Source organism: Sorex araneus, chromosome 1 (genome assembly GCF_027595985.1).
Source record: "Sorex araneus isolate mSorAra2 chromosome 1, mSorAra2.pri, whole genome shotgun sequence".
In the NCBI taxonomy this organism is placed as follows: Eukaryota; Metazoa; Chordata; class Mammalia; order Eulipotyphla; family Soricidae; genus Sorex; species Sorex araneus.
In genome coordinates, this window is record NC_073302.1 from 29946992 (window position 1) to 30019080 (window position 72089).

Below are 72089 nucleotides of genomic sequence, written 5' to 3' on the forward strand. Positions count from 1 at the left end.
ACCATTCTGCAAAATATCAGTAAAGTATTTATATTAGCCTATGAATTGGGACTTTAAATTTTAATTGCTTAAGAGAAGGATACAGGTTACAGAGTTGTTTTTTGTTTGTCTTAGGGCCACACCCAGTGATGCATAGGGGTCACCTGGCTATGCTCTCAGGAATTTCTCCTGGAGGTTCTCTGGTGACCGCATGGGATGCTGGGGATAGAACCTGCAAAGCAAGTTTTCCTCATGCAAAGCAAGAGCCCTACCTGCTATACTTTCCCTCTGGCCCCAAGTTTTGATATGTTTTTAATCAAGGCAATATGGGCTCACATAGGAGCAGCATTCATATTAGTATGGTTCCGGAATGTAGGAACATAGACCCATAATCATTTTTGCTTCTTTGAACTATTAGAGAGACTAGGCAATTGGGATGTGGTAGGGAGAATTTTCAAAAGTTATTCTAAATTTTAAAAATCAGCATGGGGCAAATTTTTGATATTTAAATTAAGAAATAATGTTTCAAAAAGGTTAAATGACTTGACGAATTTTTATACTGAGTAAGTAAGCAGCATGGTTGAATTTAGAGCCCCCAAATCCCACTCTGAGGATAGTGCTCCCATTCCCCATCAAGTATGATTTTTTTCTTTTTGGGTCACACCCATTGATGCGCAGGGGTTATTTCTGGCTCTGCACTCAGGAATTACTCCTGGCGGTGCTCAGGGGACCATATGGGATGCTGGGGTTCAAACCCGGGTTGGCCGCATGCAAGGCAAAAGCCCTACCTGTTGTGCTATCGCTCCAGCCCCAAGAACGATTTTTGAGGAAGCATTTCTATGTTTTTAAAGAGAACAGGTGATCATTGAACTTTTTTCTACTAACTACAGTAAGTAGGATGTATGAACTGAGTATTTTTTTCTCTCATTCAACTATCTCTTTAGCATTATAGTGAAGTTCTCACTTATAAATGACAAATTGAGAAGTCTTTGTTTTTTTCAATTGATACAAATGTATAGCAACATTTTATTTATTTTCTCCTGTTTTTAAAAAGTGCCACATGGAAGGTAACAATATATTATTAAATATCTAAATGCAAATTATAGTCTTGATAATCTATGGGGAATAAATTCTTTTAGCTGATAGTCTAGTGGTGGGAGGGATAGAAATATGCACAAGAGAGCAGTGTCATTGACTTAAGTGGCACATTATGTACAAAGGAGGAGCTCATATTTTAGACTTTTCACACAATTTGAAGATCAGAAAAATTATATGAAAAATATTAAGATAATATTGCAGATGTTAAGTAAAGTCACTCTAACAAAAAACACCTATATATTAACAATATATAATGTTGAAAGCAAGATAAGTGAATAGGGATACTCAGGATAAAAATGATCAGTGATTGTTATTTCAGAACAGAAAGTATGTATAAGTAGAGTTCTGGGCAATGATGCATAAGAAGTAGAAAAAATTCGAACTATAAAGCCTCTGCATATTACTCTTTTTTCTTCTTTTTTTACTTTTTGGGTCACACACGGTGATGCTCAGGGGTTACTCTTCACTCTGCACTCAGGAATTACTCCTGACAGTGCTCGGGGGACCATATGGGGTGCCAGGGATCAAATCCAGGTTGGCCCTGTGCAAGGCAAACACCCTACCCGTTGTGCTATTGCTCCAGCCTCATGTATATTACTCTTATATAGAAGGATAATGATTAAAAATGTATTTATAGTAATTGATGGTAGGATAGTTTGTAATCAATGTTATGTAAATGACAAAATATAAAAGATTGAGAATGATTTATAAGAAAGGAGTGGGTTCAAGATTATTTTCATTTTCAAAACAGCATCTTCAGGACATATTGAGAGGTAGTAAGGTCCTTGATCTCTTGCCAATATTCTTAGTGTCTATAACTGATATTTTTGAGTGAAATATATCCAGCTAGTTATATGAAATATTTTTAATTTTAATTAATGGTAACGAACCCTTTTTATTGCAAATTAATAAAACATTTCTTTATTCAGCATACCTGGTCCTTATTAGGCACATTGCAAAATCTAATTGATTAGAAACCCTCAATAGACAGCTTGGTTTCTTCCTCTGTGTCAGTTTAATGCCAGTCGCAAACTAATTTTAGTATAAACTGTACTTTATATTTGTTTCTGAGTTGTCTGAGAACATATATTATTTCTTATAACTGTAGAATCTCATAGCCTTAAATTATGACTGTCTTGGAAACAAAAAAGTAAAAGCAGCTGTGAAAAATTGCTAATTAGAAACCCTCTTATATGCTCTTAATTACTAATAGGGATTAGTGTCAATAAACATTAATGTAAGAGTCATTGATTGGTCAGTATGTACTCTAACATTAGAAATATTTTACGTTTATATGTCATAGAATGTGAATTTAAGTATTCCTACTCTGACCATAGCAATTCTAAAATAATATCTATATTGCAAAACTTATTGTTACTCTTATATAAATAAGTTTCATGGTAATAAAATATGTTTAATTTTAGGTTATAACAATATGAATAAGACCTTATAAATTAAAAGAATGAGGTTTTGAATATTTAAAATTATATATGTATACATAACATGTCCTATAACTGAAATAGTTTTTAAAGTTTATTTATGATTTATCTCCACTTTAGGCTATTGTGTACTCCAAAACTCATGTTGAGGTTCTGTTTCCCCAGTACCTCAGAATGTGTTTGTATTTAGAAACGTGGTGATTAGGTTTAATGAGGTTTTTTTAAATTATTATTATTGTGGGCCTTTATGCTATCTGAGGTTCATCCTTACTCATGGTAATATATAGATGGATATGCTTGCTATTCTCATATACAGAGTCCAAACAAACTAATAAAGTCAGAGAGAGAATATGGGCAAAAGCTATCATTTAGGAAATTCATGTTACAGAGACCCGGATTCAATTCTTCTGTCCCTCTCGGAGAGCCCAGCAAGCTACTGAGAGTACCACACCCGCAGGGGCAGAGGCTGACAAGTTACCCATGGCATATTTGATATTCGAAAAACAGTAACAACAAGTCTCACAGTGGAGATGTTACTGGTGCCCGCTCAAGCAAATAGATGAGCAACGGGATGACAGTGATACAGTGATGTTACAGAGACAAATTGAATGGCTGAAATAGATATTAGATAAGGTACAGTCAATGATATCATTCAGTGAGAAGTTCAGGACAGTGTCTATGAAATGGCTGGCTTATGTCCTCTATGAGTTTTGGCCTAGGAGAAACAACAATAAATTTGAAAATTGGAGTAAATAATTTCAATTTGGATTTTCTATGCAGTATTTTTAGGTAGTTCTTAAAAGTACTATTATAATTTCCTTCTGTAAAACATAAAATGATTTAATATTTTCATGATTATTAATTTTAATGTTTTTGTCTGGTAATTCTAAATAGCAACTCATCTGGTTAGGATGGTCTCTTATACAGTCAACTTTTTTATCTTTATTTTCCCGTCTACTGAATAATGTCTGTTTATTCTAATTTAAATGCCATTTCAAGTATATTGAGCAATATCTGTTAGCATATTACAAGAACCATCACTCTAGAAGTAGTACATAAGCATCTAACCATAAAATTCCCAAGCTTTGTCTCTGACTCTCCAACTCTGTCTGCCTTTGTGTCTGTGTCCGTTTATGCCTGTCTCATTTCCAGCTTTCCCCCATAACCACTTTAGAATATTCTAAAAATTTATTTTGGGGGCAAAAATTATAGGTAGAAAGTATGCAAATTTCTTCTATGAAAAAGATGAAGTAATAGAATCCAAAATAGCCTTCCTCCAGAAACAATAAAAATGAAACAGAGAGCCCCAGCCAGGGCCAGTGCTCGGCTCCGGCCGGCCGGGTTTTCGGCCCGGGTGCCCATGCCTCTGCAGAGCCGGTGGATGTGGAACGAGCGGGAACCAGAGACAGCTTTAGGAATTGGGGTTCCAGCAAGTGCTTGCACCCATGTATGGAGACTGTGAACTAACTTTGGCTACATGCTGTTCCAATAAGGGAAATGATTCATTTTCAAACTTAAATCTTCACGGACTTAATTACTATAATACAGAAATTGTAAACTGACATTTTATCACTTCATTCTCATCAGTGGAAAACTTATTATCAAATATTTCCCTGTTAATAGAGCTGTATTCTTAGGGGATAAATTCCAACAAAAATAGTGAGTCTGTTTTGAAACTCTAACAACAATAGTGAGTTATGTGTTGAAATCTGGAATGTAATCAAGGTAAAGAGAAAAGGAAGTGAAATTATCACTCACGTACGGGGTGGGTTGGGGGTGAGGGGTGGGATGTATACTGTTTTTTTTTGGTTTGTTTGTTTTGTTTTTGCTTTTGTTTTTGTTTTTATTGGTGGTGGAATATGGGCACTAGTGAAGGGATGGGTGTTTGAGCATTATGTAACTGAGATATAAGCCTGAGAACTTTGTAACTTTCCACTTGGTGATTCAATAAAATAAATTAAAAAAAATGAAACAGAAGTACTTGAGAAATTAATTTTAAGATACGGATATCAAGGACAGAAGATAATGATTTCTGCTACATGAGGAACAAAATGAAGTGTTGCATGTGATTTTTTCTCAAGTTACTTCCTTTAGTGAGTTTCCAGGATATAGTATAGGAAGAGGGAACACAGGTGGTGCCTCTCAGACTTTGAAAGATCTGGAAGAATAAGGCAAACAGTTTGGAAAAACAAAATCCCATAGTGGAGGAACTCTTTCAGAATAAATAACTCTTAATATCTTAGTTGGTATCCTTAATCCTTTAGGTGAGTAGAGGTACATGAGGAAACTAACTGGGATCTGGAAGAGATTCACTCAATAGAAATAAAAAAATAATTTTTATAGCTCCAATAAGGCTAAATAAAAAAACATATTAAACATCTGAAAATTTTTGTCATACAAATTTTATTTTTAATTGTATTAAAGGTATCTAAGAAAAGTAGATGAAAAGAAACAGACTCAGGAGTCAGAGAGATAGTACAGTTCAAGGCATGCAGTTGAAATTTGTTTAATGCTTGGTACCACATGGTTTCCCAAACATTTCCGGTTCAAGTTTGAAGACCCTGAGCATACATATATATGACACCGGTAATCCTTAGTACCACAGGATACAGCAGTACTGTATCTTTGGATCCTGACTTTGACCTTCTGGTTTAGTGGGCTGGGAATCCCCAGGAGGAGCCCCTAGGCCTTCTGAGCATGTCTACACCACGAAAGAAACTGATCCAGAAATGAAATTGGTATAAATTTAGAAGTTGCCCAAGTATGTTCCGTATAGGCAAGAGGTTTGAGGAAAACCTCAAGATATAATGTGATAGTTAATATTTAGAGGTAGGAAGAAGTTTTTCTTTTAAAAATCTTCCCACAGCTTGGAAACTAACCTCACGTGCTGGGGGAAAAGGCAGCTGAGATAGAGAAGGGAACACCAAGTAGAGGATGTTGGGAGGACCCATTCAGGTTGAAAGATGCATGCCGAAAGTAGACTATAGACCAAACATGAAGGCCACTCAATACCTCTATTGCAAACTACAACACCCAAAAGGAGAAAGAACAAAAGGAAATCCCTGCTTCAGAGGCAGGGTAGGGGGGTAGGGAATGGGGTTGGGTGGTGGGAGGGATTGTGGGAACACTGGTGGAGGAGAATGGGCACTGGTGGAGGGATGGGTAAATGATCACTGTATGATTGAAATGCAAACACGAAAGTTCATAAGTTTGTAACTGTACCTCACGGTGATTCACTCACTAATAAAAAATTTTTAAAAAATCTAGTACCCACAATGAAAAATATAACATGAATAGAACAAATATACCTTAGATAAAATTGACAAATTGGGCATTGCAAGTAAACTTTGACTCATAAAATAGTAATTCTTAGACAAAAACTATTGAAGAAAAGTGAATGAGTGAACTATAAGACAATTTTAGGCAATCTCATATACATATAATTGGAGTCCATAAAGGAAAAAGAATTAGAAGAATAATGTTTAAATAAACAATGATAAAATTATTCTAAATTTGATGAAAATTATATACTAATGCAAAATGCTCAGTAACTGAAACTATAAGAAACAGGTAGAAAAACACACCAAGGAAAATCATAATGAGATTGCCTAAGGCTAGAAAAAAAAGTATGCTCCTGAAAGAAGTTGATTTATGTTTAAGAATGAAGAATGACAACATTGGATTGGAGGAATAGTATAGGGTATAGGCACTTACTTGAACATAGCAGATATGGGTTCATTCTTTGGTATTCCATATCATCCCTCAAGTGTGCTATGAGGGATCCCTGAGCACAGAGTCAGGAGCACCACTGGGAATGCCCTCCCACCCTCACCACCGTCCCAAAAAATCACTGTATCACTGTCATCCTGTTGATTGTCAGTTTGCTCCAGTAGGCCCAGTAATGTCTCCATTCGTCCTAGCCCTGAGATTTTAGCAGCCTCTCTTTACTCGTCCTTCCCAATGGTGCCACATTGGAGCCTCTTTCAGGGTCAGGGAATGAGACCCATCATTGGTACTGTATTTGGCATGTGAATATGCCACAAGGAGCTTGCCATGCTCTCCCATGCAGTCAGGAAACTCAGTAGTTTGCCAGGTTCTCCGAGAGGGAGAACTAGGCTAAAAGATGTTTCCTTCCAGGAGCTTGGTTTTATAGTCTCTGGATCAACATCCCTTTGATGGGATTACACAGTGTCAGGGGCAGTTTCTAGGTGTGACTGACTAGGTACTGGAAAATGGGGGATCTGGGTGGAAGAGGCCCAGTCCCGATCTGAGCAGGCTTGGAGATCTCAGCCCTGGGTACCATACACCTTGGTTCCTCTGCCGGTTCCTTCATGCATGAGGCTCAATAAAAGGAATGACAATTTTCTGTCAGCTAAATCAAAGACAATGTGACCTTAAAATATTGAAAGAAAACAACAGTGAATTTAAAATTCCATACAAAAATCACATGTCTTTTAAAGTTACTTCTTTATAAAAATTTCACGCAAATAATTTTTTCCATTGGGTCACTGTGAGATACACAGCAACATGGTTATTCATGATTGGATTCCAGTCATACAATGTCCCAACACCTAATCCTTCACCAGTGTGCATTTCCCAACCCCACCCCCAGTCTGCTTCTATGGAAGACACTTTTATTCTCTCTTTCTCTTATGGATTTAGGTCTGATTTTGAGGTCTTTAATTCATTTGCTCTGACTTTTGTGCATGGCATCTGAAAGAAGTCTGAGTTCAGTGTTTTGCATGTGTTTTCCAGAACCACTTGTTGAAGAGGCATTCCCCGCTCATCTTCATATTTCTTGATTTCTTTTTTTTTAACACTAGTTTATTTTTATTTTATTTCTTTTTTGTTTGTTTTGGAGCCACACCTGAATGGCCCAAAAACCATGCTCAGTTACTCAGGAGATGCTCCTAGCTCTGTGCTCAGGAATTATACCTAGCAGTGCTCAAGGGGCCATATGGGATACAGGCTCATCAAATACAGTTGGATACATGAAAGACAAGCACCCTACTTGCTTTACTATTGGTTAATCCCACAAATTAATTTTTATACTGACAAAGTTATATAAAATTTATATGAAACAGTGACTTTCTTAAAGAAAGTAATTGGAAATAACTATAATGATCTTTATTATAATAACATTTACTTTGTGTATTATTGCTGATAAACAAATTGTCCCGATTTCCAAAGTTTCCTACATTTGTCTTTTGCTGTCCTTTGCCCTAGTATTCTCCTCCCTCTTATATTGTTTTTGGGGATTAAATATATATTTAAGGGTCTTTTTCAAGATATTCAACTATGTCCCATTGATCTGAGGGTCTGTCTTTATTCTAATATTATGCTGTTTTAATTACTACCATTTTGAAGTTGGGGACATGAAGCTTCCCATCTTCTTTTTCTCAAGTTTTTTTTTTTTTTTAGCTATATGTAGGGGCTTGGGCTGGAGTTATAACACACCGAGTAGGGCATTTGCCTTGCACTCGGCCGACCCAGGTTTGATTCCTCTGCCCCCCTTGGAGAGCCCGGGAAGCTACTGAGAGTATCTCGCCCGCATGGCAGAGCCTGGCAAGCTTCCCATAGTGTATTCAATATGCCAAAAACAGTAACAACAAGTCTCACAATGGAGATGTTACTGGTGCCTGCTCAAGCAAATTGATGAGCAACGGGATAACAGTGACAGTAACAGTGACACGGTTATTTTTCTATATGATTTTTCAGGAATGTTTGATATATTTCTTTGAACTTACTATTAATGTCTAACCTATTCCTATATATGGTTATTGTTTATCATTATATCTTTATATATATATGCATATCACTCTGTAGAGATATGTTAATGTGTTTTAAAATTTTTGTTCTTATTGAGATCATGCTATGAGGGCACAGGTGCTATTGTGACTCTCCTGTAGGACTTTGAGAGAAACAGAGAGAGAGAGAGAGAGAGACAGAGAGACAGACAGACAGAAGCAGAGTGACAGAGAGAGAGGAGAGAGGAGAGAGAGATAAAGATGGAGTGGGAGAGAGAGAGTGGTATGGAGGGGGAGAGACAAAGGGAGAGAGGAAAAGTATCTGCCTTATCTGCCATAGACATCCAGAGGAGTGGGGTAGGTAGCAGGAGGAATATTGGGAACATTGGTGGTGAGAATTATACACTGGTGAAGGGACTGGTGTTGGAACATTGTATGACTGAAACCTAATCATGAACAACTTTGTAACTGTATTTTATGGTGATTCGATTAAAAAAAATAAAGAAATCAGGAAGGCATTTATTGTAAAAATAAAGAAAAAAGAAAAATCACACAAAATAAACTAACTTCACATCTTGAGAAACTAGGGGACAAAAGTGAAACCAAAAGTAACCAAAAAAATTAATAAAAATTAGAGCATAAATAAATGGAGGATTTACTAACTTGAGTAATTTTTAAATGTAATTATAGATTATATAAATTTCTAATTAGAATAAAAACTTAATATTGAATCTTCCTTTACATCGTGCAGAATTCTTCTTTATAGTGATAAACAGTAACAATAAGTCTCTCAGTGAGAGACATTACTGGTGCCCGCTTGAACAAATCGATGAGCAACGGGATGACAGTGACAGTGACAGTGACAGTGTCCTGACTCATACTTGCATTGAATTTATGCAAATACCTCAGAAAACAGCATTCTCCTTTACACAACTAGACTTTATATTTGTAAATAGCTATGGTAATTGTTGACAATAAAATTAATTATATGGTCAATTAAAATTAATTTCCCAGGATGAAAATGATCCATTTGCATAATTGTATGTCTTCTGAGAGTCATAAATACCTTCACTGCCCTGCAATTAATGTACTTGAGCAAAACAAGCTGGGTCTAAAGTCATATGGAGAGGTAATACTGACAAATGGCTTTAATTCTATGTGAATAAGCAAAATGCATGTGGTATAGCACTCTTTTCCCTGACTCCAATCAGTGCTTTTATTAGAATTTATATTGTTTAATTTTACCGAATGACTGACTGAAAGCAGTATATTTACACAATGTATCTCTTCAGAAAGTAACAGGATTCATTTTTCAGAGTTTTCCAAGTGATCATCTTCTACACTCTTTTCTGTCTTCTTCAGTTGTAATTATGAAGAAATGAGTCTCACAGGAAGAGCCTCTCTCTTCCTATGAAACTTTGCGGAGGGAAGAGTGTTGTTAAAAAGTTACAGGTTTACTTTAATAAGCTTTTCTTTGGGCTGTTGCCGGCACAGGGATCCCATCAGTGTGTACTTGTTTGTAGCTTCATATCATAGATCATTCAACTTTTAATGAAGTCTTCTGAGATATAGTTTTGTACTCAGATGTAAATATCAGACTCTTTCATGTTCCTGAGGGAGGAGATTACCTGACTGTGAGACAGGGTGAAAAGAAATTGTGTCTTCTTAGGTCAATTGGCCTCTTTGGAACTACTGTGTTTTACCTCATTATAGGTCATCATAAAGCTAAAAATTCTCTGTCATCTCTTTCTAAGGAGATGGGTGGGACAGTCTTAGTTAAAAAAAATTCTTAAACATATGGTGGGGTCACTGTCACTGTCATCCCGTTGCTCATTGATTTGTTCAAGCGAGCACCAGTAACGTCTCCATTGTGAGACTTCTTGTTACTGTTTTTGGCATATCGAATATGCCACAAGTGGTAGCTTGCTGGTCTCTCCCAGAGGGGCAGGGGAATCGAATATGGGTCGGCCATGTGAAAGGCGAATGCCTTACCGCTGTGCTATCGCTCCAGTCCATGGTGGTAAAGCGAAGTATACAACTCAGGGAGTGTCAAATTGGGCTTCAGCCCTTTTTGTTTTGCTACTTCCAACCTTTTATCCTAAGGAAGTTCATAAAACAGTAGACCATTCTTTTTTCTTTTCTTTTCTTTTCTTTTCTTTTCTTTTCTTTTCTTTTCTTTTCTTTTCTTTTCTTTTCTTTTCTTTTCTTTTCTTTTCTTTTCTTTTCTTTTCTTTTCTTTTCTTTTCTTCTTTTCTTTTTTCTCTTCCTTCCTTCCTTCCTTCCTTCCTTCCTTCCTTCCTTCCTTCCTTCCTTCCTTCCTTCCTTCCTTCCTTCCTTCCTTCCTTCCTTTTTCTTTTTTTCATGTGTGTGTGTGTGTGTGTGTGTGTGTGTGTGTGTGTGTGTGTGTATGCGTGTGACCACACCTGGTTGCGCTCAGGGGCTACTCCTGACCTTGCTCAGGGGACTATATGTGTTCCTGTGGACCAAACCTGGGCCAGCCACGTGCAAGGCAAGTATCCTATCAGCTGTGGTATCTCTCTGGCTGGAGACCTCTCAGTTCTTATTTTATCAATTTTTTTCATATGTCTAGATTTTTTCAGAAGAGTAAATGTATCTGCAGTGGGAGTCATATTCAATATGTTCCCTTCTCTGAACTATACTCATGTCTTTTCAAGAGATAGTTATAATAATTTCTTGTCTGAGATCAGTAGAATTTTTGATCAGTAGGACTTGAAACAATCAGTAGGTCTTTAAACAGATTTAAAAAAAAATCGTCTTTTTAAAAAAATTCTCTGTTTAAAGTCCTACTGATAGTATGGCAACTTTGGATACTCTGTGACTCTAACTTTCCCTGTAGGAACCATCCTCAGACGACTAAATCAGAATACCTTTTTATTTCAGTATCTCTGAAATTGCCATCTTCACTCTATCCAGATTTTTAGAATTGGCTTATTCCTTTGAGAGACCTTTAGGTTCTTTTTTGAGGAGTTAGGGGATGTGTGGAAGGGGATGAGCCACACCCAGCTGGTTCAGGGCCTGGTTTCTGATGTTGTTTGCAGTGCCCTGGATTTGAGCAAGAGTCATGGCTCCCACAGTCATGTGCAAAGAAAGTGATTTACCTCCTAGATTATATCTCTGGCTTCTTTATGTGATCACAGTGACTCTATATAGTCATGCATCTATTTCTATCTCTTGTGAAGCATGCTTTGAGTGTTATGCTTCTTTCTTCTCTAAAATATGGGAAACAATTACAAATAGTTGCTCTTCTGTTCTCATATAGCTCATGTAAAGGTAATATTTTCATTAAGAATCACACCATATACCTTACTAAAAATATTTAAAATATATTTTAATGCACTACCTGGATGTCATCAACGAGGTGATCCATTATTAGAAAAAGCAAATATGTTTATATCACTTGCCTTCTTAATACAAGACCTTCCACCCAGTTTATAAATATTGTAGAAATGTGATTGAGTAAGGTGGCGCACTGTATATTTACCAACACTAAAGAAACTCAGGTTTAGAGGAGTTAAACCACTTGCATAAGCTTTTGTTAAGTTTGGTATATGTGGAGATAAGTTTCCAATTTAACACTTATCCAGTTCCTAATGAGTTATGATTTTCTGCTATATAAATTCAAAATTCAATCATCCTAAAAATTCCTCTTCCCTAATGTGTAAAAAAGTCCGTGACTTGAGTATTATGTACCTGTTTTCTGGTTGGTTAAAACTTCTGACTTCCGGGGATTATTGTCCCTTGTCCCTGTGAATTCCTGTGAATACAAGGATGCCAGTGAGTTTTTCAAAAGGATAATACAATACAAGGATGCCAGTGAGTTTTTCAAAAGGATAATGCAATACCAGGTTCAAGCAAGGTTAAATCTTCTCTTTCTCATGATCTTTTTGGGTACAATCATTGAAATTCTGGTCATTATGGATTGCGGAATTTACATGATAATTCTGAAAAAATTTGAAACTAAAGTTAGGCTATCTCTTTTTAAATTAAATTATGTTGCAGTAAAAAGAGTTAATGTTTGCTTTTGGTACATAATGTGTTGCATCACCACTACTATCAAAATGTCCAAGCCTTCCGACCCTCCTTAGGCTCTTTCTAGTCCACTTTATGCCAGCCTTTTTCCCATCCCCACTTGGTTATCTCAGTTTTGTTTTCTAAGTACAAAGCTTTATTTTCATGAGAGACTGTCCATTACCTCATTCTAAATGAGATCATGCAAGGGAGGGGAAGGGAAGGCAGTGAAGTGAAGAGAAGGGGTGGAGGAGAGGAGGAGAGGGAAGGGAAGGAAAGGGAAAGGAAAGGAAGAGAAAAAGAAAATGTGAACAGTGTACTATGTTTGAGAATGTGAAAACCTGATAAAAATTGATTGGACTTTTTTTGTTCTATTTATAATCACTTAAACATATCATGTCTCTTAATACTAAGGTAAACTCTAGAACCGCACAGAAGTCAAGTGCGTTTAATTTTGTAAAATACATTTTATGCTTTATATGCACACAATTTGTCATCTTTCCAGTTACCTTACAAGGGAGACATTTCTCCTTCTTAATCAAAGCATAAAGTCTTTTGTGTAAAGTTAATTTATATGAAAAGAATAAAAAAACCACAATCCTTTTTTTCTTGTCAAATATTTATGAAGCATAGGAAATTATGAAAATTCAATTATGAAATTATGAAGTTTCAAATACTTGGAAATGACTAGTGGTGGTATCTTTTGTTAGATAGAATGACAGTTGTCATCTAAAAACTAGGACTTCATCCTTTAACATATTTTAAGGATGCCAAGGAAGTGAGTGGAAAGACCATATATGCCTTTTGCATATATGCAAATTTTGATGCATTTCACAATTTCCAACCAACAGCAGGTCACATTTATAGGCTACTTTCCTAAATTGCAAACATATCTTGGGTCAAAATTATTTGCAATTATCCAAAGTTACATCCACAGAAAATTCACATTCAGATTTCTTCTACATTCTAGTAAGTTGCTGAGATATGATTCTAGATTTATCATGTATAAAGTTATAAATAGGTCTTTATAGACTTATGAGGGAATCCAAGGTATAATGCAGTAAAATCACAATGGAAGCTAAATTAATCTAAATGCTTTTCTTTATTCATTGGCTCAGCATATATAGCAATAGCATAGTATATACTACGAAATATTAGGGTTAGTAGCAAGGAGATGGTAGTAAACAAATGGATTTACTATATTTTTTTTCTCAAGGCCAAAGGGAATTTTTCCAGTCGTTCAGCTTCTTAAGCAATTTAATGTTCTTTTATTTAATTTTATAATTATTTGTATTATGTAAATATTGTGACAGTTGGATAAAGGCCAAACAGGCTAAATTAAGTAGAATTTAGAATAAAAACAGGATGACAGACACACTGAGAATGTATTTCTTATTTTTGTCTTAATTTTAATTGAACAGTTATTTTCACAATAACTCTACAAGCAGATAACATCTCATTTATTTAGAAAATATTTAAGTATTTTTAAATGTGACTGATATTACAACTGCTAAGGATGCTGGGATAGTTGTATTGCAGTTTCACACATTTGGGACAGACAATCATTTTTTATCAGCAAGCTATAGTTTCAATAACAGTGCCCAAATTGCTTGTCCGCTGAAGCAAATGAAAGATGATAAATATGTTTTGTAATATGCTTCTAAGAAAAGAAATCAGAGAAATTTGTTCTATCTTTGTAAGAAGGGAGTGTTAGAAAAAATGGATTTAAAGAAACAAATGTTACAAAAGACTGCTGAAAATGTTATTATAGTACCTAGATTTGAAATTCAAAGATTTGAAGTTTCCTTTTCTGTTTTCCTTTTAAGCCATAATTCAAATGTATCCAGCACTGGTTGAAACTGTTATGCAAATCTTTGTAACACTAAATGATGACAACTTGACAGGTAAAAAAGATGAATTCAGTTAAAGCATTTAAAATGAGCTATCTTGCCCACAATTTGAATAACAATATTGACTATGGAAGATGCGATATTTATACAGCTTGAAGAATAGTGTCCTTTCATTGGTTTGAGATCAGCCTACTTGAAGAACAACTTTGCAAGAAACATTCACTATTTAATTAAACAAATTACTCAATAAAGTGGAGGAATAATGATAAGAATTAGATAGAAATTAGGATGCTGTAATTATTTTCTTTAAGGTTCAATTTACTAAATGTTGATTTCTCAGGAAGAATTGATGATAGGTGAGCCTTAAATTATTCTGATTCTTGTACTCAGAGATTGGATTAGAAAAAAATAATAAGACAGCCCATAGGTTCGTTGAGACATAGTAGTTATCTGAATGATTCTGCACATTTTGAACGCCAGAAATCTCCTCCCTAAAACCAGTGATTCGGCCGCCGGAAGTCACGCCCTCGACCCACCCTCGGCGCCATCTTGCTGACACAATCCACAGAGAAGCGGCAGGCATTCTGGTGAGCAACGCGGCCCGGACAATGCTCCGGACCCGAGTCGGGGCCAGCAACACAGGGGGACCGGAAGGAGGAGGTGCCGCCAGCACACCTTCTCCAGATGGAACCCTGGCGACACTGAGCAGCAACTAACACGGCTCCAGGATTCGGGACTGGGACACATCCGAGCCGCATGGCCGCTAACGCGGCTGCGCGACCTTTTCTAAAACCTGAAAACATACAATCTTTGAATGGAAAACTAATTATCAAATGCCTCCTTATTAGGTTTATCTTGTTTGGGGATATAACTCCCACAACAATAGTGAGTTTTGTGTTGAAATATGGAACGTAATCAAGGGGAAGAGAAAATAAAGTGAAATTCATCAGTTATACAGTTGGGGTGGGGGGCAGGGGGTATACTGGGGATTTTGGTGGTAGAATATGGGCACTGGTGAAGGGATGGTGTTTGACTACGGTATAACTGAGACATAAACCTGAGAACTCTGTAACTTTCCACATGATGATAAAATTTTTTAAAAAAATAAAAATTAAAAAAAAAACAGTGATTAGTATAGGAGGGCAATTTAAATCATTTGGGTGAAGCAGGAAGGGGTTCAATATTTATAAAAAAGTATGGAATGTAGACATGTAGGATTAAATATTTTCTATAACTCAAAGGAGATTATAGTTAGGTTTAATTATATCATACAATTGATTGATACTTAATTGGTAATGCAACTCAAATTAGGAACAGCAATCACTATCAATATTATTACAAATTTTGAAGATTTTCAGGCTCCAAAATAGGTCTTGTCTTTTTACTTTTTTGAAGTTGTCTAAAACTTCTCATGATTAATACTATAAACATCTTCATTTTAATAGTGCTTACAAATATCTAGTGTAGTTTTCAGAGTGCTATAACGAATCAGAGCATTTGCTCCTATTGTACAAATGTAGAGTTCTTGACTCTAAAAGTTGAAATTTCACTGAAGGTTATCCAGCAAGTATGTGAAGTTCAGATTTTGTGAGCCCAATTCCTGAATTCTAGTTTTCAGGGCTGCCACATTTCTCACCTCAGCCTGAAAGAAATGTTTAGAGTGTATCATCTCTACTCTGCATGGAACTGAAGGAAAGTTTGGTTAGAAGAATTTATTACAAATCAAAAATTGAATGTTTATTTTTTCTCTAGATCATAGTCAAGTTGACATAAGCAGGACAACGTGTAACTTTTATCAAAACAATTCCTCTGTCTTTATTTTTTATTTTTGTTTTGTGAGCCACAACTGGCTGCTCTTGGGAATAGTCTAAGATCTGGACTCACGGATAACTCCTGGTTGTACTCTGGGAACTATATGTGGAGCCAGTGATTGAACAGGGCTTGGCCATGTGTAAGGCAAATACTTCTGTATTATATCTCAGATTTCTTTCTTTCTTTCTTTCTTTCTTTCTTTCTTTCTTTCTTTCTTTCTTTCTTTCTTTCTTTCTTTCTTTCTTTCTTTCTTTCTTTCTTTCTTTCTTTCTTTCTTTCTTTCTTTCTTTCTTTCTTTCTTTCTTTCTTTCTTTCTTTCTTTCTTTCTTTCTTTCTTTCTTTCTTTCTCTTTCTTTCCTTCTTTCTTTTCTTTCTATGACCCACCCTGTGACACGCCCTGTGACCCGCCCTCTGACCCACCCTATGACACTCCCTATGACCCACCCTACGACCCGCCCTTAGACACGCCCTCTAACCCACCCAGTGACATGCCCTAAGATCTGCCCTGTGCCCCACCCTGTGACACGCCCACAGACACGCCCCTTCACCCATCCTTTGAGCCACTCAGACACTCCCTTAGAAAGCCTCTGACCCACCCTGTGACACGCCCTATAGACCACCCTACTACACGCCCTGCGACACACCCTCTGACCCGCCCTATGACATGCCCTCAGGCACGCCCTCTGATCCGCCCTATGACATGCCCTCAGGCACGCCCTCTGATCCGCCTTTTGAACCACTCAGACACCCCCACCTGCTTACTGACCCGCCCTTTGACCCGCCCTCACAACTAACCTCTGTCCCCTGTCTGACGTGTCTAAGGGCGGACACCCTATGACACGCCCTGTGACCCGCCCTCTGACCCACCCTATGACACGCCCTTAGATGCCCTTTCACCTGTGACCCGCCCTTATACCCGCCCTGTGCCCCACACTGTGACACGCCCTATGACCCACCTTATGACCCGTCCTCTGACCCACCCTGTGACAGCCTTAAGACCCGCCCTTGCCCCACCCTGTGACACCCCTATAGGCACGCCCTTTCACCCGTCCTTTGAGCCACTCAGAAATGCCCTTATACACGCCCTCTGACCCACCCTGTGACACACCCTAAGACCCGCCCTGTGTCCCACCCTGTGATAGGCCCTTAGACAACCTACCTGCCCACTGACCCACCCTTTGACCCGCCCCTCTGCTCCTTAAAGACTATGATCCCAGAGGTCTACTAACCCATTTTGGCACCCAGAGACTTATAAAAATGCATCTAGACTGTAAACTGAGCTCCTATAATCTTCATTCTCACATTCTCAACAATGGAAAACAAATTACCAAATGATGCCTTTTCAGCAGGTTTGATTGTTGGGGGAAAATTCCAAATAATAATAGTTCTCTGTTGAAATATTGAATGTACCCAAAGTATAGAGAGAATAAAGTGTAGATTTGGCCACTTGGGTGCGGGGGGGGTTTGGGGGGAATAGGGGGGGAAATATTTGCACTATCATTTAATGTTCTTATATTGTTGATATGCATTCTTTTATTTCTAGTCCTAGCATTTCTTAGAAGGCAGATCTTGTGGAGGTCAGTTTTGCTAGGTTCTAAATCCTTGACTGACTTTTTCCGTAGTATTTGGAATATCATTTATTCTTTCTTGGCCTGAAAAGATATTTATGATCAATATGTTGATTTTTTTCATGGAATTTCCTGGTATGTACCTCTTCTCTTTTATCGATGCTTAAATTTCTTTATCTTTAATTTCTGACAATTGGATTATAATCTCAGTGAAATGTTAATTATAATCCATCTGTTTGGGGTTCTTTGAACTGTTTTATCTTGAGGTCCATTTATGCTCCCAGGTTTATGAATTTAGAGAACATTAATTGATTTAAGCGTACTGCCTGTCTCTGTCCTCCTTATGAAATTTTCATAATAAATTATTATTTTCTCTTACTGTATTTGCTTATTGCTATGGGTTTTCTTCACTACTTAAATATTTTTCCTCTTTGATCCTCTATTTGAATATTTTAAAAGCTTATTAAGTATCATTACCTATAAATATTTATATTGACATTTTAAATATGCAGTGCTATTTCACATTCACCACTGAAGTGCCTATTTCCCTACATCACTGTTTCTCATACACTTCTTGTCTTCCAATTTCATATGACCTATTGTCCAGCTCACTAAATCTTTCATCTGTATATTTGAATCTACTGTTGAAACTTTTTATAAATTCTTAGATTCAAATCTAGGATTTATGGAGCTTTATGGTATGTATTGCCTTTTTTACCTCCATTTTATTTAATCTATATTTTATTGACTAAATGTGGTTTGCACCCACAAACTGCCCCAGGCACCATGTAATCTCATCAATGGCCAAGATCCAGAAACTATAAAACAAACCTCCCAGAAGAGAGAAACACAGAATCTCGCAGGGCAGAGCCTGGCAAGCTACCCGTGACATATTCGATAGACCAAAAACAGTAATAATAATGGGCCTCATTCCCCTGACCCTGAATGCGACATGGACAAATGGAGGCGTTACTGGTGCCCGTTCTAGCAAATCAATGAGCAACGGAACGACAGTGATACAGTGAATGTGATTTGCCAGTTTCCAAGATTGTTAGATATTTGCAATGACACTTCACCCGCCCCCAACAGATAATTAATAACCCATGGCCTCTGTCCCATATTCCTCTGGATTCCTGTTTATTGGCCTTTCTGTGGGAAATATCTCTGAGCTTGTTTCCTTATCCTTCACAAAAGACTGAGACCATCTGGTGTTCATCATTTCCTTTTGAATCACTTGGCAAAATACCCTCCAATTCTATTCAGATGTGGGAAGCTGCATTCTTTTATCTTTTCTCATAACTTCATAGTATTTCACGTATCTCTGCCACAATTTTTTCTGTTGTTGGAAATGTGGGGTGCGTCCAGACTTTGACTGTTGTTAATAATACTGTGAAGAACAGTAATATCCCTGCAGATTAATGCTTCCACATCTTGATATTTATGCCCAGGAGAGAGATGTTTGCATCATAAGAACATTCTTGTTTACTGAAGAGTCATCATACCATTTTCCATAAAGAATGAACAGATAACCATCCCTCCAATTGACAATGAGTGAGAGTTCCTATGTTCATCACATCCCCATCAGTGTTGGTTGTTTAGATTTCCTTTTTTTTCTTTTCTTTTTCTTTTTTCTTTATTGTATTTTATGGAACCACTGTGAGATACAGTTACACACTTTCATGTTTAAGTTACATTCATACAATGATCAAACACCCATCCCTCCTCCAGTGCACATTCCCTACCACCAATCTCCCCAGTGTACTCCCCATTTCCCACCCTCCCCCTGCCTCCATGCAGACAATTTTCTCCATACTCTCTCTCTACTTTTGATCATTATGGTTTCCAATACAGATACTGAGAGGTTATCATGTTTGGTCCTTTATCTACTTTCAGCACACATCTCCCATCCCGACTAATCCCTCCAACCACTATTTTCTTAGTGATTCCTTCTCTCCTCCAGGTGCCTTCTTCACCAACCCCCCCCCCCCCACCTCCTGCTCATAAGAGAGACTTGCAGCTATGGAGTAATCTTTTTGACCCTTGTGCCTACTGTCCTTGGGCATCAGTATCATGTTTTGTTATTTTGTACTTCACAAATGAGTGCAATCCTTCTGTCTGTTCTCTTTTTGGCTCATTTCATTTAGCATAATGCTCTCCATGTCTATCCACTTATAAGCAAATTTCATGACTTCATCTCTCCTAACAGCTGCATAGCATTCCATTGTGTAGATGTACCAAAGTTTCTTTAACCAATCGTCTATTCCTGGGCACTCGGATTGTTCCCAGATTTTGGCTATTGTGAACAGTGCATTTACATTCTTCATTTATGAAGATAATTCTCATGAGAGGGAAATGATATCTCATTGTTATTTTGATTTAAATTCCCTGATAATCAGTGATGATGAACATTTGGTCTGTTGGCCATTTTAATTTTTTATTTTATTTTATTTTATTTTTGGCTTTTTGGGTCACACCCGGCTATGTTCAGGGGTTACTCCTGGTGGTGCTCGGGGGACCATATGGGATGCTGAGAATCGAACCTGGGTCAGCCGCGTTCAAGGCAAACACACTACCCACTGTACTATCACTCCAGCTCCTGTTGGCCATTTTTATATCTTCTACTTTTGAGGTTATCTGATTAGCTCATCTTCATATTTTGATGTGATATGCCTATTTTTGTTCTTAATCAGTTTGGTAAATATTTTACATATCTTGGAAATTTGTCCTTTTTTTGACATATCTTGTGTGAATATTTTCTCACATTCACTAGGCTACCTTCATTTTGGACATAACTTCTTTGAATGTGAAATAGCTTTTTAAGATATTCCTAAACTTATAGGCTCTACCAGCATCCTTCAATAGTATGTTCAAAACAAAAGAGAGTGAAGCATACAGCCAGAATGTTTAACAGCTTTGTTCAACATGGACAGTGGACCAGCTGAGTATGTCCAGACCTCCATTTCTACTTACAACACCCCATTAAGTCAGGCAACAGGAACTAGTAGCAGAGAGCATTATCCCAGATTTCACCAACCCTTCTTCTTGGATGAAGATTGAAAACACTTTCCCTAGTGGTTAGAACCATCCACCCTCCCTCTCTCCCCCAAACACACAAAACAACAATGCAAGTGGTTCTTGTTGTTCCTTCCATTTTCTTTTTTCCCACTGGAGAGACCAGACTCATGGAAAACCTTTCCAGGTGATGCCTTGCTGGTCTGGGAAAGGGTCAATATGGTTCAGTATATTGTGACTTCTCTTACCTTTCTCAACAGGATGTCTTGGTCTCTGTGGTAAAGGCAAATAGCCAACCTCTATATTCTAGGGTTCTATCGGTGGTATCTAGTTTTTGGATAGCTTTTAGTTGTTATTTTTATGGGAGAAATGAGGTCAGAATCAATCTCTGTGGTCACCATTCACCACTAATTTTCTAATTTGAATTTTCTAGTTTGAATTAATTTTGATAAATATATATTGCATGTCATCCTTGCGCAGGGATGGTATAATTAATTAGAAAACATTAGAAAAAAGTATATATTAATTAGAAAACTCTCATATGCAATATATTTTTGAACATTCACCCCTGTTTCAAAAGTTACTTGAGCAGAAATGCCATTTTATTTTTTGAACATTAATTCAGCCACACTTTATTCCCAGCACCAATCTTAATTGGGTCTGTGAGACATTGTCCCTAACGCATCAAGAAGTTTCTCTATTCCTTATATGTCTCATTCCAATTTTAAATTGCTTTGGGGATTGGGGAACAATTACTACTGTTGCATACCAAATATTTACTCTTTCACATTTGTGGAATCTGACGTTGTTGAGTCTGAATTTAATTCGTAATGCTGACATAAATATAAAAAGAAGTAACTGATACTTCTAGAATATACTACTAATAACATACTACTATAATGGTAAGTCTTGACTTCTTGATTACCAGGTAATTGTACTTCTCAACATTTAATTAAACCAGTTATTCAATTTGAATTTATGATATGAACAATGCAATACAGGTACTTCTTTGCTATCACCAAATTATGAATATTAATCATTGTCCTGAAAATAATTTTCACATGATGTTTTATTACTTTCTTACAATAGTCCTCCCAAAATGTAATACAGATATTTTAGCATATTCTTCAAATTAGAAAATTTCAGATATAAATTAGAAGCAAATGATCTTCTTTTTCTTTTTTTTTCTTTTTGGGTCACACCCAGCAATGCTCAGGGGTTACTCCTGGCTTTGCACTCAGGAATTACTCCTGGCGGTGCTTGGGGGACCATATGGGATGCCGGGGATTGAACCCGGGTCGGCCGCGTGCAAGGCAAATGCCCTACCCGCTGTGCTATCGCTCCAGCTCCCAGAAGCAAATAATCTTAAAACTGTATTATAGTCTGAGATCTTTTCTGCCATTCTTAACCTATTTTAATGCATGTGAATATTGTACTTAAAATGTACATATTTTACAAATTATTTTTTGTATAAGATGTCAGTTGATTAGTGCTAACCAAAATATACTTTTTAAAAGTTAATGTATTTTTATGTCAAAATTAATGTGACATGTTAAAATTTTCCTGGCTATAAATCCACAAATTCTGTGGAATATTATCTGAATTTAGAAAGTCACTTTCACTAGACTAGTCACAAAAGATTTATCATAAGTAGCCATTTGTTCAGCGTGGATGTAAAGATGAGCAAGAAAAATAGGTTGTGTTCTCCATACCTCAGTTTTGTAATATTAAAGGATCGTCACCCTGAAGTTTTGGGAGGAAAAGTAAAATAAAGTTAGCAAAATATACCTGACAAAATAGCTTTGAATTAGTGAAAGGGATTCCAGCCAGAGAAAAACAGTTTAGGTAATCCCTGATGCATTATCATTAGCAATGTCTGGGAAAGGAAACCAAATTTCTCAGGTCTAGGCACTAAGGATCTGGCCTGGAATGTTATAAATTCTTAAGTCACTAATTTGCTGACTTCTTTCATTCACATTAGTAACTGGACTACCAGAGGCTCATGTTCCTTTTCCAATGAATTCTCTTATCATTTTACAACCCTCATTTGGGGAGAATTTTGCTTTACAATAAAAGTTGTTTAGAATATGGGCTGGAGTGATAGCACAGCAGATAGGGCATTTGCCTTGCACTCAGCTGAGGCAAGTTCGATTCCCAGAATCCCATATGATCCCCTGAGTACTGCCAGGAGTAATTCCTGAGTGTATGAGCCACGAGTAAGCCCTTTGCAATGCTGGGTGTGACCCCCCCCAAAAAAGTTGTATAGAATAAATGTGAATTATTCCCATTCTTCTTTAGGTATTGTTTAATGCATATAGTCAAGTTTTCTTTGTGACCTTGGTTTTTCTTGTTTCTTCTTTAGTCTTTTCTGTTGACATGATTTCTATAAAAGTATTAAATCTACACAAAAAAATCTATACAGGATTTGTATACTGTTACACGTTACACAAAGTACTAATTTAGTGACAGTAGGATGTCTACATGTTCTCTGCACTTATTAACCAACATAAATTCTAGCAGTGATTCTGGAAAAAAAGAGTTTTAATATTGAGGCAGCAATCAGTTGCAACTCTTTTAACCAAAATAAAACTTAAGCCCTTATGTCCCATAAAAAAGTTGTATGATATTAATTTAAGGAGTACCAAAGACATAAAGTTGACGTGATCAGTGATGTTCTGTGCACTTTTAGTAGTAGACCTCCTACCCTATCAAAAGGAATTCCAAATTCTCTGCCTGACTTTAAGATTTAATGTGACTACTTTGCTATGCCTTCTTGTGCATCTCTAACTGAACTTTGTGTTTGGTGATTGCAGGTGCTTTCTTTTGTTTATTTATTCTTACTGTGCTTGTATATGACTTGGTTTAGGGAAGGTACTTCATATTAATAATCTAAAACTTTTATAATAGTCTAACACAAGTTTTACCTGCCTTTGGATACATCTTTCAGTTTTTTTCCCTTAAGTGTATTTTGAAACTTAAGAGTGCAAAAGCTTTTCATAAAATGTAAAAGAAGCACGTTCTTGTCATTTTTCAGGTTATTATGCCAGTTCCTATAAGACACAAGAAACCCCATTTGGATCAAAAGCTTCTGAATAATCTTCCAACTCAGTATCTATTAAAATCTGGCTATTTAGAGCATTCAAAACCATGCCACCTGGTGCTTAGGAGGAATGCAGAATCTCAGAAGCTGTTCTGAACAAGAAACAGGTCTAAAGTTTATCAATATACCCAGATAATTCTCATATATATGAAAATTATCAAAGATATGCACAGACTTGATCAAAACTTCAAAATAAACTTTATTATTTTGTTTCCTGGTTAATGTTGGGAAGTTATATTTTTATATCTGAAAATAATAGAGAAAAATAATTATATCTTGTGAAGCTTAATGGTACATATACACATAAACGTATGTAATATTTAAACCTTTATAAATGTTCTCTTATGTTGACATAAGTGAGTAAATTATCAAGATACTCTGAAGCTACAGAAAAAATGGTGAATATTCTGTGATATGTTCTCCAAAGACTGTATCATATACACAGAGCTGATATATGCACGGTTTTGTCATAAGGAAGTCACACAAGCTGATAATGGGTTGGAATATGAGATCAACAACTATTTAATGAGATGTTGAGTTTTCAGTTTATGCCTCCAATTATTATTAAGAGTCTATAAAATATATGATATCAGTGTTATTAGCCTTCATCAGGCACAGGAAAAATATGCGCCCAAAATGAAAATTGCTGTAAAATTTTTATAATCTTTATTGTCAAATCAAAACTCCAGTTCTTATTCAAGAGTCTTCTGGGAAAGGTTATGAATTTAGGCTTGTAAATAAAAATTAGAAGCTTCAGAAACCCCAATCCAAGACTATGTCCCCAACAGAAAGAATGATTGCTTCTTTATGCATGTTTGTTATTAGAAGTAGATCTACATACATTCACAGTGGACATAAATACTCTCTCATCTCCCCATCTTCATTGTATATTGGTTACACACATTGTTGAAAATAACTGGATGTCAGAAATTCAAGCAAACACATATTATAATATATTTTTAAAATGAACTGTTTTGGTAATTTGTAACTTTTGTTTCTTGGCAGTGAAAACATTTTGTGTTAGATCTTTGATAACCTGAAACTAGAAGATATGGGTAAGATAAATCAGACTTTTGTGTTAGAATTTATTCTTCTGGGTCTTTCAGGATACCCAATGATAGAGATTATTTACTTTGTTTTAATTCTAATTATGTATCTAGTGATTCTACTTGGCAATGGTGTTCTGATCATAGCAAGTGTCTTTGATTCCCGCCTTCACACCCCCATGTATTTCTTCCTTGGAAACCTCTCTTTTCTGGATATCTGTTACACTTCCTCTTCTGTTCCCTCCACTTTAGTAAGCTTAATATCAAAGAAAAGAAACATTTCCTACTCTGCATGTACAGTACAAATGTTCCTTGGATTTGCAATGGGGTCAACAGAGTGTTTGCTCCTTGGTGTAATGGCTTTTGACCGCTATGTGGCCATCTGTAATCCTCTGAGATACTCTATCATTATGAGCAAGATAGTATATGTACTGATGGCTTCTGTGTCTTGGCTCTCTGGTGGAATCAATTCAATTGTGCAAACATCTCTTGCCATGCAATTGCCATTCTGTGGGAAGAACATTATCAATCATTTCACATGTGAAATATTAGCAGTCCTCAATCTTGCTTGTGCTGATATATCCCTCAATATTATCACCATGGTGATATCAAATATGGTATTTCTGGTTCTTCCACTGACAGTCATCTTTTTCTCCTATATCTTTATCCTCTACACCATCTTGAGAATGAACTCAGCCACTGGAAGACGCAAGGCCTTTTCTACCTGCTCAGCACATCTGACTGTAGTCATCATATTTTATGGCACCATATTTTTCATGTATGCCAAACCCAAGTCTCAAGAACATGAGGGAGACGAGTGGCAGACAACAGACAAGCTCATCTCTCTTTTTTATGGAGTAGTAACCCCTATGCTAAATCCTATTATCTATAGTTTGAGGAATAAGGATGTAAAAGCTGCCATAAAATACCTGTTGAACAAAAAATCATTTCAGTAACTATCTACTAGTCAGAAAATGTGTTTCTTTGTAACATGATCTCAGGTTGTAACATTGTAACATTGGACTCAGGTTATATAGGAAAACCTTTGGATAAATCATGGTTGACATATATTTTCATTCTCCCCTTCACCAGCTTGTTCAGTTATGATTATCAACACTTGTAGTTTGCAATAAAATTTGCTTTAACTTGTCCTAACTTATATCTCTTGGACTGGAGCAATAGTACAGTGGGTAGGGCATTTGATAGGGTTCGATTCCTCCTTCCCTATTAGAGAGTCTGTCAAGCTACCGAGAGTATCCTGCCCACATGGTAGAGCCTGGCAAGCTACCCGTGGCATATTTGATATGCCCAAATCAGTAAGTCTCACAATGGAGACGTTACTGGTACCCACTTAAGCAAATTGATGAACAACTGGATGACAATGTGACAGTGCTAGTTTAGATCTCACAGTCAATAAATTTCATTAAAACCTCAGTTTTGGTCATAATCAGAAATGAGCAGTTCCCATGTACTATGTGAAAGTGTTCTAGAAAACAGTATATCATTTTGGGAATAGTGAGTCAAGAGTTCAATAGTCAAATACCACAAACTACTTGACAATTGATAGACTGTTGTCTGTAAACCATAGTTACCCTAATTACAGAAAAGAAACAAACTAAACCAAGTCCCAGTATATTTACTCCTTCAATAAATTCAATACGGTACCTATCACCAAGTTCACAAAGTCCTTAATAGCAGAATTTAAGCTAAGACTTCAAATTGATAAATAAATTAATTATTATCGCATCTTTGTATTATAGTCTAGTAACTATAAGAGCTAGTTTTGCCTCCTAAATATTACTCTGTCAAGATATTTTCTTATCATATGGGCTGGAGCGATAGCACAGCAGTTGGGCGTTCGCCTTTCACGCGGCCGACCCAAGTTCGATTCTTCCGCCCCTCTCGGAGAGCCCGGCAAGCTACCGAAAGTATCAGCTACCCGTGCGTATTGGATATGCCAAAAACAGTAACAATAAGTCTCTCAATGAGAGACGTTACTGGTGTCTGCTCGAACAAATTGATGAGCAACTGGATGACAGTGATGTATATATATATATATATATATATAGAGAGAGAGAGAGAGAGAGAGAGAGAGACAGAGAGAGAGAGAGACAGAGACAGAGAGAGACAGAGAGAGACAGAGACAGAGAGACAGAGAGATAGAGACAGAGACAGAGACAGAGAGAAAGAGAGAATTAAGTGAGGGGAAAGATAATTTCAGGAATATTGTCTGCTATGGCAAGTGCACAATATATGTTGAAAAGATTTTACAACAGTCTATATGGAAAAATGAGCATCATTGCAAATCATCTAAGTCAGGGGGAGCATAGTGGATAATTAGGCCAAAGCGCAATTCTGATTTTCCTGATGTGCCCTTAAATGTTCAGAAGCAGTGATAAAACAGGGATTGTGAAATTGAAATTAATTTGTTATTTTCTACTGATTTGAAATTCCCCAGTTTTCTATTTCCTTTTCCTATAGATAGATTTCTTGACTCTATGACCAGAGCTTCTAGAGGAATCTTTGGGATATATATACAACTTTCCCATAATCTTTTATGCCAACATGATAGCTAGGCTTTTTAAATTTTCCTCCTCAATTTTAGAGAATTTAAAAGTAATTTTTTAATTATGTAAGATAATTCTATATTTTATAATGTGTTATATCCAAAACACAATATACATGCATGTGTCATGTAATATGTATGCATACACTTAAGTAACCAAAATTCATTGTCCATGTTCTTATTGTAATATGAAACCGCACTTCCCAGGGAACATGTCTTTGATACAACTTGTTCCTTTTCTAGAGAAACAATGAAGTAATCTTGGTGAAGACTGTAAAGGAAAGCATACAAGAGCCAGAAAAAAAAATGTATTATTTCTCATTTCAGTACTTTTTTTTTCTGATATGAATGCAGAGCATATAGTAACTTTAAGAATTTCACTTGTAGATTCTTAATGATATGACCAGCATAAATGTTTAAATAATATTATTCCCCTAGCACTAAAATAATAGTAATTAAAAGTGTTGAATATGTCAGATATGCAAATCCAAATGTAGATGTTAGTTGTCTAACAGGCAAAACTTAGTTTTAATTATACAGAAACTGAAGTAATCAGTCATGACTCTCCCACAGATTTGTCAGTTATAACTCTGTCTGGATATTTTAATAGATAATCTATAATTCCTTCAATTATCAGACTTTTCTTATCCCAGACATGATTGTTAAGTACAGTTTCTTAGTGAGACAATGGGATGATTATTTTTTACTCATTTTATTGCATTACTTTAGTACTTTCTCTTCTCAGGTACCCAAGAGATTACTTACAAAGAGAAGAGATTAAAACCCCCCAATTTTATCTCTCATCATTTTGAATTCATGAAGAATTTTATGGTAGGCATAAGTTTGTAAAATTTTGATTACTCCTAAGTTCATAAAGTATCCGAAGCATATTACCCCAACTAGGCAGTCTTTATATCTCAGTGATATAAGATTTATATCTTCCGATCATTTTGCTATTCTATTAACCACTGTCTGAGATCTGAAAAAAAATTATACCATACCATCTCTGTCATATGGTTCTTTTGATGAGTGAGGAAAACTTTAAAAATGCTGTGACTTCATAATTTTTTATCATATTTCAGTTTATTCATCTACAGCTTTGGATAGCTTACTAAATGAGTTCATATCTAAATTACCGGTCTTATAAAACTAATATAAGTGTGGCCCCAAAACTAATAAAAATATTAACCCTGAATTAATTATTGATATATGAATTTTAGTGTACATGCATAGTATAGTTTGTGGTATATGTATGTATCTTTGTGTATATCTGTGTCTATGTGTATACATAATAAACACCCTTTCCTGAGTTAACTATTATCCATCCAAACCCATCTCTTCTTTAAAATTGTGTTCAGTTTTAACAAGGTCTGAATAACAAATCAGAATCTAAATAAGAAATAAGAATCTAGGATTTAAGTGAAGACTTCAAATGAAGATTAAAGACATTAACTAGTTTCTCTTGAATGAATCCCATTTGATAGTGGTATATTATCATTTAGAAAGATTGTTGAATATTGTTTGATAATTTTTTGCTGAAGATTTTTACATCTGAGTTCACCAGTGATCAGTGGAGGTATATTTACCTCATTGCTATGGGATATTTTGTGGTTATTTTAAACCTGATTCAGTTGATAGAGCTAAACTGTAAACTAAGAACAAGGAAATGGCTTTCAAGGTCTTTTTTCATATGTATATTTTATTTTCATAAAAGTAGTGCACAATAGTTTATTACAGATAATATTCAAACACCAATCCCACCACCGATCACCTTCCCACCACAGTAAGAGATGTGAAGATTGTTGTATTTCATTCTGAAGCCATGTAAGCCCAAATATAAGAGAATACAAGCAAGTATGTTAAAAACCAAACAAATGTGTGATACTGAAAGTTTGTTTGTGTGTGAGGAGAGTGTAAGAGTAAGTGAGGAGAGTGTAAGAGACTCCAGGAAATTCTGTGGCACTCTCTTCCGGGAGCTTTAGTTCATAGTCTTTGGGTCTTGGCCGCTAATGAGATTACATCGAACCAGGAGCAGTTTGTGTGTGTGACTGCCAAACTACCGGAACACTGGGGAGCTGGGGGTTGGAGGCCCAGTCCTAATCTGAGTGGTCTTGGAAATCTCAGTCATGGGTTCCCGAGTACCTGTTTTTTCTTGCCCGTCTGCTCTTGAGTGAAGTTCATCTTGTCTTGGGTGAGGCTGGTCCCCTCTTGTGTGAGATTGATCGAGCGTGTGGAGAGTGGCCTTGAGCATGGTGGTGGTTGGGTTCTGGAAGTTTTCGCTGTGGGGGTTCTGCTTGGGGTGGAGAGGGAATCTCAACCCATACCCATCTGAGATACCCTGGTGAAGAGAGCTTGGCGTGGCGTCAAGAAATTCTGCCCCTTCAGACATAGAAAGATTGCACTCATCTGTGAAATATAAAATAACATAGTGGGAGACTAACACCCAAGAGCTGTAGAGATAAGGATTAGGAGGTCTGCTGCACAGCTTGGAAACTGGCCTCACATGCTAGGGGAAAAGGCAGCTCAGATAGAGAAGGGAACACCAAGAAGAGGATGTCAGGAGGACCCATTCGGGTTGGAAGATGCGAGCTGAAAGTAGACTATAGACCAAACATGATGGCCACTTAATACCTCTATCTGCAAACTATAACACCCAAAAGGAGAGAGAACAAAGGGGAATGCCCTGCCACTGAGGCAGGCTGGGGTGGTGGGGGATGAAGTGGGGGTGGTGAGAGGGATACTGGGATCATCGGTGGAGGAGAATGGGCACTGGTGGAGGGATGGGTAAACAATCACTGTATGAGTAAAATGCAAACACAAAAATTCATAAGTTTGTAACTGTACATGACAGTGATTCTCTAATAAAAAATTAAAAAAACTTATTTACAATAAAAGAAAAACATATTTAAGAATTTTTATAAAAGAAAGAAATTCTGCCCCTTCAAGGGTTTTTGAAGACTTAATAAGAAATTAAAAAAAGTGAAGATTGAGAATTCATTGTTTTTAATCTTTTTTGATTTCCTTCTTATTTTCCTGTTATGAAGACAGATTTCATAATTTAAGTTTGAATAATTCTCTTAAATCATTGCTGTGTTTTGTAATTTTTAGTATGAGGTATCAACTATATTTAATTTCTTGGAAGGATTCATAGTAAAGACATTTTACATAGGTATCAGTGACTCAGAATGAACACTAAATAATGAATATAGCTGAACTAGTGAATAAACGATCATTTGAGTTAGGAGGTTTTGATCCGGGGCTTCTATTTTTTTTATCTGACAACAACGGAGCTGATATTTAGCTTTCATCCATTACTGTGGTTGTAATAGCATTTGTACTGTTTGTGTAACCATCTGGCAGTTATGGATACCCTGGGACTACAGAGATTATCACGTGGCCTAGGGCTAATAGCTCAAAGAAACTTATGCAATGAATTGGCCGGGAGAAACCATCCACACAGATCACCAACTGCTGGTCTGATGACAAAATTTATTTGGGGAAAACAATGATGTTATAGGGACAAAACAAATGCAGTACATGAAAAGTGTGAGAGATGAGGGGACATGAGGTAAGGGGAAAGAAAAAGGTCATATTTATGGCTCTGGAAGCTACATGGTCTAGGAATAGTACAGAGACCCTATGATCTAAAGCACAGGCAGACCTGTAAGTCTTTCAGATACCAAGGATGTCAGCTTCCCACGTTTCAAGCTCCGGCTGCCATAATTGCAAGGTCATAAAGCTATACTCATCTCCCACGAATGCCAGGCTTCCTGGTGCCAGTTTACCCTCATCAAGGCCAGGGCCAAGAGCTTGTCCATAGCAGCCCAGATGGTCAGGGAGCTGTTCCTGGAACAACTCCAACACTTGAGGATGGCATTTTTTCTGATTTATTAATATATTTACAATATAGTCAATAAATACTTTGAGTACTATCACTTACAACTAGACAGAGGTGTATTTTAAACTTTTACATTACTTTTGTTGAGAGACTTTGTGCTATCGCAAATAAAATATTTTGAAACTTTATGATTTTTGAATTTAGAATGTTAAATTATAGTTTTATTCATGTTCCATATGTGCATTAGAAGAATGTATTGCATATAGTTAGATATTTAATCTTATTAATTGTTTTGTCAAAAACTGCATCACTTTCCACATTCTAGTTGTGATTTCACATGTTTCTGTGCTCCTCAAATTAGTTTTCTCTTCTGTTACCTTGGGAAAATATTAGCCCTTTGATCAAATAATGGAATATGTTATTTTGGATATTACATATTTACTCTCTTGAAATTATTTTTAATGATTTAATGGACTTAAACATGCTTTAGTTCAATAAATTTATAGGACTACTAGACTCTGTGTTAGACATAAAGCTTAAGTGATTGCTATATACGCATTGATGAAAGAAAAGAATGTTTCATTTTTCAATCTTCTTTTATCCCTTCTCACATTATTCTGTTAGTCAACTAATCGATGTTATCTTTTCATTTAATTTTAATATTATTACATTTTAGTATACTAAGAAGTAGAGATTTTCATAATCTATGTTTGTAAACAAGAAAGCAGGATAAATTAAAATGTCTTTCCCAATACAATACCTCTTGTCATTTAATTGTGTAATGAAATGATAGTCTGAGCAAAAAGCTTATGATTTTTCTATTGCTGGCCACTTGTACTTTACCTGATAGTGTACTTAATTAAAAAAAAACATATCTCAAAATAGTGTAAAGACTTAACGGGGCTGTTAATCTACCAGAAGGAAATACTGACTTGGACTCAGACTTGGATTCAAACTTCCAACGTACCATGGGTAGGCTACTAGTTGTGTATTATAGAAAACAAAAAATGAAAATTGGAACAAATTCTGGATGTCCCTGAGATGCTGCTACTACCAGCAAACTTTGAAGAACCATGGCTGATGTTATTATACTAACATGAACAGGAAACAAACTTGTGTCCCTTATATTCATCAAAATTTCCTTCCTTCCTTCCTTCCTTCCTTCCTTCCTTCCTTCCTTCCTTCCTTCCTTCCTTCCTTCCTTCCTTCCTTCCTTCCTTCCTTCCTTCCTTCCTTCCTTCCTTCCTTCCTTCCTTCTCTTTCTTTATTTCTTCTCTTTCTTTCTTTCTTTCTTTCTTTCTTTCTTTCTTTCTTTCTTTCTTTCTTTCTTTCTTTCTTTCTTTCTTTCTTTCTTTCTTTCTTTCTTTCTTTCTTTCTTTCTTTCTTTCTTTCTTTCTTTCTTTCTTTCTTTCTTTCTTTCTTTCTCTCTCTTTCTCTCTTTCTTTCTCCCTTTCTTTGTTCCTTTCTTTCTTTCTCCTTGTTAAGGAGAATTGAACAGAAGTTAGGGCAAAGGAAAGCCATTGTTTTCTTTGTAAACTAATCCTAATTCAGAAATCAGAACATAGAAAAGCAAAATTGCATGTGACAATATCTAAAGTTTCAAAATTACTGTAATACGAATTATAGAAATCTTGTGCTTACTCAAAGCTCTGTTACCTCTTAAGGTACATTCAGTAGTAATAGTAATAGAATGGCTAATGTTTATTGGGTAATGTTTGGAATATTTCAGTCACTACTTAATGTACTCTGCAGGAATTAGTATATTTAAGTTAATGAGGTAGTAATAATTACCTGTTAACAGAAAATGAAGGTATTATGAACTTGTTCTTACAAATTGAAATAATCATATCCTTCCACTTAGTATGTGTTCTATATTTCAATTTCCATTTACTCTGTAAGGTGTTAACAAAAAGGAATAAGTTCCTGAATAGATTTTTCTGACTCAATATCTTTAATAGAAATGTCATCCTTTATCCTTATACTGGCTGTGTGTTATGTCGCTACACTCTTTAGCAAATATAGATCATCTCAGTTTGCGGTCAACTCTGATTTAATAACCTTGTTCAAACTTTGTTGCTCTCAGTTCATCGGTCAATTGACTCTCTTTTTTCCATTTCTTGTCTTTTTATTGCATATTTTGTCAGTTATTAGTTTTATTTCGTTTTACTGCTTGCTTAGAAATTGTGTGATCCAATAAAGTAGGAAAAAGTCTTCCTAACAACAGTTGTCTTCTCAAAGTTTTAAGAGGATCTCTTTGGCACCATATTAGTTCATAAGTTACATTGTAGGATGTATTATCAGGAGTCTTTTTCTGTTATGTTAGTCTTATTATATATCAAATCTAGAAAAGATATGGTAGCTTAAAACTAAAGCTGTTCCTCTATCTTATAATACATATTGCATAAAAATAAAAAATCTTTATTAATAACTCTTATGACAAAATGTCAGTTTATGAAATAGATATTATACTGAATCAATTTTATTAATCATTTTTTCTTTTAGAGGCTTTTGGTCTTGGTGATTGAATGGGAACATCTGGTAGTGGGGATTCAAACCAGGGTCAGCAAGATGCAAGGCAAGCACCTTCATGGTATATTAGCTCTCTGACTCCAATTTTTCTTTTAAAATAAACATTTTCATCTCAGACATAAAAGGTGCACATTTCCATTTTTATTTATAATATTTGTTATTTATTGGGCATATATTATGAATTGGACTGGAGCAATATTATGACGGGTAGGGTATTTGCCTTGCATGCATCGGACCTGGGTTCGATTCCTCTGTCCCTCTTGGAGAGCCTGGCAATCTACCGAGAGTATCCCACCCGCACGGCAGAGCATGGCAAGTTACCTGTGGTGTATTCAATATGCCAAAGACAGTAACAACAAGTCTCACAATGGAGATGTTACTGGTGCCCGCCCGAGCAAATCAGTGAACAAAGGGACAACAGTGCTACACTGCTACATATATGAATCAAGCTGTCTTTTAGACTGTTGGATAAAATCAGAAGTTCTTATTCTCAGAAAACGTATCTGTGTGATAGAAACAAATTACAAATAAATATATACTATGTTATTATATATTAACATTCCATTGTATAATTGATGAATGATATCTCAATTTCAGATTAAAAAGTACTCATTAGGACACCTTTTGTCTTTAGTAATTTCTAAAGGTTAAGAGCAACTATGCTTTGCTGTGACTTCTTATTATATCCAAAATTTATTCATCTATTTTTAAATCACAAGAATATATTTTATTTCCGCAGTTAGAACAAACATCTAATACTAAAAGAAGCAATCAAAATATTTATATCTTATGTTTCCAAATGCCACATCATGAATTTGTTCCATTCGATAATTTTCATTTTGAATTTTGCATCTGCTGTAGCTGGTATCCCAAGTCACATTGTGCAAGTCAGTGTTCACGTCCTGTCAGAGAACTTTGTCCTGCCCACCATGTTCTTCACAGCCGTCTTTACATCCTTGTTCCTCAGACTATAGATGAGAGGATTCAGCATCGGGGTCACCACTCCATAGAAGAGGGAGATGAGAGCGTCAAAGATGTCTTGGTTATTTGTCCCAGCTGAGCTTTTAGACTTGGGCTTTGCATACATGAAGAAAATGGTTCCATAGAATATAATCACCACTGTCAAATGAGATGAACAGGTGGAGAAGGCCTTACGCTTTCCTTCAGTAGAAGGGATCATCAGAATAGTGGCAACAATAAAAATGTAAGAGATGGAAATTATTAGCAGTGGAATAACCAGAAATATCAGATTTGACCCTGTCATGCTTATCACATTGATTGTAATATCAGTACAGGCCAGTTTTAGGATAGCCAGAATTTCACAGACAAAGTGATTAATGACATTTGCACAGAATTGTAATTGTATTGCAAGAGATGTCTGCACCATTGAATCAACAAGCCCAGCGACCCAGGATCCTACTGCCATGGGCACATAAACACTTTTGCTCATGATGACAGGGTATCTCAGTGGGTAGCAGATGGCTATGTAGCGATCGAGGGCCATCACGCCTAGAAGCAGACACTCTGTGGCTCCCATGGCAAATGAGAGAAACATTTGCACCATGCACCCAGAAAATGAAACCCTTTTAGTCACTGTCAGAAAATTGTCAAGTATTAATGGGACAGAAGAACTTGTGTAGCAAATGTCCAAGAAGGAAAGATTACAGAGGAAGAAATACATAGGGGTGTGTAAGTGGGAATCATTGATGATTACTGTGATAAGGATTCCATTTCCGAGAAGGATAATCAGATACATCCATAAAACTAGCACAAATAAAACTGTCTGTAGCTTTGGATGGGCAGAAAGCCCAATGAGGATAAATTCTGTCAACATGGAGCCATTGTTCCTTTCCATATTACATATGTCCTTTCTTCAGCAGAACTCTATGAATGATAGAACAGAAATGTATTAATACAGAGACGGTGAGAGCTACCTCCTTTAAGATTCATATTTGCATTACTCAAGTTCTATATTTGGACACACAAGTATTTCTCCAGAGTTTTTTTTCCAAACTATGAATTAAACCAGTAGAACTGGAATCTTAACTTGATTTTCTCAAAGTTGAGGAAGAACATATTTTGTTACAGGGATGTTTGGATGCCAAAACAATTTTTCCCATTTATTAGTTCTTTCTCTTAACACTTCTGAGTTTTCATATTAATAGTAAACTAGTCACATATTGCATGGATGCAGTAGAAAGTTGTGCTTAAAACATTGCAACTTGTATCTTTATATCAGTACAGAGTCTATCTCAATCTTTAATGAAAATATGGACTAAAAATTTTTAATACATATGAATTGGAAATATTTACAATGACAATTATAACATGAACAGAGATGTAATGGTATTTATTATAGATACCTAATTCATTCATTTTTACTTCATATAAAAATTTAGGCATCAACATTAATAATAAGACTTTACTTGGACTGTACCCATTTAACTATGTCAGAAATGTGCGATAAATTTTTGAGGGGAAGCAAGTAAAATTTATACAGAGATATAAAACAAGCAAGAAGAGTTTCTGGTTAAATTTTCAGGGGAGGAAGAAGCACTATTCTGTTAGAACCACATATACTCTCCTGCTTTATTTCAGTTTAAGAGTGTTGTGTTGAACAGATGGCGGTACTTAGGACGTAGGTGTCCTGCAGTAACATACTTGGAAGAGGTGTAATTTTCTCTTTAAAACAAATGCAATTTTATGAACCAATGGTTTATCAATAAAATCTCAGAAGGTTCCAAGAGGGTTGGTTTAAAAATCATCTTATGATAAGAATCAATGTTAGTAATATGCATTTTAAATAATTTTATTAGCAACATAGTAATGCTAATTTATGTATTGAATAGAGTACTATACAGAAATATATTTTAAATTATTTTGTTCATCACAACACAAGAAAACATGGATTGTTATTGAATGCAAGATTATTTATATTTCTTATACATATGGTAAACATCATCAGTAAATAATAATATAACTAGACTAAATAATATACTAGACAATAATTTCAGGATATTCATGAGATGCATTAGATGAAAACAAATTTGTAATCTTCATACAAATGATTTGATGTTAACAGAAAGTAATTACCTAATTTTGGAAGAAATCTATAGATCAAAACATAGAGCAAATTACTATTCACTAATAATAGAGAAAACATACTTTCTCATATAGATGTGGAATAACATTAGAATGTATCACTGTATCACTGTCATCCTGTTGCTCATCGATTTGCTCAAGTGGGCACCAGTAACATCTCCATTGTGAGACTTGTTAGTGTTTTTGGCATATCGAATACGCTACGGGTAGCTTGCCAGGCTCTGCCATGCAGGCGAGATACTCTCAGTAGCTTGCCGGGCTCTCGGAGATGGATGGATGAATCAAACCATGGTTGGCTGTGTGCAAGGCAAACGCCCTACCCACTGTGCTGTCACTCCAGCCCATTAGAATGTATACGCTTGTAAATAATATCAAGAATGTTTTCATGCCCTGGTCAAAATAAGAAAATGAATGAAAGTAACAAAAAGAGACTAAAAATTGATCAGAGCTGATGACAAAAATTAAGCATCTAGTCACCATAACAAAGCATATGCATCTTTGCCAAAAGTATTTACAATATTAATAAAAACATACATGAGAATATGTAACAGGTCATTTTTATGGAATAAAATTAATTTAAGTCTACACATTCAATTAGACATATTAAGTTTATTTTTCTCAAAAATAATGAGGATTAATGAGTTTATATGAAAGAATTTATTTTGTGGAAAACAAGGTAATTTTATTTGGGTGTTTCCTAATAACAGAAATTTTATAATTTATTATTATATGTGACTTATAATGTTTAACATTTTAAAAAATGACAACAGACTTAAAGAGTTAGTTCAGTATGCTATAATTTTACTAAAGCAAAGAGAAATTTCCTTTTCGTTCAAAGAATGTGTCACTGTTTAGTTTGCTTAGTCTTGTAAGTGGGGTTTATGGGAGGCCATTCATCTCAGATATTTGTTTCAAGGCCTCACCAACTTGCTAATCAAATAGCCAATAAATTTACAAACCAATGATCAAGTGGCCTGAAACATGTAAATCTTTATTTTATAAACTTTAAATTAGTAATGTTTCAAAAATATTGTATATATATATAAAAGCACCCTAAAAGCTTTATTAGGGGCTCGATAGATAGTAAAATGGGTAGGACATTTACGTTGCACATGGTTGACCTGAGTGAGATCCCAGGTTCCCACATGGTACCCTGCTTACTTCCAGAAGGAATTCTTGAGTCAAAGACAGAAATAAACCTTGTTTTTGCTTTTGTTTTGAGCACAGCCAGATCTGTTCAAAACAAAAACAAACAAAAAATTAAATTTAAAAAATAGAAAAAAATTGAAATATTTTCTGACTTCTTACCTCACTAAAATTTTCAAATGTTTTTATTATACACAGGAAAATTGGAGCCTCCAGAGAGATAGTATAGTAAAGTGCATGCCTTTCACATGGCCGGCCTGAGTTTGATTCTGGCTATAACACTGCACATAGTCCCATGAATACCACCAGGATGAATTCCTTTGCACTACCCTGTGTGGCCAAAGAATAAAAAGAAAAAGAAGATTTAAAAAGCAAGTTATATTTACGAGTGTGAGAACCTGATGAAAATTGATTGGGAAAAAATCTCTTTTACATTTATATAATTTAAATATATCATTTCTCTAGTAAAAAGATAAACTCTAGACCTGTACTGAAATCGAATGTAGTTTTACAAAATATATTTTACTCTTTTCACGTGCACAGCCTGTGATCTTTGCAGTTACCTTACAAGGGAGAGAGTTCTCTTTCCTATTAAAAGCAGGAAGTCATTTAAGCAGTTATTTATATGGAAAAAAAGAAGTTCACAATCCTTTTCTTTTTCCTTGTCAAATATTTATTGGACACTGAAAATATTGAAAAGACTGTTATGATGTAATGTTTCCAAAAACTTGGAAACTACTAGTGGTGGTGTCTTGTGTTGAATAGTTACAGTCACCATCTAGAAGCTAGGACTTCATTCTATTACATGTTTAATGGATGACAAGGAAAAGCACAGAAAGATCATATATGCCTTTTGCATAAATCAAATGTGGGTTCTGTTTTATAAGTCCCAATCAACAGCACATAACATTTAACAGGTATTATTCTTTTATTTTTCTTTTTATACTTTTTTTCTTTTTATTTACTTTTATTCCTTTTTTTTTCCAACAGGTATTATTCTAACAGACTACTTTTCCAAATTGCCAAACAAACATGCTCTGGGTCATAATTATTCTCACTTAAGAGTGTGAGATCCAAGGCTGGAATGACAGCACAGTGCGTAGGGTGTTTGCCTTGCAAGCAGACAACTCGGGTTCATCCCTGGCATCCCATATGGTCCCTGGATTCCAACCAGGAGTAATTTCTGAGTGTAGAGCCAGAAGTAACCCCTGAGGATCGCTGGGCGTGGCCCTCAAATAGACAAATAAAAAAGAGTATGCGATCCAAAGTTACATGCTTAGGGAACTCAAATTCAGATTTTGTCCATATTCTAGGTAAGTTACAGAGATAAGACTATATTGCGGGGCTATAACGATAGCACAGTGGGTAGGGTGTTTGCTTTGCACACATGGCCTGCATGGGTTCAATTCCCAGCATCCTATATGGTCCTCCGAGCACTGCCAGGAGTAATTCCTGAGTGCAGAGCGAGGAGTAACCCCTGCGCATTGCTGGGTGTGACCCAAAAAGAAAAAACCATTCTATATTTCTCATTTATAAAGTTATAAATAGGTCTTTCATAGGTTTATGAGAGAATCCAAAGTATGATACAATGCAATCACATTGGAGGCTAAAGGTAACATCTAAATGCTTTTTCAAAATTCAATTGTTCAGCATACACACATATTGTGGAAGGTTATTAATCTTAGAATTTTATTGTTTCCATAATCACTAAAGGGTTCACCAACTTGCTAATGAAATAGCTCATAAATTTACAAACCAGTGGTCAAGTGTAAAATAAAATAATAAATTAAATTAAATTAAATTAAAATTAAATAAAATAAACAAGTGCTTATTTTATTTTTCAAACTTTGATTATTAATATTTTAAAAATATTTGATAAGTATGAACGCTCCCTAAAAACTCTGTTTGGGGCTGGATAGATAGTACAACGGGTGGACTATGTAAATGATTACTGGTTTGTCAAGTTGGCGAAGCCTAGCAGTCTAAATATAGTAGATTTAGAATCAAACCAGAATGATAGACACAATGAGAATGCATTCCTTATTTCTGCCTTAATTTTAATTGAACAATTATTTTGAAAATAACTTTATAGGCTATATGATATCTCATTTATTTAGAGAATCTTTAAGAACATTTTAATCATGACTGCTATAACAAATGCTGAAATAGCTTCATTGCAGTTCCACATATTTGGTACAGAATGCAGATTTTTTTTTCCAGCAGACAACAGGTTCAATGGTTGTTCAGATTGCTTGCCTACTGAAGAAAATAAAAGATAATAGACCTGTTTTGAAATGTATCTCTAAAAAAACAAGACAGAGGGATCTATTCTATTTGTGTCAGAGGGAAGAGTGGTGGAATAAATGGTTTTGAAGAAACAGGTCCTACAAAAGAGTACTGAATTTTATGTTTGAAGACCTAGATTTGAAACTAAGATTTGGAATTTTCTTTTTGTCATTCTTTATAATGAAGCTACAATTCCCATGTAACATACCCAGCATTGGTTGAAATTTTATAACAGTAAATAAAGAGAACTTGCAGATAAGTAGAAAACATGGATTCAGTTAAAGCATTAAAAATTTTGATGTCTTACCATAATTTGAATGATAATATTGACTATGGAGAAGAATATCATTTATACAGCTTGAAGAAGAGTATCCTTCTCTTGGTTTGAGATTATCTTACATCCTTATGAACGATTTTACAAGAAACAATCTATTTTATTTAGCAATTTGTTCAATAAAGTGAGGAAATATTGATAAGAATCAAATAGAAATCAGGTGCTGTAATTATTTTTTTTCAAGGCCCAACTTACCAGTGGTTTATTCCTTCAGGAAGAATAGATGAGTCTTAAGTTATTCTGATTCCTGTACTCACAGATTGAATTAGAAAAAAATAAATAATATAACGCAAGGCTCTTGGTTACTGTGTCATTATCTGTGTCTGCATATTTTTGCACCCCAGAAACCTCCTCCCAAAGACCAGCTATCAGCACAGAAAGGCAATTTAAATCATTTTGTGGGATGAACAGATGTTTCAATATTTGTGAAAAAGTTAGGAATGTAAACATGCAGGATTAAAACTTTCTAAAACTCAAGGGAGAGTGTAGTTAGATCCAATTATCTTTATAATTGGTAGATACCCAAGTAGTCATGCAACTGAAATGAAAAACATTTATCACCATTAACATTAATACAATTTTGAAGACTTTAAGACTGAAAGATTTGAAATCTTATCTTTTTACATTTTTTAAGTTATCTAAAATTTCTGATGATTAATACTGAAACATCTTTATTTGAAAAGTGTTTTCAAAATCTAATGTGGTTTCTTAACTGCTATAAAGTTAGGGCATTTATTCATATTATACAAATATAAACTCCTTGACTCTGAAAGTTGAAATATTTCACTGGAGGTTATCCAGCAAGTATGTGAAATCTAGCTTTTGTGACTCCTAACTCCTGCAGTTTATTTGCAGCAGTTCCCCATCTCTTACCTCTTGTTAAACTGAAACAAATAATCAGATATATCATCTCTACTCTGCAATTAAAGCTGGGAAGTTTAGTAAGAAGAAGGTTAATAGTTTATCACATATCAAAATTTAGATTCAGTTTTCCTCTAGATAAATGTCAAGCTAACACAAATGGAACAGAATGTTACCTTTTATCAGAACAGTTTCTCTGTTTTTATTTTTATTTTTATTTTTATTTTTTGGCTACACCCAACTATGTGCTTAGGTTGGGTGTAGATCTGAGATCTATGTTCAAGGTTCACTCCTGGTTGTACTAAGGGGGATAATTTTGTGGGGGTAGGGATTGAATTGGGGTTGGTCATGTGCAAGGCAAATACCATAACCTCTGTACTAGCTCTTTAGTACTCCCCATCCCCCCCGCCTTTTTTTTTTAAATTGAATCACCTTGAGATACAAGACGCAGTTACAAAGTTGTTCATGACTGGATTTTGGCCATACAATGTTCCAACTCCCATCCCTTCACCACTGTATCGTTCTCACCACCAATATCCCCAGTTTCCTTCCCACCCCACCCCAGCCCACCTCTATTGTAGACACTTTTCTTCCTCCCACTCTGCTTTTAGGTACTGTGGTACCTAAAATGTATTGTTTATATGTTACTGCAAATGCATTGTTTATATACTTTACCTCTTTTCAGCACTCAATTATTTTCTAAAGTGATCATTTCCAATTATTATTGTCATAGTGATCCATTCTCTGTCCTAACTGTGTTCCCCCACACTTGTGTTTCTGAACATGGATTCATCTTTCTGTATCTCATTTCTACCGTCTTTTGTTACTATTCTCATACTATTTTATTAATTTATTTATAATTAAAAAAAGTTTTTTGCAATAATTTATTACAGTCAATATTCCAACACCAGTCCTGATACCATTACACCATTCTCCCACCATTATATTCGAATTTTTCCACCACCACCCAAACCTGCCCCCAAATGCATAGTAAATAATTTATTTTGTATTGCTCGGTATGAATAATCGGGTAAAAATTATCTGAAGAAATTTTCTTAGAGGAAAGTGTGAAGAGTGTAATATCTCACCCTGGAGCCATTAAGCCCTTGTATTAGAGATTATAAACATGTTGTTACAGGTTTGTCCCTTGTGTGCTAATATATGTGTATGTGCACGTGCACACATGCTAATATATATAATATATACTATATAGTATATATGGCAATGTATTTTGATATACATATGTTTAGATATATATATATGGCAATATATATATGTTGATAGAAATACATTGTCATCTACATCACACTCCATCAAATGTGATGTGCTATTCTTGATACATCTGTGGGGTAGAATATGAGGTGTCATGTGGCTGCGAATGCAGCCATGCACTCCAGGAATTCTAAAATTTTAAGTAGGGTAATATAGCTAGAGTAAAAATTTTAACTGATGGATAACTTTGGGGTGTGGAGGCATCTCTGTGGCATGTTCCTCTATTTATCTTCTGAGATTTATTTGTGAGTTTCTGGTTCATGGTCACTAATGAGCTTATATGGTGCCAGAACAGTTCGTTGGCATGATGGACGGCTTCAGGAAGCTCAGGGAGATGGGAGGAGGTCATCCATCCCTGACTCCATGAGACTCTGGAGATTTCAGTCACAAAACCTACATACCCAAGGTTTTCAGCAGGTTCATTCTCATGAATGAGGCTCATCCCAAGCCTGTGGAGATCGGCTGTGAGCATGGTGGCAATTGGGTTCTGGAGGTTTTTGGCTGATAGAGCTCTCTTGGGGCAGGCAGAGGAACTCAGTCGTCCCCATCCAGGGTGTCCTGAATTAGACAATCTGGCTCAAGGTGTGGAGGCATGTTACTCTCTCTCTTCTGAGATTTGTCTAGTATTTTTTTTAATGTTCTGCACATGGGTGTGATCATTCTCTGCACTGACTCATTTCACTCAATCTGATACTCTCCATTCATCCAACTATAAAGAAATTTCATGACTTCACTTTTCCTAACAGTTGGGTTAGCACTTCTCTGGGAAGAAGTGCTATAATTTCTTTATCCAGTCATTTGTGCTTGGGCACTTGATTCTGGCTGTTGTGAATAGCGCTGCAATTGGAATGCAGATGCCTCTTTTGATTCATGTTTTGGGGCCTGTAGGGCATATTCTCAGGATCCTTATTGCTGGGTGATATGGAAGCTCAATTTCTATGGTTTTTTGAGGAATGTCAATATTGTTTTCCAAAAAACCTTTGACCAGTGGGCATTCCAACCAGCAATGAATGAGAATCCATTCCCCCCTCATCTACCTCAGCACTGGTTGTTCTTGTTCTTTTTGGTGTGTGCCAGTCTCTGTGTTGTAAGATGATATCTCATTGCTGCCTTGATTTGCATTTCCCCGGTAATAGTGATGTAGAAACTCTTTTCTTGTGTATTTGTTCATTCATATTTCATCTTTTGGGAAATTTCTATTTATTCATTCTCCCATGTTTTGATGGGATTCTGTTGTTATTTTTTTGTAAAGTTCTGCCAGTAACTTTGATATTGACCCTTATCATATGGTTGTTGGGTAAGTAATTTTTCCATTCTGTGGGCTGTCTCTATCCTGGTCATTGTTTTCTTTGAGGTACAGAAGCTTCTTTGTTTATTGTAGTCCGACTTGTTTATCTTTTTTTCTACATGCTTGGTCAGTGGTGTTTTACCCCTGAAGATGCCTTTAGCTTCAATGTCATGAAGCATTCTGCCTATGTTTTCCACTAAGTACCTTTTAAAATTCAGAACTAATATCAAAGTCCTTAATTCATTTTATTTTCCCCTTTTTCACCATGACATACAGTAACAAAGCTTTCATGTCTGATCTTCGATTATAAAATCATCAAACACCCATCCCTTCACCAGTGCACATTTTCCACCACCAAAATCTCCAGTATTCCTCCCTACCCCCCATTCTACACCTTCTCCTACCTGTGTGGCAGACAATTTGTACAATATTTCACTCTACTTTGGTTACATTAATTATTTCAACACCAGTACCACCACCACTCATACCTGCCGAAAAGGCAATGCTAGACAAGCCGTGCAGCCACAGCTCTAGGAATTCTAAAATTTTAACAATTAAGGTCTGGAGAGATCTCTGCAACAAATTGCTCGGTTCCAAGATTCATGTTTGTGTCTCTGTGTGGGAGCTTAAGTAAACAGTGGCAGTATGTGGGCATCATCTCTGAGTTGCATTGGGATTGGGGGAGGAGAAGGACCTACTTCTCCCCGTCCTGTAGGGCCTGGCATTTGCCGCCACCGCCACCCTGTACCTGGAGCTTTTACTGAATTCTAGAAGATGGCGGCAGTCGGGATTCCTAGCGGAGGGACAGCACCTGCTCCCATCTGGAGTGGCCCGGTGAAAGTGGCCTATTGTGAAATCCAGAGCCATCTCTGCAGCAAGTTGCTCGGGTCTGAAATTCGTGTATGTGTCCCCTTAATCCATTTTGTTTTGCCATTCGTGTGTGGTGCTAGATAGAGGTCTGAGTTCGTTTTCTTGCATGTAACTCAACAATTATTCCAACACCATTTGTTAAAGAGGTTTTGCTTGCTCCACTTCATATTTTTGCTTTACTAACAGAGATCAATGATCATATACTTGAGGCTATGTCTCAGGATATTAAGCACTATTCATTGATCTGAGGATCTGCAACATGCTGTTTTAATTACTGAAACTCTGTAATACAGTTTGAAGTTGGGGAAAATTATGGCTCCCATCTTCTTTCACTCCAGGATTACTTTAGTAATTCAGGGCAGGGGTCTATGTTACTGTTCCATGTGAATTTTGGGAGTGTTTGTTATAGGACTTCAATGAATCTGTAAAATGCATTGTGGAGGATTGTCATTTTGATGATATTAATCCTCCCAATTCATGAATAGGAAAGTGTTTCCATTTCCTTGTGTCTTTTATTCCCTAAAGGAGTAGCTGTCTTTGTATAGTTGCTTAACCTCTTTAAATAGGATGATTCAAAGGTACTTGACTTTTCTGAGGAACAATGGCTTTTGAATGGCTTTAAAAATCTCTCTCTTTCTCTCTCTCTCTCCCGTTTCATTATTTACAGATAGAAACCATTACTTTTGTGTATTAGTTTTGTAGTCTGTTACTTTACTATATACATTGATTGTTTTTAAGAACTTTTTAAAAAAGAGTCTTGAGGATGTTCTAAATACAGTATCATATCATTTGCAAATAGTGAGCGCTTAACTTCTTCCTTTCCTGTCTGGAAGATCTTGGCACATTTTTCTTCCCAAATTGCTATGGCGAGTATCCTAGCACTATATTGAATTGGAGTGGTGAAAGCGGACAACATTGCCTTGTGCCTGTTTTAAGAGGGAAAACTTTTAGTTTTTCCTAGTATGTGTAATATTTGCTATGGGAATTGTGGTAAATGTTTTTCGTTAAGCTGAAAATGTTCCTTCACTTCCCATTTTTTGACAGTTTTTTAAAAATCATTAATAGGTGCTGAATCTTGTCAAGTGCTTTTTCTGCATCTACCTATATGATCAAATGATTTTTTTTAATTGATCTGGTGTATTACGTTGATTGACTTGCATATGTTAAACCATCATTTAATTCCAGGATGAATCTCACTAGCCTATGGTGTATGCTCTTTTTTTTTTTTTTATTTTTGGGTCACACCCGGTGATGCGCAGGGGTTGCTCTTGGCTCATGCACTCAGGAACCACTCCTGGCAGTGCTCAGAGGACCATATGGATGCTGGGAATTGGACCCGGTTTGTCTATGTGCAACGCAATGCTTTACCCACTGTGCTATTGCTTTAGCCCCAGTGTATGTTATTTTTGACAGTTGTTGGATTCTATTTCTAGTATTTTGTTGAGGATCTCTGCATATCATAAGGGATATGCATAAGGGATACCCAATTACAATTTTAATTGGATATGTGAAACACTCTCTCTAATGCTCTACAAGTTTCTCCATTTCATAGATCTCTCATTCCAACTTTAAATAGCTTTGAGAATTGAGGGGAAATTACAGTTGTTGCATAACAGATATTTACTCTCCCACATTCGTCAAATCTGACATTGTTTTGTGAACCTAATCTTAATTCAGAATGCTGGCAGAAATGTTTAGAAGAAAGTTACTGGTTCTTCTGGAAGGTAGAAAGGAGTAAGTTTGAAAACTGTCAAGCTCCTAATATGAAACTTTTCATTTTGTATTAAAGGTATTATCTAATCTAGAACTAACATGTCAACAGCCTGAGACAATACAGCTACTGATTTATTACTGTCAAATACGGCTATTATTTCTTAAAATTATTACTTGTATAATGTAAGTTAATTCATAAAACACTTTAGAAATGCTAACTTAATTTTTCTTTAAAAAACACACAGGAACAAAACAAGTTTTTCTGCCACTATTTTACAGATGAGAAAACTAATACTCTGCACTGGAAGCAAAGAACTTCAAATGTAAAACATTGCTCTGAGTCTCAGGCATTATTTTTGTTGTTTGTTTGGGGGACATAACAGAGTGACTCCCTGTTCTGTGCTCAGGGATTACTCCTGGCAAGGCTTGAGGGAGAATAAATAGTGCATGGAATCTAACTGGGATCAGCTATGTGCAAGGCAAAGGCCTTACCTGCTATATTATCTCTACACCCCTATTCTCAGCTGAGCATCCTTCATATTTATTCTTGAATATATACATTCACCTGCATCTTTGGCGATCCTTATTCATCTTCATTTTATGAACTGGTGCAGTTTTTGCATAAGATGTCATGTTGGTCTTATAGACTGAAAGATATCCAGAGTCGGCTGCAAATGAAAAATTTGGAAATAATGAAATTTTCTTGAATGGAACTTCTCAAATGCCAGACAGGGCAATTTCTCTATTCAGTCAAAGCCTGCTAGGAGCAATTACAGTGTTAGACTTTAGGTGTAGAGAAATGAACAAGACAAGCAAACTCCTCCTTTCAAGTCTCTAGTTAACCAATTTAAAAAGTAACCAATTTAAAACCTGGGAGAACAAAAGCCAGGGAAACAAAAAGCAGTGCCAAAATAGGCCTGGCTCAGGTGGCTTTGAATTGAGGGGTAATTTTGGAATAGATGACAGAAGAAGCCACTTCAGTGACATGAAATACATTGCATTTGCCTAGAAGGGAAACCAACCTTTCCAATTCCCATGATGGGCGAATATTGGACATCTCTATATTTCCTAGTAAAATCTGTTTATTTTTTTTGGCTTTACATGTGGGTGCTTAAGAGTGCTAAGGCCAGATAGAGAAGGGAACACTAAGTAGAGAATGTTGGGAGGACCCATTCGGGTTGGAAGATGCGAACTAAAAGTAGACTATAGATTGAACATGAAGGCCATTCAATATCTCTATTGCAAAGCACAACACCCAAAAGGAGAGGGAACAAAGGGGAATGCCCTGCCGCAGAGGCAGGGAGGGGTGGCTGGGGATGGGGTGGGCGTGGCGAGAGGGATACTGGGATCATTGGTGGAGGTGAATGGGCACTGGTGGAGGGTCGGGTAAACGATCACTGTATGAGTAAAATGCAAACACAAAAGTTCATAAGTTTGTAACTGTACATCACAGTGATTCTCTAATATTTTTTTTTAAAAGAGTGCTAAGGCCATCCTTGATCAATTCCTTTAGCCCACTAGCCTGCCAACTCACTGTAGGTCAAGTAGAATCTTGCTACTGGTGATATTACTGCAGAGCAGATGCTTTAGCTAATTCTGGGAATATCAGATATACACAGTCATAGGCCCAGCCCCAGACCTACTGACAGTCTCTATTTTAACAGAATATTATTTATTTAATTAAAAAATTTAAATCATTCACTATTTCTACAAGGTCAAAAATAACAAATAGTACTTGGTGGTATATATCCAAACCTTTTCTAATCACTTTCGTTGGTAAAGGTCATAAAGCTCTAAACTTCATTGGCAAACATCTGGGATTCATGATTTTATAGCGGACAAAATTATACTTTTACATTAAAGTGATAAAGATAACGAGAAAATGAATTGTTTTGATAAAGTGTGAAGTGCCACATATAAATACAACTGATTTAAGCATTATACTACGTCCTTGGGTTCACTTAAATAAATTCTAACTCTAAAGCTATAGAAAAGAAAAACTAAGGAAGACTACTGTTCTTTGAATATTTTCCATTATAGATCTGCAGAACTGGTCTATGTACTTGTATTCTAATAGGAAATAATATAGTGAGAGTGGGTTGTTGCTATGAAATCATCTCTCTTTGAAAAAACTAAATTACAGCATATATGTTTCAATTTAATATGAATTAATGTCTGCCCTATACAGATATAACTAGGTGGGAAGGGATCCACAGTATCAACTAGACAAATGTGAATAAAATAGAACTTTTTAAAAGTGTTTTATATTTCTGTTAAATATTGAATCAAAATTCCAGTATGTTATTTTTCTTTTTGATTTTTGGGTCACACCTGGCAGTGCACAGGGGTTACTCCTGGTTCATGCACTCAGGAATTACTCCTGGAGGTGCTCGGGGGACCATATGGGATGCTGGGAATCGAATCCGGTTCGGCTGTGTTCAAGGCAAACGCCCTACCTGCTGTGCTATTGTTCCAGCCCTAATTCCAGTATTTTTAAAAGATGCCTTTTGCCTCCCTTATCTTGCTTTGACTGAGCCTGTATAAATAAAGAAATCAGGTTATACTCTATATACTAAATAATAGAGGGGACTTAACTAAAATTTTTTTCAATAGTAGTGAAGGTTGATTCTGAATTTGTTTCTGAACCTGGTTAAGTGTTCACACATTAGATGCAAGTATAGAAATTTTCAAATTCCCTTTATCATTGTATTTTAGGCAAAAGCACTGTTGAAGATAACAGGTTACAGAAATATACTACAAAACTTCAGAGAAAAACACTGTTTTACAAGCGAGAGCATGCTTATTCCAGGTATTTGTAATTTATTACATTGATTACTGCTTAGCAGTGTAACTGTTTAAGTTTTGGGCTTCTTTTTGTACCCTGAGAGCTGGAACATGCATGGATAGAATAAATAAGACATTTGTGAAATAATTCATACTTCTGGGACTCTCTGGTTATCCCAAAATGGACATTATTTTCTTTGATGTATTTTTAATTATGTACCTAGTGATTCTAATTGGCAACGGTGTTCTGATCATAGCAAGTGTCTTTGATTTCCGCCTTCACACCCCCATGTATTTCTTCCTCAGCAACCTCTTTTTTATGGATATCTGTTACGCTTCCTCTTCTGTTCCCTCTACCTTGATGAGCTTAATCTCCAAAAAAAGAAACATTTCTTTCTCATTTTCAGATGAGAACATTTGCAGTGCAAATGTTACTTGGATTTGCAGTGGGGTCAACAGAGTGTTTCCTCCTTTTGACCGTTGTGTGGCCATCTGTAATCCTCTGAGATACTTCATCATTATGAGCAAGATGTACTGATGGCTTCTGTGTCTTGGCTCTCTGGTGGAATCAATTCAATCGTGCAAACATCTCTTGCCATGCAATTGCCATTCTGTGGGAAGAACATTATCAATCATTTTATATGTGAAATATTAGCAGTCCTCAATCTTGGTTGTGCTGATATATCCCTCAATTTTATCACCATGGTGATATCAAATATGGTATTCCTGGTTCTTCCACTGACAGTCATCTTTTTCTCCCACATGTTTATCCTCTACACCATCTTAAGAATGAACTCAGACACTGGAAGATGCAAGGCCTTTTCTACCTGCTCAGCACATCTGACTGTAGTCATCATATTTCATGGTACCATACTCTTTATGTATGCCAGACCCAAGTCTCAAGAACAATTTGGGAAGGACAGTTTGCAAGCTAGGGAAGGATTGATTTCTGTGTTTTATGGGGTACTGACACCTATGCTAAATCCTATCATTTATAGCTTAAGAAATAAGGATGTAAAAGCTGCTGTGAAATATTTGTTGGTTCAGAAATCTATTAACTAAGACCAAAGAAAGGGTAATGTGAGTCTTAAATGTGTAAAGAATAGAGGTGGCATCATGGGGTGATAACTGAGGAGTTTCTTTGGGGAAAGCAAAGATATATAGGAGTAATTTTAATTATGATCCCATCAGCCAGCTTTGTTGCAATCAATGAGAGTGGTAATAACTGTAAATTCAGATTTTAATGATTCAAATACAATTTATATCCTACAAGAATATTAAGTTCTTTTGAATTTTATCCTGGGTAATATTTCAAGAGTCTTTATGGTGTGTAATGTGACAATACAATGACAACATCACACTGAAAAAAATCACGTAAGTCAAACTGAGTGTTGGAAAGTAAGAAAAAGTACACATTCTGCCCCATCACAAACTACTTACTTTAACTTATCTTAGGGAAATTCTTCTTCTTTTTACAATGTAGTGTCCATATTTACAAAACAGAGAACAAAGTTGCTTTTGGCGTTTTAAAGATTCAATAAATTGCATAATGCAACCAGCACAGTGCCAAGTTCATGGTTATTCCCTTTAGTGAGGTAGTCGATCTTCTCATTGATATAAAAAATCCAAAACCTCTAGGCTGCTATTGTGATTGTGTCCGCACAACCTTATATCTCTTCATTCTTAGCATTGGAAAACAAATTATCAAATGCTTCCTTTCTAGCAAGTCCGACTCTGGGGGCTGGGAGGGGGAGGAACTCCAAACAATAATAGTGAGTTTTTTTTTCTTTGAATGTAATCAAAGTAAAGAGAAAGTAAAGTGACATTTATCAGCTTCACAGGCGGGGTGGGGAGCTGGAGGGTGGGGAGTCGGGGGGAGGTTTACTGTGGTTCTTGGTGGTGAAATACGTGCACTGGTGAAGGGATGGGTGTTCGAGCATTGTGTAACTGAGACTTAAGCCTGAAAGCTTTGTAACTTTCCACATGGTGATTCAATAAAAAAATAAAAAATAAATAAAAAATAAAACAAATAGTTAAAACAAACAAACAAAAAAGAGTTAAACGAAGACTCCGAATGAAGCTTAAAGACAGTAGCTAGTGTCTCTATTTTTTAAAATATAACTAAGATTATAACTCCTGTAAGTTTTCCTTTTGATATAAAACACCACTCCTACTTGCCTATATGTTCAGATATCTATTTGCCTAGATAAAGAAAATAAGGGAGAAAATAGAACCGAGGTTTTTATCATAGAAAGTGCACAATGAATGGTAAGAGACCTTTCACTACTGCCCCTGTGAAAGAAAGGAAAGACCGTCCAGATATGAGTCAACTGAGTCTCGAAGACTTGTGTGCTACGAGCAAGCCTTATCTCCGGTGGAATGGAGTGCTAACTTTTCCTCCTTAGGCTGAATACCAGCAGAGGAATCATCTCGAAGGGGAGGCTGAATATCATTGGGCTAATAACACCAGAAAGCTTTTAACTTGCCTCAAATATTTTTTCAAGTTTTGAACAATGACTGGAGCGATCACACAGTGGGTAGGGCGTTTGCCTTACACGTGGCCGACCTGGGTTTGATTCCTCCATCCCTCTCCGAGAGTCTGGCAAACTACCGAGAGTATCCCACCCGCACGGCAGAGCCTAGCAAGCTCCCCACGGTGTATTTAATATGCCAAAAACAGTAACAACAAGTCTCACAAGGGAGACATTACTGGTGCCCGCTCGAGCAAATCGATGAACAACAGGATGACAGTGATACAGAGATTGAAGAAGGGCATAATCGATTGATAAAAGAAAGAAAAATATTCCAGTGGATTTTATTTAATATTCCACTGGGTTATAGCATTTCAGTAACTTGTCATTTCTTTTTGCTTTCCATAGATTTTTTTCCCCCTATTAGCCGAGCACAGGTTCTCGTTTGTTTATATCACTGGTCTTTATGACAGTTGATCTTCCTACTCATTTTTCCCTATTTTTTTTAAGACCTGATAACATCATCTCATGCTTTATACCTCGAAGCAGTGCTCTTAGGCTACTTCCTCGATTTTTGAACTATATGACCTGGTCAGTAAAATCCTAAGGCTTGTCTCTATTTCCCTAGGCTCAAGTGATGTCACTGCAGCAAACCTCAAGCTGTTGGTCCTTTTGGTTGTGCTTTGAATTCTATCTGGACTTAGGTACACCAAATCTTGTGCAGTAGACTTTTTTGGTTTCTATTGACTCTTGCTAGGAGAAGGCCTATGTTCCACTTGATCCAGATTCAATTCTTTTTCAAACTTTGTTCGTTGTCATGAAAGTTTTAGGTATATGTCATTATGAATAAAGCAGATATCTGCTGCCCTAGCCTATTCCTTGGCACCTTGATATTTTTTTCATTATAACACAGATGCTAATATTTCATACACAGTTTTATATCAGTTTTATTTTCAGAACCTGATTAAAATTCTTTCTTTTGAGTAAGAGACATCTCCAGGGATGAAGTGTACTATGTATGCAAGAGGTCCGGGTTTTATTTCTGGCATTGCCAGGTCATACAAACCCAGGGTGACCTTGAAGAACTGAGATGGAAATTGACCCTCAGCATTGCCAAAATGTGACCCCCATAACTTCCCAAGTAAAATCTTTTTATTGGTATACAAAATGTGAGCTCAGGCGAGTTTTGCTCATGCTGATAAATGCTCAGAAAATTGTTTTAAAACTAATCCTGAAAGCACTTTGCAGAAAACAAAAAAAAAACCCACAAAACGATATCACTTTGTTATAATTAATTTAAAAATTAATATATTGAAGTTCTGTGTTTTACAATACTGTTTTGGTTTTATGTTACTGCTACATTCTCTCTTCTGTATTTTCTTTTTTTTTTTGGTTGGGGGATCATATCCAGATATGTTTATGTCTTACTCCTGGCTCTGCACTAAGGAATCACTCCTGGGAGGGCTCAGGGATTCCACAGATTGAACCCTGGTCTGCCATATTCACAGCAAGGATCCTGCCCACTGTACTCTCTCTCTGGTCTGATTTACAAACCTGTTATTGATAGTTGCTTATGCACACAATCCTAATACCATATTCATCACAAGTGCGCCCATGTCCCTCCCCTAAAGAACTTAAAATGAAATGCATATAGAATTAAAATAGTTCAGCATTGTTGTCACCTACACAGGACTAATTTAACATTTAAATTATTTATTTTTCTAATTTAAACTCACAAAATTAAGTTTTATGTTAATTATTTGGATGTACTATTTATTCTTTATGCTCCAATCTTGAAATCTACATATATTTAATTTTTAAGTCTTATAGAATAATTTCTAAAGAATGAAATTTTTAGGGTAGGAGATATGATTTTTTTCTTTTGTTACATTATATTCTCCCAACTCAGTTATTTGTTTTCATGAAACTGTAATGGTTTCTACAAACATTTGTAGTTCTTGTCTGTATATGTATGTGCATATAACAGCTTTTAATTTTGGAAAATTTCAAACAATTCAAATAATAGCAAAATATAGTAATGAAATATTTTCTATAAATCATGTATCCTAAATAATTATCAGTTTTTTATAATCTATATGTACTTATTTTCTTTCCTCAGATTTTAAGGAAAATAGTAGATACATGTATGTCTAAATGTTTTAATTTTGATACCCTTTCAGACTTGTAAGAAATTAGTACTGCACTGTAGCATTGTCATTCCATTGTTCATCGATTTGCTCAAGCAGGCATCAGTAACATCTCCATTGGGAGACTTGTTACTGTTTTTGGCAAGTTTAATCAAAGGAATTTTTCTAAGTCTTAACTCCAAATCTTCCAGTACAGTCCTACAAGATCCTAATGTATCCTTTGTCTCTTTTTATTATTGTGCACGGAAAAATATTTTCAGCTGAAGGCAAAGATATGCCTTATTATTTCAAGCCTTTCACACTGTCATTTCTAAGTTACTCTGAAAAATATTGCTTTACCATACTTAAAGTACAGTTTTCAACATAGAATATTGATGCTGCTTAATTTAGTGATAAGCAAACAACGTTCTTTAGATGAGGTATATTCTGTCATATCTTTGTGCAATCCACAACCAAAAGTAAGTTTTCTTTTTTCAAATTATCAAAAATTTAAAATAATAATTATACCTTGTGGCATATAGAACTGTTTTGATCTTTGATATGAGTTTTCATAAAGTTTAAAAAATTATTTTAGGCATTTTTCTGGGCTAAATCCATTGGCACTTAGGACTTATTCATGGTTTGGTACTCAGGATTAGTCCTAGAAGGGTCCTGGGTACCAAATGTAGTGCCAGGAATCAAACCTGTGTCAGCAGTGCAGGGGAAGCATGTACTCAGCTTTCATCACTGCTCTGTATATTTATATGAGTTTGTTTATCTTCTATTCACTTATAAACTATACATTGATTCTTAAAACTTACACTATAGTGGAAAACATGCCAGTTCAACAAATAAGTCACAATTAAATAATTTATGATAAATATTATGGAAATGGGATATTAAAAGTATCATTAACTTCTATATGGCATAAAATTGAACTATCTTGAGTATGTGGATAAATTCTTAGAAACAAACAGCATGATAAGAAAGAATCAGAAAAAAATTAAAATTCTGAGAAAATCAATCATGAGTAAGTAAATTAGTCAGAATCCCTATCAAATTTTTAATGAACAATTATTACTAATTCTCACACCCTATCACAAAATTGAAAAGGAAGGAAATTCTAATCACATCAGGCCAACATTGTCCTGATTACAAAGAAGATAAGAACATCACAAAAAGCAAAATACTTATAGTGTAAAAATACAAGATTCTTCAATGATAACTAACAAAGTTCAAAAATACATTAAAATAATCATATAATGTGACCAAACAAGATTAATTCTATGGAGTCCAACATGTACAAATAAATTAACTTGGTATACCTCTCGGCGAACCCGGCAAGCTACCGAGAGTATCTCTCCCACACGCAGAGCCTGGCAAGCTACCTGTGGTTTATTGGATATGCCAAAAACAGTAACAATAAGTCTCTCAATGAGAGACGTTACTGGTGCCCGCTCAAACAAATCGATGAGAAATGGGATGACAGTGACAGTGACAGTGACCGTATGAATAAATGAAAAAACAAAACCATGTGAATATCTCATAGTTAATTTTTTGTGAGAATCAATATTATTCATGCATTATTAAAAAATCAACAAAATGGGTATAGTAGAAGAAACATGTCTCAACATAGTAAAGGCAATATATATATAAAATATACAATTAACATTACTTTTGATGGTAAAAAACTGAGAGCCTTTCCTCCAAGATCCGACAGAAAACAAGGAAATTTTTTCTCATCACCATTACCCAATATATTTTTGGAAGTCTCAGTCAGAGTAATTAAATAAGAATAGGACATGAAAATATGTTCAAATCAGAGAAAAAGAGGTAGAGCAGTAAAGATTATGTAATACTATGTAGAATATATGGAAGTCTGAACAAAAGCCTATTAGGAATATGGGCTGAAAAGTTAGTACTGGTAGTAGGGAATTTGCCTTGCAAGTGGTTGACACAGCTTTGATTCCCCCAAACCCTATATGGTCCCCCAAGCTCTCTAAAATCAAGCTCACTCATGATCTTTGAGTGAAGAGCCAGGACTAAGTCCTGAGCACTACTCGGTGTGGCTTCCTAACTACAAAAATCTATTTATAAATAATAAATATAGTAAATTGTCAGGCTGTAAAATAAATATACATAAATACATAATCTTCTGCTTTTCTATATACAAGTAGTAAATTAGCAAGAAGAAAAATGAGGAAAACTGCCAACTAAAATAATATCAAAGAGTATAAAATTCTAAAATGCTTAGAATAAATGTAACCAAGGGAGTTAAAGAGCTCTGAACTTAAAACATTAGTAAAATGTTGCAAGCAATAGAAGACACAAATAAATGGAAATAAAAATGTCATGGTCCTAGATTAGATGAAATAGCATCATTAAAATGACCATATTGCCTAAAAGTATATAAATTTAATGCAAATTATATTACAAACTCAATGAAGTTCTTCACAGAAATAGGACAAAAGTCACAAAATTTGTGTGAAACTAGAAAAGCAAATTTGAGAAAAAAGACAAAAATGAAGGTATCATGCTCCCTGACTTTTTACTGTACTATAAAGTGGTTGCAGTCAGAGTGTAGCATTCGCATAAAACCAAACATGCACAGGGCTCAGTAATGAATATACAGATCATGATCACGATCATGAAATCCTGTTAATCGTCAATTTCTCCAGTGGGCTCAGTAACCTCTCATTCGTGCTTTCCCTAGGATCTTAGAAGTCTCTCTCGTCTCGGCCCTCCCAATGATGTCCAATGATGTCGCACTGGAGCACTGGAGGCTCTTTCAGGGTCAGGGGAATGAAATCCAGTTTGTTACTGGATTTAGCATATGAATACACCATGGGAAGCTTGCAAGTCTGTCCCCTGTGGGCAGAAAACTCCCAGAAGCCTGCTGGTTTCTCCCAAAGGGAGAAGTAGGCTTCTGGGAGCTTGCTTTTAAGTCTCTGGATTTTGGCCATTGATGGGATTATACACACCTGGGTTCCTCTGCCGGTACCTTCATGCGTGAGGCCTGTCCAAACATACATCAGCAGCATCCCATTGATCGTCGAATTTCTCAAGCGGTCTCAGTAACCTCTCCATTCGTCCTAACCCTGAGATTTTAGAAGCCTCTCTCTACTTGGCCTTCCCAACGATGCCTCATTGGAGGCTCTTTCAGGGTCAGGGGAATGAGACAGCTTGTTACTGGCTTTGGCATATGAATACACCATGGGAAGCTTGCGAGGCTCTCCCATGTGGGCAGGAAGACAGCCAGGCGTTAGGGCAAGAGACTCTCTGCAGTATACAGAGTATATATTTTTTCTGTCAAATATACAGATAGACTTATCATATATACATCAAGATGTACAACTTACGGTATATATAAATCTATGTGTATAATTTATATACAACTCTTCCACACCAAGGATATACAAGCATGTATAGAGCAAGGAACATACCTTAATAAATGGTGCTGGGAAAAACTAAACAGACAAAAGTGAAATGAAACTGGACTGTTGAATGTCATCTACAAAAATGTAAAATAAACTAAATTACTTGGTATGAGATCTGACACCATTAATTTCACAAAGAGAACATAGTCAATGTAATCCTTGCCATGAACCTTAAAATTTTTTTGGAAAACCCAATCCAACAGCAAGAGGGCAAACAAACAATAATAAATTGAAATACTTCAAAATTTAAAGATGATGTATTGTGAAGGATACTACCACCAAAATGGAAAGATATCCCACCAAATAGAAGATGTTTACAAGTCATCCTTATGTCCAAATTATATAAATATTTCATGAAACTCAGTGATTAAAATCAATTTGATTTTTAAAAAATCGGTAGATGATCTTGAGATACTTATTTGAAAAAGACACAATTGCTTAACAGACACAAAAATTGGTGTTTGTTATATCTTTTATTATTTAAATACAAATTAAAATGATGTACTGAAGATACTCCTGTTAGAAGTTATTATCAAAAAGACAGAAAACATCTAACAAGAATGTGAAGAGACGGGGCCACTTTTTAAATTTTGATGGGAATGCAAATTTGTTAAGCCAGTATGAGAAAATATATGGAAACTATTCTGCATATTAACAATAGAAACCACAAGAAATTCAGTTATGCCATGTCTGGGTATTTACCTAAAGAATACAAAACATTAATTCAGAAAGGTCTCTGGGGCTGGAGGGATAGCACAGCGGGTAGGGCGTTTGCCTCGCACGTGGTCAACCCGGGTTCGATTCCCAGCATCCCATATGGTCCCCTGAGCACCTCCAGTAGTGATTCCTGTGTGCAGAGCCAGGAGCAAGCCCTGTGCATCACCAGGTGTGACCCAAAAAGAAAAAAAAAATAAAGGTCTTTGTACCACCAAGTAGGTAGCAACAATAGCTACTTTGTTTAGAGTAACCAAAAGCTGGGAAGATACTAAGTCTCAATTGACAGGTGATTGGAAAAAGAAGTTATATATATTATATTTATATTATTTACATATTATTTTTTAATGTATAATACACATCCACCTTGATGTTCACTGCCTCATTGTGGTGAAGGGTGGCAAAGGTGCCAACCAGAGAAGAGCGAACCAACATGCCACCTGCACAGCAGAGCCTGGCAAGCTACCCGTAGCGTATTCCATATGCCAAAAACAGTAACAAAAAATGGGCCTCATTCCCTTACCCTGGAAGAGCCCCCAATACAGCAGCATTGAGAAGAACAAAGAGAGGCTGTTAAAATCTCAGGGCCAAACTAGGCTGCCAGAACGAAAAAGGACTAAAATGACTGTCTGCACTTTTAATGCACATATGCTGGCATTGGAAGCATCCATCAAGGACCTGATGGTACAAGTGCAGAAGACCAAGTACAAAGTCATTGGATTGACTGAGATGAGAAGGCATCAATCATATCACGCCATTTTTGACACTGGAGAAGAACTGTTCCTCAGAACATGTGACAGCAGAAGCGTTGGTGGTGTCGGTGTCCTCGTCAACATGAACTTGGCCATGAGCATTAATTCATTCGAATGCCTAACAACCCAAATCAGATACTTACGTTTGAATAGATGTGGCTCCTTGCTGACAGTTTCTATCTTCGTTGTCTACGCACCAACATCCAATTACAATGAAGAAGAAATTGGGAAGTTCTACACGGAGCTGGAGAAATTCTATAAAGAAGAGCACACCTTCTACAAGGTCATTGTCGGTGATTTTAATGCTAACAATAGGACTGAGAAGATCGCCTGAAGAACTCCAAATCAGGACCCACGGCCTAGAATGGGACAAACAGGGTTAGAGACTGTCTGAGTTCATCATGTCAATCAAGACCATCCATGGTAACTCGCAGTTCCAGAAGGCTGAATCTAAACATTGGACATGGGAGTCTCCTGATGGACAGTTCCACAATGAAACTGACCACATCATATTCAATCGACAGTTTTGTCTGACCAATGTCGGTGTTGTACCAAAATTCCAAACGGGATCAGACCACCATGTCCTTCATGCGAAATTCTACTTCATGGAGCAGGGAGAAAGGGCTGCAAAGTTTAAGAGAACTCCCAGAAAGAAAAACCAACTGGGAGCTCTTTGGCACTATTGCGGCAATATGGGAAGATGCTGTCATTGACAACATCAACAAGGAATACAATCGACTAGTTCAGTCGATTGTACCTCCACGATTGTGCAAGGAACGCCAAAAGAGAGAAAGCCATAAAAAGACGCCTTTCTTTGGAAACTCTCGAGCTCATTCACCAACATGATTTGACGCACCTCAGACAATCACAAGCTAATGTCTGAGCTTGCAAAGCTGTGCAGAGAAGTGATAAAGGAAGACTTCAGAGAGAGAAGAGCAGCAGTGTGGGCCTATGTAGCAGAAACTGGGAAAAGTATTCATAATGCCTGCCTATCCTTCACCAACCATAAGACCAAGATGAATGCCCTCTGATGTCCTGATGGATCTATCACATCTTTCAGAAGGGCAATGGAAAAGGGTATCCACAACTTCTACACGGATCTCTTTGATAGCCATGTCCACCTGCCCACATACTAAATTCTGCAGGATGGATATGTCGTTCCCAGCGTTCTCCCTTCTGAAATCCAACATGCCATTTTGTCAAAAAGAAGCATACAAGACCCAGTCAAGACAAGGTCAGACCCGAACATCTGGAGAATCTGCCATCAGTACTCATAAGTACAGTGGCTCGGCTCTTCACATGCTACCTGTCTGAATGCAAGGTTCTGTCCCAATGGAAAACCAGCAGGACCATTGTGTTGTGCAAGAAGGGAGACATCCACGACATTGGCAACATCTGCCTATTGTCCATCATCTACAAGCTGTTCACTTGAGTCATCCTGAATATCATTGGCAGAACACTAGACAAAGGACAACCATTTGAGCAAGCTGGGTTTCGAAAAAGATTCAACACGATCTACCATATCCACCTTGTGACCAAGGTCATTGAGGTTTCGCAAGAGTTCAAGATGCCGCTCTGGCTACAGTTCATTGATTTGATGAAGGCCTTTGATTCTGTTGAGACTGAAGCAGTCATCAAAGCCCTACCCAACAGGGCATTCAAACTCAGTACATCAGGATTCTCCGTGAGCTGTATTATGGATTCACCACCAGGATCTCACTATTCTACAAGGAAGTGATCATCGATGTAAAGAGAGGGCTTCAGCAGGGCGACACCATTTCACTGAAATTCTTCAGTACCTCCCTCAAGAACATCATGCAATGACTGGAATGGGAAGGAATGGGAGTGAAGATAGACAGTTGGCAACTACACAACCTCCATTTCACTGATGACATTGTTAAAATAATACCAAACATTAGCCAAATGGCAAGAATGCTGGCAGACTTCGACCATGAGTTGGAAAGGTCAAACTGCAGCTGAATCTCATGAAGACAATGTTCATGAGAAATGGACTAGTTCCTGATGTTCTATTTGCTCTCAACAGAACAAACATCTCTGAATGCAGCAGTCATGTGTACCTAGGTCAAGAACTCAACATGAGGAACGACCTGGCACCTGAGCTGTGCAGGAAGAAGAGAGTGACATGAAACATTTTCAAGAGTGTCAAAGAAGTTAAGAGAACAAAGAACTTCTGGCTCTGGGCACATCTTTTCTACTCCACCATTCTTCCTGCACTAATATACACCTCAGAGACCTGGACCCTACGAAAATAGGATGAGAACTCTATTCGAGTATTCCAAAGAGGAATCGAAAGAGCTATGCTTGAAGTATCATGTTTCACTCAAGTGAGAGAAGGAATCCGGAGTTCCGACCTCCATCAAGGATCAAGAATAAGGAACACTGTCTTGTTTGCCAAGGCGTCAATAATCAGATGGGCCAAACACATAATGTGATTTGGAGATGACTGCTGGACTAGAGCTGTTACTGACTGGATTCTATGGGATGTCCAAAAATCATGTGGCCACCCACCTACGAGATGGTCAGACTTTTTTGTCAAATCCCTGAACTAATGTTTGAGGCTCTTCACATTCCTGGAGTAAGCAGATACCACTGGGCTACGCTAGCACGCAACAGGGATGAATGGAGATGTTACTGGAGCCTGCTTGAGCAAGTCGATGAGCAATGGGTGACAAGTGATGCAAGTGATATAATAAATATAATACTGATTAACTATATAAAGACGATGTCCTGTCATTTATAAGAACATGAATAAGAATGGAACTAGAAGGTATTATGTTAAGTGAAATAAGTTATATAGAGATAAGCCTGGTATGTTTTTAATCATCTCTAGGAAATAAGCAAAATGAATAACGCAAAATAAAAACAAACTATAAGAACAAAGTAGTGGTTAGTAGAAAGGAATAAGGAAGTGGGTTGTACAGATAGGAGAAATATTTCAACACATGGTGGATAGAAATGACTTGGGAAACAATGTCGTGTATACAGGTATTGATTTATAATATTCCTGAAATTATGTTGAAATTCAAAACTATATCAAAAACAATAAATAAATTGAAATACACAAATAAATAAACTAGTTGAGTTAAAGAGGTAGTGTGATGGTTATGGTATTCCCCTTGAATGCAGATAGTCCTGATTAGATCCCCAGCATCACATGGTTCCCAGAGCATCGCTGGGAACTCTCCTGGAGGCACCCAAACATGGCTGGGATGACCTGGATTATCTCACAAATCAGTGGGCACAAGACACTCTGAGTCCTGATCTCAGTTTGGTTTAAAGTTTTCACTAAATATCTCCTTTGAAATAAGTTGATTTTTTAGATACTTGATTACTTTGGGGGCATGCTCCTGGAAGGGATTTCTTGAATTTCCTTCTCATCGACATCATTGTTTACATATAAGGCTGCAGCTACAAAAGTCAGATTAAAATGCATTAAAGACCTCAACATCAGACCAGAATCCATCAGGTACATTGAAGACAAAGTCGGCAAAACCCTCCATGACATTGAAGCTAAAGATATCTTTAAAGGTGACACACCATTGACTAAGCAAGTGGAAACAGAGATAAACAAATGGGACCACCTTAAACTGAGGTGCTTCTGCACCTCAAAAATACAGTGACCAGAATGCAAAGACAGTCTACAGAATGGGAAAGGATATTCACCCAATACCCATCTGATAAGGAGTTGATATCAAGGATTTGCAGGGCAATGGCTGAACTCCACAAGAAGAAAACATCCAACCCCATCAGAAAATGGGGTGATGAAATGAACAGAAACTTTCTCAAAGAAGAAATCCAAATGGACAAAAGACACATGAAAAAATGCTCATCGTCACTAATCTTCAGGGAGATTCAGATCAAAACAACAATGAGATACTGTCTCACACCACAGAGACTGACCCACATTCAAAAGAACAAAAGCAACTGGTGTTGGTGCTGATGTGGGGAGAAAGGGACTCTCCTTCACTGCTGGTGGGAATGCTGACTGGTTCAGCCCTTTTGTAAAACAGTATGGATGCTTCTCAAAAAATTAGAGATTGAACTCCCATTTGACCCAGCAATACCACTTCTGGGAATATATCTAGGAGATGCAAAAAAGTATAGTAGAAATGACATATGCACTTATATGTTCATTGCAGAATTGTTTACAATAGCAAGAGTCTGGAAAAAACACAAGTGCCTGAGAACAGATGACTGGTTAAAGAAACTTTGGTACATCTACACAATGGAATACTATGCAGCTGTTAGAAAAGATGAAGTCATGAAATTTGCATATAGGAGGATCAACATAGAAAGTATCATGTTAAGTGAAATGAGTCAGATAGAGAGGGACAGACATTGAAATATAAAGTAACAGAATGGGAGACTAATACCCAAGTATAGTAGAGATAAGTATCAGGAGGATTACTCCACAGCTTAGAAGCTGGCTTTGCATGCTGAGGGAAAAGGCAGCTCAGATAGAGAAGGGACCACCAAGTAAAGGGTGCTAGGAGGGCCTGCTCGGGATGGGATATGTGGGCTGAAAGTAGACAATACACCGAACAGGATGGCCACTTAATACCGCTATTGCAAACCACAACACCCAAAAGGAGAGAGAGAGCAAAAGGGAATACCCTGCCACAGAGGCAGGGTGAGGTGGGGGTGGTGGGAGGGATGCTGGGACTGTTTATGGTGGAAAATGGGCACTGGTGGAGGTACGGGTACGCGATTATTGTATGACTGGAACACAAGCATGAAAGTTTGTAAGTCTGTAACTGTACCTCACTGTGATTCACTGTCACTGTCACTGTCATCCCGTTGCTCATTGATTTGTTCGAGCGGGCACCAGTAACATCTCTCATCGAGAGACTTATTGTTACTGTTTTTGGCATATCCAATACACACAGGTAGCTTGCCAGGCTATGCCGAGAGGGCTTGATACTCTCTGTAGCTTGCCGGGCTCTCCGAGAGGGGCGGAGGAATCGAACTCAGGTTGGCTGCGTGAAAGGCGAATGCCCAACCGCTGTGCTATTGCTCCAGCCCCTGTGATTCACTAATAAAAAATATTTTAAAAAGACTTCAGCTGGTTTCTCTGCATTGATTTTGTAGCCTGCCACTTTACTGGATAAATTTATTATTTTCTTTTTTCAGTCTATGAATATTTTTATTGATAAACATATAGAAAATTCATTTCTTCATCCTATTTTGTTGTTTCACTTACCTTTAACTTGAAATATGCCTTAGATCACCTTAGTTCCTTCTACTTTTTAGTAGATTTATTATTTCTATGAGGTTTTTTTTGTGTGTGTGACTTCTTCAGGATTTTCTATGTACAATACCAATCACCCGTGAACAGAGGTCGTTTGCCTTCATTAACAATTTGAATCAAACTATTTTTTCTCTCTTTTCTTAAGCTCCACAAGTTTAAACACCAAATCCTGGAGGATGCACTTAGCATACCTCAAGAAACCACATAAAGATGTCAGGGTAGAAGAGAGAGATAAGACTTAATGCATGTGCCTTTATTAAGATCCATAAACAGATTTGAGGCAATGGACTAAGCCTAAATTTGTCAAGTAAAATAAAAATGTGAGGTTTTAGTAAGCCACATAAAAGGTTTTATCTAAGGAGAATACAATGAAGAAAATGTTGGGAGATAAGATGAACTGTAGATCACAAGAACTGTTGGAAAGTTTTATCAGGAATTCACCTTTGCTTGTAAGCTGTTACCTAGGCTGTGCACTTGAAAACTATCATCAGCTTGAGTTCCCCGTAGGATACTGTGAAGTTTTTACTGACATGACGCCTTGACCACTAGCGGTCTGTAAGGGAGTTCCCCTCTTCCTGACTTGAGGGGAACCTGACATTGCTAAAAATAACATTGATTAATTGGCCCTTATTTGCCGGTGACTGATGGCTTGAGACATGGGAAACAGGCATCTTTGGGTGTCAGCAGTACTTCAACTTTGCCTCTGCCTTAGAGCATCGAGGACAGTGCTCCTAGTCATAATAATATCCTGCCTCTCTCTGCCACCTGCTTGTTAGTTCACGTAGGCATTTTCCAGCAGCCTCTAGTTAACCATTGCCTTTCCTAATAAACTTTGTCATATGACTATGAGCCTAAAGCCCGTGTGGGTAACTATGTCTCTGTCACCCTGTACTGTGAGGGTCTCTGAGCACCTGCTGCCCTAGAGCTATGTTCCATCTCCTCGTTCCTGGGGTCTCTGTAGTTATAACTGCAGGATACCTTCCAAACAGAGAGGATGCTGAGGCAGTAAAATAATGGAGTAGGTTAGGTGAACTTCCCCGAACTTTTGCTTTCTTTCTTTTTAAAGGTAATATTTATTTATAAGACTATCTATATTTAGGGGCACAAGTTGAAAGATGCCATTGTCATATGTTACTATTATATATGTGAAATTAAGATATTGAGTGCTGCTTAACATTCTCTCTCTTTTTTTTCTTTGAATTAAGACTACTACCTGTACAATAAAGTCCCCAGAGGCAGTGACTCTTATCCACTGCACTGGAGTAGGTATGCCTCCCACCTCAACATTGGCTATTATGTTTGACAAATTTCTCTGGAAATAACATATTTATATATTTCAATTTATTAATACATGGGTTTGATTCAAATGTATTGTTATTAATAGTTAATTTTGAATAATGTTTGAAGTTTTTTTCTATTGGTCCTGAATTTTATAGAAATGATATACTCTTTACATGGATTATGAGTGATAGCACAGTGGGTAGGGCATTTGCCTTGCACGTGGCTGACCTGGGTTCGATTCCTCTGTCCCTCTAGGAGAGCCCAGCAAGCTACTGAGAGTATCCCGTCCACATGGCAGCACCTGGCAAGGTACCTGTGACATATTAGATATGCCAAAAACAGTAACAAGTCTCACAATGGAGATGTTACTGGTGCCCGCTAGAGCAAATTGATGAACAACGGATGACAGTGCTACATTATTAAACAATATCACAGTCAAATGTTTTTTTGCATTAGTGTGTGAAACAATTATAATATTCATAACATTTTTATCTTTTAAATATCAGTATGCATATGATATTTCACCACTTTTAAAGTTCATAATTTAATGTTTTGATTTTTTCCTATTAACTATGAATTTATTTAGTGAGTGATAATTTTTATTAATTCTTTCCAGTCAATTTTTTTCTGTTTTCTACTTAATTGATTTTGATTTGACAAGTATTTGTTTCAATTGCTTAGATATTTCAACATTGTTGAAGGCATTGGGATATCACATGACACAATCGTGAAAAAGCAGGTAACATCATGACATTTACAGTTTACAAGTAGAAATACACAATACTTGAGTAAACAACTTATAAATAACACTTGGTAATATGTGTTCAATGAAGAAATAAAGCTAAGTCAGGACTCAAAATGTCTTTAATCAATACAATTTAAAAGAGTATTTTGATGTTATCAGTTCAATCTCTATGGAAAACCAGTATGGGGACTTAACAAAGAACAAAACTTCCTTATGATTCAGTGATCCCACTTGGCATCTATACAAATAATGCAATAATATTAATTTAAAGTGATGTATTCACACTTATTATCACTGCCTTGATAAATATAATGTCCAGGGTATGAAAACAACCAAAATGCCCATTATCAGATGTGTGGATAAAGCAGTGATGGTATTTATGCACAATGGAATACTATGTAGTTATAAGAAAAGATAAAATTCTTGTAGTTCACTGCAACTTAGATGACAATCGAGGGTGTCGTGTCAAGTGAAATAAGTCAGCACTGTAGCACTGTCATCCCGTTGTTCATCAATTTGCTCTAGCGAGCACCAGTAACGTCTCCATTGTGAGACATGTTACTGTTTTTGGCATATAGAATACGCCATGGGTAGCTTGCCGGGCTCTGCCATGTGGGCAGAATACTCTCGATAGCTTGCCGGGCTCTCCAAGAGGGACGGAGGAATTGAACCTGGGTCAGCCTCGTGCAAGGCAAAAGCTCTACCCGCTATGCTAATACCAGATGATTGCATTTATCTGTGGTATATAGAGAAGTAAAACAAGGGAATATGGGAATAGATGATAAACTTTTAGGTTTAAAAAAACAACCTGAAAATTAGCAAACAGTGGGGACAAAGGAGAAGGAAGAATGACATGAGGACAGAGGTGAACTGTCTCAGACATTTTTGTGGTGATTAAGACACAGTAATTTGTACAACAAAATTGTGAGAGTTAACATTATTGTAGCCTTGTGACCTAAACTTCACCACCAAATAAAAACAACCAAACTTGAAGGCTCTATTGTTATGAATTTATTTTATTTTCCTTAATTTTATTCTTTATGTAAGTTTTTACTTAAACTAATTAGCTTCCATATTTTTATACCTTTAAAAGTTAGATAATTAAAAAATGTTGGTACTAGCAAGTATCCTTAAGTCTAACTTTATGGCAGCCTAGGAGGTTGAACCTCAAGATTTTGAGGAGATGGAAGTGTTTGAAATGACACTGGCACATAGTTCAAATTTCTCCATCTTTGTTAAGAGAAATATGGGAGATTATGTGTGATGAATTTTCTGACTGCTGACCACCAAGGTCGCAAGAGTATGGAAATGTCCATTATGATTTGTATTTCTCTTTGTGTTGGACCTCCATCTTGCCATGTCATCTTAGTAAATCATAGGTGACCCTGTACTCTACTCAAATGTAAAGGTTAAGTTTAATTTAACTTAAAGAGCTCTGGATGAGCATGAGTGTCAATATTTTTCCAGCACTCTTTTTTTCCCCCAATATTTTGTTAATATTTCTTATTCACTCTTTATTAAGCGAGAAGTGAATTCAGTGATGTTTGGTTAATTGTGAAAGGTAGAATACTACAATGATTAAGTTTCTGGCTTTAGAAGTAAGTGGTATCCCTCTACTACGATATCTTATTTAGAAATAATGTTAGATATTTCATCTTTATTCAATTTACCTGTTTGGAAAGTGAAGGTTGTAATGTGATTAATGAAATGGGCTAAAGCTCTACCAATATTAACTCATAGCTTTATTGTTTGTATTATATTACTGGATATAAAGAACTTAGAATATTGTCAGGAACATAATATAGCTCAATGTTCTAAATTTTTATTATTTTTCTTATTCATTTTGTTATTATTACTGTAACCAGAAGCTGTTTCATGGGAATTTCTATTGTTCATTATTTGAGGAAGTGAGAGCATTTATGTTTTGTTTGGAGGAAGCACATGTGGTAGTGCTCAAGGGACCATGAAGTGAGATCAAACTCAGGTCTCCTTTATGCAAAGCTGGAAAATGAACCCAAGCATCCCTGGGCATAATCCTCGAGACCCCCAGACACTGCCAGATATAGGTTTTGTGGACTCAGGCATTGCAAGGCACTGCACCATTGGGCCCTGGTACTGAGCTACTGAACTTAATATTATCCAGCATGGTCCTTGAGGTCTCTGAGCATCACTTGAGAGGTCCAAAGTAAATAAAGAAAAGTGAAAATGCAATTTGAATGCATATATGGCATTTTTATGTCTGTCATACCTGGAATCAATGTTTATTGTGATTGTAGAGCTTGGGTGAGAATAGGGTTAACAGTTCTTTCTTCTTTTGAACCAATAATACCATCACAACATTCTTTTTGTCTGTTATTTGAGAGGAAAAGCAATACCAGTGGAACTTTTATTCATAGTCAAATGTTCACTCTGTTACATTAGAAAAATTCTGAATTAATATCACTTATCATATAATATCTGATAACAAAAATTTCTCATGTATACCAAGGGCTTGTGGTATTAGAATACAAGTACAGTTACTACTTGTTAAATTATTTCTTCCCAAATTGTTTATTCATCAATTCATTGACCCTGAGCTAAATCAGTCCTTGCAAGCTTCCTATTGTTCAGACTGGATTCCTATGCAATAAGTATGTACAATCATCCCATATTCTCTAAACCTATGGACAGCAAGATTACATCTGTACTGGCAAGAGTCAGCTTATTTGTAAAATAAAGTCACCTTCCACTTATATGTGAGGATAGTTTTCTTACAAAAAGAAATCAATATGTTCATATAAGTATAATTATTTCTGAGTCCTGGTGGAAAAGACAAAAAATCTCCTCAAGTGCAGTATTAGTGGAAGTCTAATTTGTGTTGCTACTCACATTTATTAATATGTGAATCCATGAATATTTCCTCACAGTGTGTCGATTAATAGTTTTCTTGATATCTCCTCATATAGGAATATCTTCTTTCTCAGCATTAGTCAACTCAGCATGTTCTAAGAACAGGATATGTATACATGCACTCATTGAGACAATTGAATGGAATATGAAAATAATTGGCTTATTTGTTTTTGCCTCTCAGAAGTGCTCACGGGGATCCAGGAGGTATTCCATGTGATGCATTGGGTTGATGAGGGTCACACTATGTGGTGCTCTTGGGGGCCACGTGGGGCTAGACATAGAACCCTGGAGCTCATGCATACAATGAATTTGCTCAAATCCTTTCATTTATCACCCCACCCCTATATAAGAATAATTTGAATTTAAATTTGTAGACACTTCAGACTTTCCTGAATGTTATACTTCTTCTCTACTTTTTAAATAGAATTATAATTTTAAAAATCTTTTCATGATATTCTTTCATATACACAGATACATAATTCATCTCCCACAAACACATCCTTCACAAAATTATTCATGCTGTATCCATCAATTTAAATCCTTTTGGGGGTGGCAGATTTTAGGCCACACAAGTGACATTTAGGGGTTATTCCTAACTCTGCACTCAGGAATTACTCCTGGTGGTGCTCAGAAGACCATGTGGGATGTTGGCTATTGAACCTGGATCAGCCGCATGTAAGGCAAGCACCAAACCCACTTTACTATGTCTCTAGCCCTCTCTTCCATGTTATTCACATTTTGATATTTGGAGAGTAGGAACATTAAATCATTTAAATTGATGATTTTTTGATTTCACTAATATTTTTGATAGTTGTAGTTACACATTTATGTATAAAATTATGTATATATACACATATCTTTAATTTCATCCACACTTAACTGTAAATACCTATTTCATTAATTTTGAAATAGCAATTTATGAGCAATTTCAAATTTTACTAGGTTTGAGAGAGATAGTATAGCAAGTAAAGCACTTCCCTTGCATGTGGTCAACATGGCTTCTGTCTCTGGCACCACATATTGTCCCACAAACACCACCAGGAGTAAGCTTTGAGTACAGAACTAAGAGTAAGCCCTGAGCATTACTGTGTATGACCCCAAAACAAGGCAAAGCAAAAGTAAACTCATATTTTAGTTATTATATTCATTCTAACATGAACACTTAGATGATTCCAGCAGGTCAAATATGAAATAATAAACAAGTTTCAAATTTAATGTATGAATATTAAATAAATGTCAACTACTTTTCTAGGAACACACTACATTAGAATTAAAGTATCCATTAATATCAAATGTTTTATTTATAAGATACATAAGATATTGATCTTAATATTGAATAAATATCAAAAATGTATTTTTCAGATATAAGTATATACCAACTCTTTTTCTAATATTTGATAAATTCAATTATCCGATAAATATAATTGCTCCTATATTATCTGAAGACAGGAATTAAGATGATGCAGAAGAGCGATTCATCAGCAGTCTTTTTACAGCTGTTTTGACTTCTTTGTTCCGTAAACTATATATTATAGGATTTAACATAGGAGTCACGGCAGCATATACCAAGGCTATAAATTTATCTACTTCCTGTGAATCTATGGATGATGGCTTCATGTACCTGGAGAGAGCTGTTCCAAAGAACAAAATGACCACAGCCAGATGAGCAGCACATGTGGAATAGGCTTTGCTTCGACCATCCACTGAGCTGATTCTCAGGATGTTGACAAGGATGGAAACATATGAGAAACAAATTAAGAGCATGGGCATGGGAACAAGAAGTACAGTGATCACCAATATTATTAATTGTTCTATGGAAGTGTCAACACACGCCAGTTTCAAGAAAGTCAGAAATTCACAAGCAAAATGATTAATGATGTGTTTTCCACATAGTGAGAGCTGCAGCACAGAGACTGTTTCCACCAAGGATGTGAAGCAGCCTGTCAACCAGGAGCCAGCTGCAATCTGCACACAAACCCTCTTGTTCATGATGAGGGGGTATCTCAGGGGGTTGCAGATGGCCACATACCGGTCATATGCCATCATGGACAGAAGCACACATTCAGTGGAGCCCATTGCAAGGGAGAAGTACATCTGAGCAGCACAGCCCAAGAATGAGATGGTGTTTTCGCCTGAAATGAAGTTTGTCAGCATTGGAGTGAGACCAAACGAAGTATAAAAGATGTCCAGAAATGAGAGATTGCTGAGGAAGAAGTACATGGGTGTGTGTAGGCGGGAGTCCAGGATGGTGATAGAGATCAGAATTACATTGCCCAGCAGGGTTATTAGGTACATCAGGAAGCTCAGTGCAAATATGATGACCTCAACTTTGGGGTAGTGAGAAAATCCCAGGAAGATAAAATATGTTACAAATGTCAAATTTGCCTGCAACATTTTATTATGTCAAGCTGATTGGATTAATGTTACCTATTATATGTAAAATGTAAGATTTTACACTTCATATTTTTTTAATACTGTGAAGATTTAGTGTATGTGCTAAAATGTTTCTTTAGCTTGATAATAGTAATATATATTTGAAGAGATGTGTTAATAATAAGGAAATTTAAGCGTGAAGCAGATACAAAATTTCTAACCATTCCGTTTTTCTTTTTTTTGCTGCATGGTTATTTTTGGCAATAACCATGAGAGGTTATTGCCAAACCTTGAGAGGGGGAAGGTTTAGTTTATACAAATAAACTAAACAAAACAGTCTGAGGACCGAAACCAAGTCTGTCATATTTTGTTTCTTTTTTTTTTTCCAAAATAACATTTATGTCTCATTGATGATTAAGTATTCCATTTACCTCTGAGCCACTGGAATGATTTCTTCTCTTAATGTGGTCTTACTCAGGAATTGTTCTGCTTTCCATGTTTACAAGTTTCTTCTGCTATTCCTAGAATACTGTCAAAAATAATTGAAAGATTCATTAGTAAAAAAGAAAGAGAGCTTTATAGAGCCACTGATCCGATTAATAACTAAAATCCTTTAGGCACAAGCCCAGAGTTTTCATCTCAAATCTTGGAAGAAGAAAGATGAAAGACGTTCTCATGGTAGTGGAGACAAAGCATTGGATTTGTTGTTTAACATCTTTCCTGATATCTGTGCTAAGGGAAAGGCCAACCATTGGCATTGCAA

General features: G+C 36.4%; 3 protein-coding genes and 1 pseudogene across 3 annotated transcripts; 2 read left to right on the top strand and 2 right to left on the bottom strand.

Annotated features, from left to right (window-relative positions):
- The first annotated feature begins 24617 nt into the window (after positions 1-24617).
- LOC101556118 (olfactory receptor 13C3) lies at positions 24618-25636 on the top strand. Its single transcript, XM_004600441.3, has one exon. It carries the CDS (start codon positions 24686-24688, stop codon positions 25634-25636), a length of 951 nt encoding a protein of 316 aa, XP_004600498.2. The 5' UTR covers positions 24618-24685.
- Positions 25637-34508: 8872 nt separating this feature from the next.
- LOC101555851 (olfactory receptor 13C8) lies at positions 34509-35468 on the bottom strand. The gene has a single exon (XM_004600440.2). It carries the CDS (start codon positions 35466-35468, stop codon positions 34509-34511), a length of 960 nt encoding a protein of 319 aa, XP_004600497.2.
- Positions 35469-49384: 13916 nt separating this feature from the next.
- LOC101542793 (olfactory receptor 13C4-like) lies at positions 49385-50331 on the top strand (annotated as a pseudogene).
- Positions 50332-70405: 20074 nt separating this feature from the next.
- On the bottom strand, positions 70406-71347 carry LOC101542535 (olfactory receptor 13F1). Its single transcript, XM_004600275.2, has one exon. The coding sequence runs from the start codon at positions 71345-71347 to the stop codon at positions 70406-70408; it is 942 nt and encodes a 313-aa protein (XP_004600332.2).
- Between the last annotated feature and the right edge of the window lie 742 nt (positions 71348-72089).

Bases quoted from the DNA above. Each gene is read 5' to 3' on its own strand.
- LOC101555851 (XM_004600440.2), bottom strand. From the start codon at position 35,468: ATGGAAAGGAACAATGGCTCCATGTTGACAGAATTTATCCTCATTGGG.
- LOC101542535 (XM_004600275.2), bottom strand. From the start codon at position 71,347: ATGTTGCAGGCAAATTTGACATTTGTAACATATTTTATCTTCCTGGGA.
- LOC101556118 (XM_004600441.3), top strand. From the start codon at position 24,686: ATGGGTAAGATAAATCAGACTTTTGTGTTAGAATTTATTCTTCTGGGT.